Source organism: Microtus oregoni, unplaced genomic scaffold (genome assembly GCF_018167655.1).
Source record: "Microtus oregoni isolate MIOR12 unplaced genomic scaffold, Mior012 000015F_ref0000493, whole genome shotgun sequence".
Lineage (NCBI taxonomy): Eukaryota > Metazoa > Chordata > Mammalia > Rodentia > Cricetidae > Microtus > Microtus oregoni.
This window is the reverse complement of record NW_024543074.1, coordinates 15,757,017-15,828,334: the sequence shown is the minus strand read 5'-3', so window position 1 is coordinate 15,828,334 and position 71,318 is coordinate 15,757,017. Positions and strand designations below refer to the sequence as shown.

The 71,318-nt window shown below is 44.9% G+C and overlaps 3 protein-coding genes, 1 non-coding gene and 1 pseudogene across 4 annotated transcripts in view; 3 read left to right on the top strand and 2 right to left on the bottom strand.

Annotated features, from left to right (window-relative positions):
* The window catches only part of LOC121456089 (schlafen family member 13-like), a 13,152-nt gene extending 6,217 nt beyond the window's left edge, over positions 1 to 6,935 (top strand). The window contains exons 3-5 of the mRNA XM_041663907.1: positions 1,206 to 1,358; positions 2,372 to 3,095; positions 3,437 to 6,935. Coding sequence (XP_041519841.1) covers positions 1,206 to 1,358; positions 2,372 to 3,095; positions 3,437 to 4,229 — 1,670 coding nt within the window. The 3' untranslated portion in view covers positions 4,230 to 6,935. The remainder of the gene's footprint in view (positions 1 to 1,205; positions 1,359 to 2,371; positions 3,096 to 3,436) is intronic.
* Positions 6,936 to 12,147: 5,212 nt separating this feature from the next.
* LOC121456212 lies at positions 12,148 to 17,813 on the top strand (annotated as a pseudogene).
* Positions 17,814 to 37,586: 19,773 nt separating this feature from the next.
* On the top strand, positions 37,587 to 39,125 carry LOC121457085 (L-lactate dehydrogenase A chain). Its single transcript, XM_041665742.1, has one exon. The coding sequence runs from the start codon at positions 37,680 to 37,682 to the stop codon at positions 38,676 to 38,678; it is 999 nt and encodes a 332-aa protein (XP_041521676.1). The 5' UTR covers positions 37,587 to 37,679; the 3' UTR covers positions 38,679 to 39,125.
* A 717-nt stretch (positions 39,126 to 39,842) lies between these two features.
* On the bottom strand, positions 39,843 to 40,033 carry LOC121457226. Its single transcript, XR_005975718.1, has one exon. It is a non-coding gene; the product is annotated as a U2 spliceosomal RNA (small nuclear RNA).
* Positions 40,034 to 42,472: 2,439 nt separating this feature from the next.
* On the bottom strand, positions 42,473 to 52,178 carry LOC121457003 (schlafen family member 12-like). The gene is made up of 5 exons (XM_041665613.1): positions 52,137 to 52,178; positions 48,037 to 48,210; positions 45,905 to 46,941; positions 44,243 to 44,344; positions 42,473 to 43,094 (listed from the first exon to the last, which is right to left on the bottom strand). The coding sequence occupies exons 2-5, from the start codon at positions 48,165 to 48,167 to the stop codon at positions 42,574 to 42,576; spliced, it is 1,791 nt and encodes a 596-aa protein (XP_041521547.1). The 5' UTR covers positions 48,168 to 48,210; positions 52,137 to 52,178; the 3' UTR covers positions 42,473 to 42,573.
* Between the last annotated feature and the right edge of the window lie 19,140 nt (positions 52,179 to 71,318).

Sequence of the window (71,318 nt, the reverse complement as noted above, 5' to 3'; positions counted from 1 at the left end):
CTATTCCCCAAGTGGCTGCAGTGGGCCATGAGAGTCAGCAAGTCCCATGTGGAGATACAGATGGGTGGGCACACCATGAGACCATGCCACAGGTCTCAAAAGGCAGCTGGTCCCTGGCAGGGAGCCATATAGCAGCTGAAAGACAGAGACATGGATAGGCACGCAATGCAGGGTGAGATTGGATATTTGTTTAGTGAGTTATGGATGGGAAAAGGGAGAAGGGGAGAAGAGCAGAGAGAGCGAAAAACAGGAGGGGGAAAGGGGAGAAGTAGATAGAAGAGAGAGAGAGAGAGAGAGAGAGAGAGAGAGAGAGGAAATAACTCAGGCTGGAAGCTGAAGATCAGCTTGCATTGTCAGATGGGGGTGGGGGGGCGTGAGTGGGCATGGCTTGTCTCTTAAAGGGACAGAGCAGACCATTACACTGGTTTCATCAATGACATGCTGGTATTTATTGTTTAATCTCCGTGTGTTTATAAAGTTTTATAGATTTTCTCTGGTGGTTTATAGTTGGATTTAATTTGGGTAATGAGAAACAAAAGATTATTATTTCTTTTTTTCTCTTTTTCTTTTTCGAGACAGGGTTTCTCTGTGCAATAGCCCTGGCTGTCCTGGAACCTGCTCTGTAGACCAGGCTGACATCAAACTCACAAAGATCTGCCTGCCTCTGCCTCCCAGCTTGTGCTCTTGACCTCTGAGCCATCCCTCCAGTCCCAGGCTTCCTTTTCTGAGTCCAGCCTCCTACTACCTGAACTTTTTGTCATGTTGGTGCCCAGGCCTTCCTTGCCCCATGCTTACCTTCCACAGCTGTCTCCTACCCCTGAACTGAGGCAGGCCAACACCAGGATCCCTTATCTGATATTGTTTCTTGTTATCAGGACCCCAGGGTAGCTCAGTGCTAACCAGTGGGTTCTCACCCACTAGCACCCAGTGAAGTGACAAAGTCGACCTCCTCTCCACTGTTTATCCATGATGTCAGAGGAGTCACTGCCTCCTCAGAACCTTCAATTGGACTTGAAGCTTTCAAGGATTCTGATTTTGACATGTGGTTGGGACTAGCAGTCTCTTCACCAGGGTTGTTTATATTACCTTCTGGATCAAGCTTCAGCTTCCCTTCTCTGTGGTTCTATTCTTCTTCCAATTCTTCCCCTTTGGAATAGAGCCTGTGCTTTGTTATTCTGACGGGTTTCATTCACTGTGTCACACAGAGGCAGCTTCCAATCAGTCGTCTTCCCTCGGTACCCTGTGTGAAGATTTTGAGTGTCAGCTGAGTCTCTCCGACAGCCCTCCACGCTGCAGACCAGTGTATTCGAAGAAAGGACTGGAGCATAAAGTCGACCTCCAAAAGTGTTTATTTCCAGGTATGAACAGCTAGTTTTTCCATTAGGAGAAAGAGACAAATCATTTAACACCTTTGCTAAAAAAGAAATCAAAGAGAATGCCTTGTGCAGCACCAAGTTTATGATGTAAAAACACTACAAACCTCTTGGGAATGAGGGGCAGGTACTATGAAGTCATCGAGCATGGTACTAGCAAACTCTGATAGCTAAATATGCTAAGATCAAGGCCCCCACCAGGAATTTAAACAGCATTTCCAGGGCTTGAACATATGCATTTGATTCAACTTCTCAAGGGTTCAGAACTCACTGAACCAGTACAGCCATAGTAGAAGAATCTAATGTAACAATAACTGCACAGATTTCTTTTCTACACAACCTTGGGCTCAGTAACTTCCACTTTGGTTGGCACTGAATTTTCTGTAAGATAGTGGGAGAGCCACATCATTTCATCAGCTTGGTGGAATATGAGCTGCAGGGGATGTAGACAGACGGAATTTCCCTTAAGCTGTATTGCACATAGGAGCTTTGTTCTCTTTGGATTTGAAAATGTTTTATAACCTTAATTTTTGTTGAAACAATTTTTCATACAATATATTCTGATCACATTTTTCCTCCCCTTGCTCCTCCCAGCTCCTCAACTCCTCCCCCACCCTAAAATCCACATTCTTTCCCCTCTCTCTCCCATTGTAAACAAATAGGCAACTGAAACAAACAAAGCAGAATAGGAAAAAAAAAAACCCAGAAAATAAGAACCAAAGAAAAAGAACAAGAAACACACACACATATACACACACACAAACTATAAGAACACAAAATCAGAAAACATAAACAAAAGACCTGTAAGGTAAGAAATATACCCAGACAAAGTATATGAGGGGAAAAAAATTCAAGAAATACCATTGAGTTTATTTTGTGTTGGTCATCTACTTAATTCTCTGTTTTAAACATAATATATGGGAAAAAACATAATATATGAGTCATAGAAGAATATACAAACACTTATTTGAAATCTTGTTTATTCTTCCCATGTCCAGTGTCACCAGGATGTTTGAAATATACTCCGGAATCCCTCTGGAAGGAGCTGTGCTCACAGAATAAGGGACTGGAGGACTTATTAATCCAGCAAATGCACTCTGTCCCCTGTGGTCTACTGATCCTCTCTAGAAGCTGGGCTGTGGACCTGAACTTGGAGGAGAGGCAGGGAGTCATCTGTGATGCCCTGCTGATTGCAGAGAATAGCCCTCCCACCCTCTACACCATCCTTGGGCAGCAGGATGAGGGGGCACAGGACTACTGTACCCACACTGCCTTTACTCTCAAGCAGAAGCTAGTGAACACTGGTGGCTATACTGGGAGGGTGTGCGTCATGACCAAGGTTCTCTGCCTGGAATCCGAGAGCAATGAAGATACCAGTGAGAGGTCAGCCTCTCCTATAGATTACCCACGCTCCTATAACCTTGCAAACACCCAGGAAACGGAAGCCTTGCTGCAGGCGCTTGTGATTGTCTTGCTCAACTTCAGATCTTTCTTGAGTGACCAGCTTGGCTGTGAAATTTTGAATCTTCTCACAGCCCAACAGTATGAAATATTCTCAAAAAATCTCCGCAAAAACAAGGAACTGTTTGTGCATGGCTTACCAGGGTCAGGCAAGACAGTCATGGCCATCAAGATCATGGAAAAGATCAGAAACACATTTCACTGTGAAACAGATAGAATTCTCTACATCTGTGAAAATCAACGCTTGAGGGACTTTATCAGGTAAGTGTTGGATCTTACATCTGTGTGTTATCAGTCTGGTATTGAATATTTTTTTTCTTTTTCTTTTTTTCCCGAGACAGGGTTTCTCTGTAGTGTTTTGGTTCCTGTCCTGGAACTAGCTCTTCTTGACCAGGCTGGCCTCAAACTCACAGAGATCCGCCTGCCTCTGCCTCCCGTACTGGGATTAAAGGCGTGCGCCACCACCGCCTGGCCTTGAATGTTTCTCTTAAGTGACCCTGATTCTTGGGAATTAGACAGTACAAAGACCTATAACAGCAGTGCTGTGTCACAGGGCATTGATGCTGTTAGAGAAACACCTAATGTCCTTTTCACTGTTACAGGGCAAAAAATATTTGCCAGGCAGTGACCCGGAAAACTTTCATGGCGTTTGAGACAGACATGATCCAACACATCATTGTTGACGAAGCCCAGAATTTCCGCACTGAAGATGGGGACTGGTATAAGAAGGCAAAGCTCATCACTCAGAGAGAGAAAGATTGTCCCGGAATTCTCTGGATCTTTCTAGACTATTTTCAGACCAGCCACAGGCAAGAGAGTGGCCTCCCATGTTTCTCACGCCAATATCCAAAGGAAGAGCTCACAAGAGTGGTACGCAATGCAGATAAAATAGCTGAGTTCTTACAGAAGAAGTTACAGGAAATCAAAAATAACCCTCCATGCACGATCCCTCCTGAGTCCCTGGAGATGCTCAATGAATTTACCTGGACTCATGGTGTACCTGGCAGCTTTGATATCATACACTTGAACTTGAGAGAGATGGTGAACTATGTAGCAAATAAGTGCAATTCTTTCTTGAGGAATGGCTACTCTCCCCAAGATATCGCTGTGCTTTTCAGCACGGAAGAGGAAACAAATACGTATAAAGATCAGTTCCTGAGAGAAATGAGGAAGAGGAGAGTGTCTCAGATGGAGGATGCATTTGTCTATCCTCTTGACATGTTTGACAGCATCCGTCGATTCTCAGGCCTGGAAAGAAGCATTGTGTTTGGCATTAACCCCCGTTCAGTTGAACGGGGCATTTTCTGCAACCTATTGCTCTGCTTGGCATCCAGAGCAAGGAAACATCTGTATATTCTGTCGTGTCCTGATCGTTCTACCCCTATCAGGATGTAGCTCAATAGCTGAATGGGATGCATAAGGTCCTAGGTTCATTCACTGCTGATAGGAAAGCAAAACCTAGTCGAGGCTCTTCAGGAAAAGAAGAAAAATAAACATGCAACAAATCTCTTGTCCTATAGTTTCAGAAAATGCTGGCAAAAAGATTACCAGTGGGCACTGAAGCTCACTGTGACTCTGAGGCTGACAGAAAAGTTGAAGAAAAAACTGGGAAAATAATGTGCATTTGACAAATGCTGTGAAAATATTGAAAACACAAAGATTGAAACTAGATAAAAACAATGCAATATAGTAAGCCATATCTGATTTTTAAAACAGGCTTCGACTTTAAATTGGTAAATACATTTATAAAAATTTAATGTATTTTCAGCTTTAAAGTTAAAGACTAAAAACACCCCGGTGTCTAAAAAGAAAACATGGGCCACTCCCAGACCCATCCAGCAGCAGCCAGAAGGCCACTGTGAGAGTGAGCAGAGGTATCGTATGGTGTCTTGAGTGTGTGTATGTGTGTGTCTGTGACAGAGAGAGAGAGAGAGAGAGAGAGAGAGAGAGAGAGAGAGAGATATTCAGGTCCTGTGGACAGAAGACTATCTGAAGAGATGAGGAAGGAAGAGATCAGGCTGAGATGGTGGGGTAGCTGACCCCTTGACCAGCAGCAACACACTGGAAAGTGAGCCCTGCACTTTGTCTGGGCAGTGCAGCAGAGGTGACCCTGTTGGTGAGAGCACAGGTGAGCCCACCCTGAGGACCTGAGCATGGGACACCTAGCCCCACCCCTCATTTGCCACATAGCAGCATCAGCTGAGGAGAGAATCCCTCCTCTGCCCATCAATGCCTGGGGCAGGTGGGAGAGCTGACCCTGTGGTCACAAGAGCAGGAGACCTGTCCTGACCCCCACCAGCTGCAGCACTCCGGAGAGCAGGTCCTACACCTCGCCATGACAGCACAATTGAAACAACACTGTTAGCACAGGTTTAAGAGAGCCAACCCCGAAATTGTTACTATGGGAGAATGTCCCCATTTGCCATCTGTTGGGCCCATCCTGCAGGTGCCCAGGCCCCCACCCAGAGTTATGTCTGGCCTGTTCCAGCATCCATGATCTGCTGGAGCACAGTGCAGGGACCTGACCCATAGACCCAAAGCTGCCGGATCTCCACAGCACAGGGCAGCAGCGGGATGTCCAGGAGTGTCACTCAGACTCTGATATCATAAGGGCGTCTTCCTTACAGAGATGCTAATCGGGAGTGGTAGGGTCTTTAGGGAATGTCCCTGTGGAGACTCTCAGGAATATCCCCTAAGAGTGTAAACAGGGCACAATAGGAGCTGTGGGAGAGAAAAGGACTCATGGCTCACCCATCACAGAAACTTTGTCTTTTGATTAGAACGGACTTAAGAGAATCGTGATTTGACAAACTGTGTTTATGCTAGAGTTATGATATTGACCTGTTAATGTTTGTAGTTTATTATGAAGATGTTACTGATTAGAAAAAGATTAGAGCTTGTCTGAGAAAATTTTAATATAAGTCCTTAGATTTGACATGTTTAAAACAACAAATTTGGAATTTGATTGTAGCTACAAACTGTTAAAGATTTTGTGAGGGTCAAATTTGAACTAAACTAAGACCACTCCTCTTATGCCCTCTCCACGATCTCAAGTTCCCCAAGTTCCTGAAATGAGTCGAACACCCTGGGTATGACTGATGAGGGTACGATTGGTCACTGACTACATGGCTAATGACAGCTACTAACCACACCTGATGTATTCTTATCTATTTTACTCTTTAATTCTGTGCTTCTCCTTGCCATAATGAATCAGGTTAAATGTCAGCTACCCCAAGACCCTCTGACAAGGCTGTGACCCACTTGTGGTTTTTTCCTATATAAATGCTGACCTGTAAAAGCTCAGGACCGCTCTCCCCCATCCAAAGCACTGGAGTGTTGGACAGTGGACCAAGCTTGGGGTTGTAATAAACCTCTTTTTGTTTATTTCAAATTCCGGCTCTGTGGTGGTTTGTTTGGGGGTGTTGTGACACTGGCACAACAACATCCTAGACCAGTTTAAGAAGGTGATCCCCACCTTTGGTCATTCTACACTCCTTTATTAGGAGATGTTATTGTAGCCATAGGAGTATCACAAAGAATTATCTGCTTGCATATCATTATCTAATGGCTGGTGAACTCTCTTGACAGAAAACTGGCTCAAAGGTACACAGGGCCCAGAGATGCACTCTTCCTTAACCCTTTGTTTACAGAGGCTGGTAGTCAGTGATGGGTACGATTTTTCCCCCATGCAATCTAAGACAGACTGTACATGATAGAATGTATGTACCGGTGACAGGTAAGTCTGGAAAATGGGGAGAAGGCTCTGAAGCCAGGCACAGTCATCTGTCTTTTAGCAGAAGCACAGGCTTTATTAAAATAAATTGAAAGGGAGGAACTGTGAGTGTCCTTAGATGTGAGTCCACTCCAACTTGTCTAGAGGTCAGAGAATTTGAGCTTATTTTGTTCTTTCAAGTTGTTGACAAGTGGCTACAAAACAAGAGGTCCTGACATAGGGTGGTTAATTCGTATTTTGAGTACAGAGGTGTATCAGCTTCACCAGGACCAAAGGTCAGAGATGCTCTGTCTATTCCTTTTACCATGCTAATGAAGTCTGTTGCTTCCCCCTTCCCTTTTTGGAGTAGAGTTTTATAAATGTAGAAAATAAAGGCAGTGGTTCAATACTTCGTGTGGGAAGTCCTTCTGTATATGTGTTGCTATTATTGGTTAATGAATAAAGCTGCTTTGGCCTATGATGGGTAGAATACAGCATGGTGGGAATTCCAGGTACATTGAGGAGAAAAGAAGGCTGAGTCAGGTAGATGCCATGTAGCCCCCAAAGGAGAAAGACGCCTGCCTGCTGGAACCTTACCAGTTAATTATGAGCCTTGTGGTAAAATACAAAATAATAGGAATGGGTTAATTTAAGATGTAAGAGCTAGCTACTAATATGCTTATGGTATTGGCCAAACAGTGTTTTAATGAATATAGTTTCTGTGTGATTATTTCAGGTCCAGATGGTCAGGAATGAATGAGTAGTCTCTGCCAACAGAATGGCACCAATGTGGGCAACTACATTTACATAAAACCTAAGAAAGCCTTAAAAAAATTCTAGACACAAAAAAAAAAAAAACAGAGTTTAGTATAGTTTCTTGGCAGTCACATTTTTCTTTCAGAGGGCTATTTGCTCATGGCAAGTAGGGGCACTGCAGCTCCTTTAAGAGAGGTCTCCCTGCCCCAGCAATAGCAGCGAAGGTTGTATGTCTTCTGTATGGGAGGGCTTCCTGGTTTGCTAGTTCCATGAACAGCTCTGCCTCTTTCAGGAAGCTGAGCACTTAGATGGGTTCTGTGAGCAGTGTGTTACGAATTGCTTAATGGTGACATAGACCTGCTGTGACCCTGGAGCTGGTGTGGTCTGCATGGCTCTCAGAGGCAGTGAACATGCCTCAAACATATTGTACTGGAGGCAAGGCTGCAGAGTTGATCCAAGGCATGCCTGCATAACATTAAAAAAAAAGCACTTCTGGTCAAAAAATAATTACAGATACACATGCAATAAAGACAAATCCAGATGAAAAAGACCTCTAAATGAGTCACAGTGTTTAATAAAAAAATGTACGTAGGCTTGAGAGAGAGAAGAAAAAGAGTATAGACAGTTCTAATATAAAGAGTACAGTCATAGATACATAGTCATAGGAGTAAAGATAAATATTAAGCTTGTATAAAAAGTAATAAACTGGGGATGTTCTATTGGGATCTCACCAAGGCCAGCTGGCCTAGGTCTGAAAAAGCATGGGATAAATCCGGACTAGCTGAACATAGCGGACAATGAGGAATACTGAGAATTCAAGAACAATTGCAGTGGGTTTTTGATCCTACTGCACGTACTGGCTTTGTGGGAGCCTAGGCAGTTTGAAGGCTCACCTTAGGAGACCTGGATAGAGGTGGGCAGTCCTTGGGCTTCCCACAGGTCAGGGAACCCTGATTGCTCTTCGAGCAGATGAGGGGGGGGGGGACTTGATCGGGGGAGGGGGAGGGAAATGGGAAGCGGTTGTGGGGACGAGGCAGAAATCCTTAATAAATAAATAAATTTAAAAAATAAAAAAAAAGTAATAAACTAAGAAAAATAAGCCACATAAAGATGGAATACACACAGAGTCTGGATTATGTATATTGTGTTTTCTTTGAACTTTTTGACTGTGAATAAGTACAGAGAGATTTGATTCTTGGGGCTGCTAAGCTAAACCAACATATTTATTTTAAAAGTATATTGACTTTTGGGTCTAAGGATATGTTGCTTTGGAAAAGAAGTTCTGCTTTTATTTCCACAGAGGATGAAAACCTGTAGATTCTTTCCAGACTAATGTGATTTGATGAACCAAGATTTCCCTGAGAGGTCTCTGTGAAGCCCCCAAAATACTTTCCCCAACAAAAAGCAGGAAGCAGTTTGGAGAGAACTATGCCCAAATTCGCAAATACTGTTTATAAATGTTTGTTTTCATTTAAAGAGGAATATGCTAAAGAGATGAATACTTTACATTGGTATGAATCTTGGTCTATTGATACAAATTTAAGGCCAATTTTATTGTATACATATTTTTGCTTTTGAATAAGATATTGTGTTTGTACAGCTCATTTAAAATGTAATGTATAATTAATAAATACAGGTTAATAGATAGTCATCTATAATAGTCAAGCTTGTATTCATGTTAGGTTTTCTCCATATGCAGAGATTTATTTCAGGTGGATAGGTATTTTTCAAATCTTTCAAAAACATATAGATTATGACATTAAAAATGTTTTAAGAACTTAGATTTTTCCTCTACAGTCAGTCATGTCTGCTTCTGACAGCACCAATTACTTCAGAGAGGTTGTTGGGCATTGAAGAGGCTCCTTAAAGAGTTTGGTCACCATTTAGGCAAGAAACTGCTCTGGCCTGGTCTGCTTGATGGTATGTTGTATGAATTGGACATACAGGACCCACAAAAATATGACTGCTAATCTTGTCTAAATGTGAGACAATCCTTCAGGAATCTTACTTCATGAAAAACAGCCAGAAATTTTGCAGGATACAGAAAAAAGCATCTGATGAACTTTGCCATTACGAGGCAAAATCTATCTTCAAATTTTCTGTTTCAGGGAAATGTCTGTTGGGACTGTAGGCCGAAGATGGATACCCCAATGTTACAAAAGAACTTTGGGTGACAGTCCAAGCAGTGAGATGTCTCTGTCAATACTAGAGTTTTAGAAGTTGCTTGCAATGCACTTCCTGTTAACTTAGGTAATATCATGTCCTTCTGAGGACTTTGATGGAGTTGCTTGTATTGGTTAATGGGTAAAGCTGCTTTGACCCATGACAGGGGCAGAATAGAACAAGGTAGGAATTCCAAGTAGATTGAGGAGAAAAAAAGGCAGTGGGAGGGGGACACCATGTATCCGAAAGAAAAAAGACACCCGCCAACTGGAACCTTACCAGTAAACCACGAGCCTCATGGTAAAATAAAAATAATAGGAATGGGTTAATTAAGAATGTAAAATGCTTAAACTATAGGCCAAGGAGTGCTTTAATTAATATAATTTCTGTTATTATTTTGGGTTTGGACGGCCGACAATGAACAGGCAGCCTCTGCCTACAAGTGCTCATTGAATTTCCCTGCCCATGCTGTTCTGTTCTGTGTTTCATCTCTTATTTCTCTTTTTTCTCTTCCTTTTTTCTTTATAATTCTAACCCTCATGCTCCTACCCTGGAATGTGTGAATCTAGTTAAGGTTGCTCTTAGACACGTAGGCCTACTATTAACTGGTTTTATTAAGGTTTTTGGTGACATGGGATTCCCCTCTGTATGACCACTGGATAATAAAGAAGCTGCTTTGGGCTATGGCAAGGCAGAATAGAGCTAGGCAGAGAAAACCAAATTGAATGCAGGGAGAAAGAAGGCAGAGTTAGGAAGCACCATGTAGCCGCTGAAGGGGAAAGACACCAGAACCTTGTCTGGTAAGCTTCAGCCTAGTGGTAATACACAGATGAATAGAAATGGGTTAACTCAAGATATAAGAGCTAGATAGGAATACGCCTAAGCCCTTGGCATGCAGTGTTGTAATTTTTCTTCTTCCTCTTCTTCTTTTGGTATGGCTGCTTTCACTTATATTTTTTTCTTTTTTTTCTTACATTATAAATAATCCCAATCAAAATTCCCACTTCTTCCCTCCTCCTACTTTCCTCCTGCTCTCCCACACACCCTCTCCCCACCCCCTCCCCTCTACATTCAGGCTTAGGAAGGTATGCATTTAAGGAGAATAGGATCCCCAAAAAGCCAGTACATGTAGTAGGGACAAATCCCAGCGCCATTATCATTGGCCCCTCAGTCTGCCCCAATTGTCAACCACTTTCAGAAGGTCCAGTTTGATCTCATGCTCGTTCATTCCCAGTCCAGCTGGAGTTGGTGAATTCCCATTAGCTCAGGCACACTGTCTCAGTGAGTGGACCAACCCCTCATGGTCCTGACTTACTTGCTCATATTCTCCCTCCTTCTGCTCTTCAACTGGACCTTGGGAGCTCAGTCCAGTGCTCCAATGTGGGTCTCTGTCTCTGTCTCCATCTGTTGCCAGACAAAGGTTCTATGGTGATATTTAAGATAGTCATCTGTCTGATTATGTGGCAAAGCCAGTTCAGGCACCCTCTCCTCCATTGCCCAGGGTCCTAGCTGGGGTCATCCTTGTGGACTCCTGGGAACCTCTCTAGAGCCAAGTCTCTTGCCAGCTCCAAAATGGCTCCCTTAATTAAGATATCTCCTTCCCTGCTCCCATATTCATCCTTCCTCCATCTCAACCATCCCACTCCCCCAAGCTCTCTCCAACCCTCCCCTTCTTCCCTGTCTATCCCCTTCTCCCTTTCCCTCTACCTCCCCCACCCCCATACTCCCAACTTTTGCCTGGTGATCTTGTCTGTTTCCAATTTCCAAGAGGATCTATATATGTTTTTCTTTGGGTTCACCTTATCACTTAGCTTCTCTAGGATCATGAACTATAGGCTCAATCTCCTTTGTTTATGGCTAGAATCCACTAATGAGTGAGTACATACCATATTCATATTTTTGGGTCTGGGTTATTTCACTCAGGATAGTGTTTTCCACTTCCATCCATTTGCATGCAAAATTCAAGATGTCATTGTTTTTTACCGCTGAGTAGTACTCTAATGTGTAGATGGGCCACACAGTGTTGCAATTAATATAGTTTCTGTGTGATTATTGGGGTCTGTGATGGAGGAAGGTCATTGGCTAATAAAGAAACTGCCTTGGCCCATTTTATTGGTTAGAACATAGGTGGGTGGAGTAAACAGAACAGAATGTTGGGAGGAAGAGGAAGTGAGCAAAGACTTGACAGCTCTGCTCTGGAGCAGAGACGCCATGCTCCCCTCTCCCAGACAGACGTGATTCAGCTCCGACCCAGGATGGACGTGGGCTAGAATCTTCCTGGTAAGCGCACCTTGGGGTGCAACACAGATGATTAGAAATGGGCTAAATTAATATGTGAGAATTAGCCTAGAAGAGGCTAGATAGAAATGGGCCAAGCAGTGTTTAAAAGAATACAGTGTCCGTGTAATTATTTCGGGGCACAAGCCAAGCAGGCGGCCCGGGGTGCTGGGAATGCAGCCCCGCCGCTCCTATTACTACAGGTCTGGATGACTGGAACAAAAGAGTAGTCTCTGTGTACATCTTGGCAGCAGTGTGGCCAAGCTGTTCTGAACCCATGTGGCAGAGATGTGCTAGGCCCCATAGCAGACACACGTGATCCCAAGGGTGAAATTCCACAATTCAGATCCAGAGACTGAAGCCATTAAAGGCAAGAGTTCAGTTAATAAATGCAGAGAAATCAGAATGGTCCAGTATAGTGGGAAAAGAGTAAGACATCAGGATCTTCCCTTTTGGGAGTGTATTAGGAGAACTGGCCCATACAGTAAGACTAAGAAACTGTGTCTGCTCCCTAGAAGTTCTTTTCCCAAAATCAGGCATTTGGATCTGGGTCTCCATTCCTTGGGAGTTTGAGGAAAGTTCCTGCTTGATAAAGCTCTCATTCTTCTTATCCCTAGCAAGAGGAACTTGTGGCCCTTCCATTAACACATGACTGGTGCCAATTGGCAAGGTCAGTGCTAGATTCCTCAAACCCTGATCTCAAGACACACCCCAGTTCGCAGCCCCTGGTCTCTCCTTTAATCCTATATGCAACAATACCATAGAAAAGGAGCAATCTTTTCTCAATTAAACACTGCTGTCAGCCACACAGATTTAACCTCAGATCATACCCATCTCTTCCTCTCCCTGTCTTCTGTTGACTCCACACACCCTCTTTGGCACCTGAACACACCTGCTGCAGCAGAAGGGATCTTGGGGTTCAGGGTGTCTCGTCAGATTTCTTTGTCAGGAAAAAGGATAACATTTGGGTATCCTTATTCAGTCACAATTGCAGGTTGTTAAGAAATCACAGAAAGAGCAGGTAGGTATGACTGAGCTACCCAAATGTGAGCCCACTTTCCCTAACACCCTGCCAGAGATCTTCATCTCCACCGAAAGGCTTCAGGGAATCTAGCTTAGTCTTGGCCCTTGGATGCTGATGTAGGGATTGTGAGCTTGAGACATGCAGAAAAGGCACAGTGAATTGCAGGCCAGCCTGGATACACACCCAGACCCTGTCTGCCTCCCTCCTCTCTAAAATACTAAAACAGAACCTCAACCAAACTAAATAGTATCTAAAGTAGTCCTCAATTCTTCCCAGTCCCTCCTGTCCACCTCCCCCCATCATGCCTAAGCCAGCACCCGTGGTTCAGTCAACACATGCTACAGGGACAGAAGTCACATCTCACACTAAAGTGCCAAAGCACAGTACTCATGTCCCCAGGAAATTTGGGACTCAAGGGGGATACAAAGCAGTCATATTTAAAGGAGTTGTGGGCTAGCCTGAGACATTGCTCATCTCATTCCTAACCCTGAGATTATGTTAAATTTTCAATGGTTCAAAATTCACTTCTTTTAGGCATGTATCTGTGATTAAAAAAAATTCTTAATAAAAAGAGGACATGAAAACCACAAATCCAGGCATGTAAATTCCTTAACCTCCATACAGCTTTAGGTATGGTTTACAAGTCAGATTCCCCACTGGCCGGTGGTGGTCATGCCTTTAATCCCAGCACTCCTGAGGTAGAGGCAAGTGGATCTCTGTGAGTTCAAGGCCAGCCTGGTCCTTAGAACAAGTTTCAGGACAGGCAAGGCTACACAGAGAAACCCTGTCTAGACAAACAGAAGTTGTTCAAATTCTGTTATTTAGTCCTGGGCACTAAGTTCATTTCTATTATTTGATTCAGTGACTCCTATTCCCTGAAACCTATAGGGTTCTAGAACAAGGGTCAGGTAAACAGAGTTTCTTTGTGACGCTTTACATGAAGTGGAGCATCGGGTATGCCAAGGTCACGGGCAAATGTGGTTGCACTCGGATGAGAAGGGTAGGCTCAAGAGGAGATGAGCTGGAGTCTGTCCCATCTCATGGCTGTGATAGTGAACAGACTTGTGTATTGGGAGTGATTAGCTGAAGACTGTTCTTTCGGGGCAGTGTGCACTTTCCTACTGCAATCAAATGGAAGGCAATGGTGGAGCAATAAGGGGCAGAGGCAGGAGGATCTCTGTGAGTTTGAGGTCAGCCTGGCCTACAGAGCAAGTTCCAGGACAGTCTTCAAAGGTACACAGAGAAATCCTGTCTCAGATTAAAAAAAGAAGGAAGAAGAAGGAGGAGGAGGAGACGAAGAAGACAGAAGAAGACGAAGACGAAGAAGAAGAAGAAAGAGGAGGAGGAGCCCAGAAAAGGTTAACCCAATGCATAGTAATGATATGTGCAATTGTTACGGAGCTGTGTGATAATTTGGCTTTAAATATTAAGCAGCTTATACAAATGACTAATTGGGAATTTTTACACAGACAACACATATTTTCAGTGTGTCTCTGCTCATTGTATTAATTTTATAGAATCTAGAATCACAGCAAGAACATTTTTCTCTGCAACTCTACTATTTAATCAAGTCCTCACAAATGCACTCTTCAAAACGACAGAGCAAAGCACCAACATAGCTGTGTTTAAGGCTCTCTGTTTGTGCTTTTCATTTCAGTCCTAGGAAACCCCTTCTAGGAGGGGGTGTTACTCCCGTGTCAGTGATGTGGAGGCTGACCACCCATGGAGAACGTAGACCAGCAGCATAGGGAGAGGCAAGCTTCTTGGCAGTTGCTGACCATTGCTTTCTCAACAAGCAGAGGTGGTTAAAATTAGTTTAGGACATAGAATGACTCTGAGAAATCCAGTGTATATTGGACCTAACTGTTGAGCCAGAGTGTGGGAGTCAGTCACTGCTACCCAAGTACAGAGATGAAAAGCATGTGATGAGTCACCACCACTGTCCTAAGGCAGGCATATTCTATCCCTATTGTATCTGTGGGTCTTCTTAGTGAGAAACCTTATGGGCTTCCCTTCCTCCCACATTTAGACACTATCTTCATTCAACATAGAGTTCCATGATGTTGAGAAAATAATCACTATTTACAGTTCTGGGTCTGAAGTATTTTATTCACCATGATGATTTTTCCAGTTCTTTTTTCCCTTCCTGCAAATGACATTTCATTTTTCATTACACCAGAATGACATTCCATAATGTATGTACAAACATATGTATAATACAGATATATAACATACCAATACGTATTTGACAACATGTGAGATGCCAACTGACATTTCAGTGATTTAGGAAAAAGAAAATGTCAAGCGTTGAGAGCCTGTTCATCAGGTTCACATGGTCACCTGGACACAAATTTGCGTTGGTAGATCAAGCTTAGATTCAAGGCCTTGGGCAACATTTCCTTGAGCGCCCAGCATCTCAGGAACATCCCAGTGATGGAAAGCCCAGAAGACAACAGGATGCAGGCAGCATTGCTGCGGTCACTACAGGTGTGTATCAAGTGATCCAACCGCAGTCTATGAAATGAACAGTTTCTCTGCCTACAGGTGTCAAGGTGGGGGAGGAGCACAGGGCAGGATGCAGAAGCCTTAATTCTGCTCCCTTCACCTTCAACTGGGGTGTCCTAAGCAAGGGTGCTAGAGTCACCCACGGGCTCTTTTACCTGCCTGAGGTTCCTGGTGGAGAGGCACCCACAGCTGGGCTGTCTGAAGACCCGTTCTGCTGCCCCCTGGCCTCCCCTTCCCTCTCGCCTTTGCCTAAGCTCTTGCCTCCTCTTCACTCTCCCTCTATTTTCTTTCTCACCTCTCCTCTCAACTCTACAGCCTCTCCTTTCTCCTCATACCTGGTTGGTGGTTCTTAAATGTTGTGAGTTAGAGACTTTTTAACACCATAATTAAAGACAGGGCACAAAGAAAAAGTGGTGGATGATTCTTGTCTGCTTAGGGTAGTACATGGAGACTCCCACAGATCCCCCATCTTCCCAAAGACCTAGGAGATACAGCTTGCACCTTATGAGCCAGCATCCCACACTTCCTCCCCTGGCTCAGTCTCCCTCCTCATGCTCCTTCCCTGCAAGGCTCTGACAGGTGTTCCTGCCTGTCCCTAGTGTCACCTTCTCTGTCTGAGGGCAGAGACAGCACCTTTACTCTGAGGATTCTGGTGAAGTTGTGAAGGCTGAGTTACCAAGTTCTAGGAGCCCAGTTCTTCAATTTTGACAGGCTGAGTGACAATCACAGAAAGGGATCAAAGAGCTTAGAGTTCTCACACTTCCTGGTTTGATGCTGACCAATGAAACATGGGTTCTCCAAAACTGAAATCAGTACCAAGAGTGGAGGAAGCCCACACCACAAAGGTCCACAAAGAGGAAAGTTTAGAGCGACCACAAGCCCTGTAGCTTGGCATTCTAAAATCCAGTTGCTGAGTAAATCTGGTGATGGCCACCAAGCCCTTGCTATGGAATTCTCTCCCAACTTTGAATTTTCCTGTTCCATTCAGCAGGTGTCCACAGCACAACCAGCTCACAGTAGGCTTCACTGAAGCAGCTTCTAGGAAAGTGAGCCACACTCCACGGTAGGATCTGAAGTATAAGTGTAATCCTAATTAGTCTTAACAATGAAAACCTGGAGTCAGATACTGAGGGTGAAAGACGAGTAAAGCATACAGACTGAACCCACGCTTCTTCTGTCCTTCCAAGCTACGACGTGCAAACTAGCAGGGTTGTAGATTCTGAATGATGACCCCCTTGTGATGGTGGTCGAATCATTAATGTGTGTGTATCGCCGTGGAGATACTTGACACTAGGAGATATCCCCCTAGTGGTTCTGTATGACACCTCAGGGAGAAGATGATATTAATATCAATGCCACCTGCCCAAAGGTCATCTGTGATAAATCTCTAGAAGTTCTTCTCCAGGCGGATGCCATGTACACAAATGTCAAAGAACTAACATTTGTTCTGATGGAACACTCTACTGCCAGATGCCACGCTAGGGTCTGACCAAGTTCAATGACCTTCTGCATAAGACAGAATACTACTTCCATTGCAAGCACTTCACCTCTGAGTACTTCATCTTGCTAGCCTTCTCTGGGAAGATCTGCCTCTTTCATTGCAAAGGAAAATGGTTATGAGTGGAGATCATGAACGTTCCCAGCAGCCAGGCACTCGATGTTCAGTTTCTGGACACTGGCAATGTGACATCCGTGAAAGCATTGGAACTCAGAGAAATCCCCCCCGCCCCCAAGACCTGCAGGAAATGCTTGCCATACCTCCTCAGGCTATAGAGTGCTGCTTGGCTGATCTTCTGCAGTCCATTGGCATGTGGACTCTAGAGGCTGTTCTTTGGTTAAGAGATTCTGTTTTGAATTGTGTGGACTGTAGCATTAAGGTTACAAAGTGGATGGAACCAAAGGGTCGTATATGTGTACTTATTTACTCCTAAGAATTTCCCGGGCCCTCACCGCAGCATTAGCCGGCAGATCACAAATGCAGACCTGTGGAAGCATCAGAAAGATGTGTTTGAGCGCCATGTCTGGTGCAGTCAGCTCGCCTGGCGGTAGGAACGGCAGCACGCCTGCACGGGGCAACCCTGGAGAGGGTCTCAGAAAGAGCCACCCAGAGGTCATCAGGAAGTCTGTGCTGGACCACTCCAGCTCCTTCTCCTTGGAGGAACAGCCCGCTCCAGTCCATTTGTCAAAGTCAGGGGAACACGTGGATGTGTATGTGCCCGTGGCCTGTCACCCAGGCTATTGTGTCATCCAGCCTTGGCAGGAGATCCATAAGTTGGAAGTGTTGACGGAAGAGATGATCCTGTACTACAGCGTGTCTGAGGAGAGCCACATAGTGGTGGAGAGAGACCAAGTGTATGCTGCCAAAGTGGACAACACATGGTACAGGGTGCTATTAAAAGGAATCCTGACCAATGGGCTGGTGTCTGTGTATGAGTTAGACTATGGCAAGCATGAGCTAGTCAACATAAGGAAAGTGCAGCCCCTAGTGGATGTGTTCCGGATGCTGCCTCTAGCACCAAGCCAGAAACAACATCTCTTATAGGAATCGTGCCTCTGTCCACCAAAACCAGAGTGCACCAGAGAAAATACAGCTACCAAGAAGCCATGCTTGACTTTATTCTTGTGTTTAGAATCCTTTTAAAAAGCTTTTTCAGGCTTTATATGGCAATTTGGACCCACATCAGAACGCCATATGAGGTGCAGTCCAAATTAGTCTTAACAATGAAAACCTGGAGTCAGATATTGAGGGTGAAAGCTGAAAGAGCAGAGAGGCAGAGCAGCAACCACTAGAGAAACTTCTTACCTCTATGAATCCTCAGAACAAAAGGGCCAGGCTCCTGTCTCCTCCTGCCTTATAGTCTTCTCTCCACCCAGCCATATCACTTCCTGTGTCCACCTCCCTAGTGCTGGGATTAAAGGCATGTGCCTCCCACTTCCTGGCCATTTTGGTCAACTAGTGGCCAGCTCTGCCCTCTGATCTCCAGGCAAGACTTATTTGTATGAAACAACATATCGCACAACAAGCATCCTCCATCTCAACATCTTTAGCCCTCTCTCTCCCCATCTTTAGCCATTCTTTTACCTAGAATTTACTCTGCTGGCTCTGGAGTGAGGCGTGGGCTTCCAGCGCAACCCAGAGATCTAAAGAGCCAGGTTGCTTTGTCTTCCTTCCTGGAACCTGAGCTCCTTGGCACCTGCAAAGCATCCTTCACAGCTGCTGAGAGCTTGGAAGCTTTGGGATCATGGGATGAGAACAGAGTCCCTCGGCTGCTTGGATTGGGAACTTACAGATCCCTGATAGAGGTAGCCTGGATTCTGAGTAGGGGCCAGTGAGGCAGGGAGAAGAGGTTATGCACAGACCAGACTTGTACAGGACTCCAAGTCCCTCCAAGGATGCTCCATCTTCTCGGAGACCCTACTCTATGGGAAGTTAGGGGAAATTTGCCAATAGGCAGGGAGGAACTGCATCCCAGAACTAAAGAGATCGAAGAACCTGAGAGCTCTGGAGGGTTTTTTCTTTTTTTAATCTAGAATGAGAGCATGCTTTTCCAAGTGAGAGGCAAAGCATCATCCTGGCATAGAATGCTCCAGGATTATTCATTTCCCAGGAGGCAGCTCCTGCCACTCCTGTGCCCCCTGCCATTCTATGCCTTCCTACCAACCTGCACTGCCTGCAGAACTAGGGGCCTCTGTCTGAATGCCATCTATTTCCTGCTAAAAGATAAAGAAGAATACAAGAATCTGAAGACTTGTGTACGCTCTGCCGAATTCTAGAGAAAAAGCTCAGACTTTGAATATAATCTTAACAAACACGGAATAAGGGAAGATTTGGAGACCTCTGTCAAGGCTATTCTGCCACTTGTGCTCAACCACCTAGGCTCCAATCAGAAAGGACGCCACTTTTTCATCTCTGTGAAATCATGGAGTCTGAATTATCTCTGGTGTGCAGCCTGCCAAAATTAAACCAATTTCATACATAAGAAATGGGGACCCCTTCATTGAAATGGACTTGATTGCTGTTCTGCAATTTTTTGAAGACATAGACAACCCTGGAGTAAGATCTCAAAAAAAAAAAAAAAAGGATTGCTTGATAAAAGGCCTGGGGAAGATTTGCAAGAACTCCATGTACAAGAAGGTTTCCAAGCGGCCCCCACGGACAGGGCGGCCCCCACAGACAGGAGTTGGCTCCTGAGTTGAATGTAGGAGGGAAATGAAGGATTCTCATATGATACAACAGAATAAAAGCATTTTAAGAGCTGTGTGTGCTCTGAATTCTTGAGGGGGTGTAGTCAAGGTTCATAAGGAAAATCAAGAGTATAGTCTCCCCAAACACAAAATAGAAGACTTGGGGACCTCTTTCAAGGCCATTCTGCTGCTCGTTCAGAACCAACAGTATGACTAGCAGAAAGGACTTTTTTCATCTCGGTGAAATCATGAAGTCTAGGTAGCTCTGGTTTGCATCCTGCAACCATTAAACCAATTTGTACTTGAGAAAAGGGACCTCCGGTGTTCAAATTGTGCACTGTGCCGCAATTCTTCAAAGATATAAAGAACTGTTGTGCATGAAAGTCTCCTGAAGCATGAAATACAACTCCATGAGCAGGAAATACAACTCCACGAGCACGAAAAACTCCACGAACATGAGCTGGCTCCTAGGTAGGAAGCAGGGGAGGAAATGCAGGCTTCTCATATGATACAACAGATTTCAAGTATTTTATGAGTTGTGTGTGCTCTGCTTCATTCTCGATTGTGTATGGTCAGGCTCATATTGAAAATCAAGACTATAATTTCACAAACCATAGAATAGAAGATTTAGAGACCTCTCTTCATGGCATTTCTGCTGCTTGTTCAGAACCACCAGGATGTCAAGCAGAAAGGACTTTTTTTCATCTCTGTGAAATCATGCAGTCTGGATAGCTCTGGTTTGTAGCCTGCCACCATTAAACCAATCTGTACTTGAGAAAAGGGATCTCTTGTGTTCAAACGGACTTGTGGACTGCTCTGCAATTCTTCAAAGACATAGACAACCCTGGAGTAAAATCTCGAATAAAAACAAGGTAGCTTAACAAAAGGCCCAGTGAAGATGTGCAAGAAGAACTCCAGACTCCACGGGCAAGAAGAACAACTCCAGACTCCACGGGCAAGAAGAAGAACTCCAGACTCCACGGGCAAGAAGAACAACTCCAGACTCCACGGGCAAGAAGAAGAACTTGAGACTCCACAGGCAAGAGCTGGTTGATGATTTTTTTTTTTTAACCAAAGTAATGGCACATTCTCCTTTATGGAATCCAAAAATGTTGCATGTAAATTATTTGAAACAAGTTGTTGCAATGAGTTAAAGAAATTCTCCCTTGTACAGTTTCTACATTTGCCAACACTGATGGAGGATATCTGTTCACTGCTTTGGATGAAAATTAAAAGCAAAAAAAAAAATTGGTTTCAAAGAGAATTACAAATGTTTGTGTCTTAAGAGGGAAATCAAAAGGTGCATCTCTTTGGGATTTGGGGCAAGATCATTAGTCCTGACTTTACACAGTCAGTGATCAACAGTGGAGCCTTGAAGGCTCCTGCCACCTACCGGGGACACAGATCCCTCTCACCCTGGATATTACCACAACCACCTCTACTCCTGCGAAAGAAAGCTCCAGCATCTCCTACCTGAGCTCCATTTCAGGCAGTAGGCATTTCTTTCAGCAGTCTGTGCCTTGGTTGTTTGCTCTTTCTCTTCCCACCTTTTTCCCATTGACTCTTCTCCCTGAACCGTCCTCCCTTCCAGTCACATTATTAGATATCAAATAGTCCTAGAGTTTATGATGAGAAAAGTACCTTGCTGGTATGTCAGGTTTGCAAAAGAAAAACCTCTGAAGAGGCTAGGCCAGGGAAAAGTTATCTGACTGGCCAATTTGAAAAGAAATTGGGCATGCTTGCTCAGCCTCTTCCTCTGAAACCAGCTCACAGCACTGAACACAAGCTCTTTCTGAGTTCTCAGTCATATGGTAAGTTGAAGGATAAAAGCTGTCTATGGAGGGAAGTCTGGTTATTTAGCACTGCCAGTTAAGAGAGTGAGGGGGAGCCTAGCTAATTCCCCATAAATTTCACTGCTGTTATACACATAAGCCATGTTCACAAATACCTCTACAACAATAAAGCTGACATCTACATGCCTAGCCTCTCTGTCTTGATCCACAAGGGGAAAGGGATGGTGTTTCTGGCGTCCCTCACACACTAACAGCTGGCAGAGAGGAAGAATCAGTACCTCCTTAAAACACTGAATTAACACCCAAGAAATCCTCTGCGGGTGACCAGTCCCTTCAAGACTAAACTATTTAAGGTTAAAGTCACTTCCTCACTCCACACTTGAGGTATACTTGTCCTGGCCTTACAACCCTACACCTAGCAAGGGTGTATGTCATGAATCGGACCCCAAGTCCCCATATTTGTATCTAGAATTGACGACCCCTAGAGTCAATACTTACCCTCAGTCCATCATCCACATCCTTCACATAGCCTTTCTCATACAGATCCTGTGGAACATTTAAGATGCGCTTCGAAAAACCATTTTCTTGCCAATCCACACGAAGACCTACAATAGACAATAATGACCTGAGATCACCTATGAGAGCTCGTGTCAATTTTTTGCCCACTCTCAAAAAAGGATGTGTAGTCTACACTGGCCTGATACTTGACATACTGGTACAAGACCAGTAGTGGAGACTGGTCTTGAACTTGCAATCCTCCAGCCTTTGCATCCTCAGTGCAGGGATTACAGACATGTTCCACACACTTGGCTCTGTTATACCTTCTTTTAAAGCTATTGTATTTACCAAAGATTGAAGGCAGATTGGTGGGGGATAGAAGAATAATATAAAACCTTGATCAGTCCTTGGAGACAACAGTATTCAGCTATAGCACGGGCAAGCATTTTGGGTTCTTAAACTAGAAAAAAATCAATGGAGAGTGGGCAGAGATCTAGATACAAAGATACAAGGATTGGGGGTGGGGTGGGAGTAGAGGAAAAGGAAAAAGAGGAGACGGAGAAGCATAATAGATTTCTCACCACAACACACAGGCAAAAGACCTCCAATGTTTTCAGGCCTGCTTTGGGGCCAGAGGTCTAAAAAATAATTCAAACTTAAAAAAAAATTATTATTTATTTTGTATTTAGAGTTCTGTCTGCATGTATGCCTGAAGTCCAGAAGATGAGAGATCTCATTTTAGATGGTTGTGAGCCATTCTGTGTTGCTGGGAATTAAACTCCGGATGTCTGGAAGAGCAGCCAGTGCTCTTAACCACTGAGCTATCTCTCCAGTCCCCATAATTCAACCTGTATGAGCCTCTGAAAATGGAAGTGGAGGTTTTATTGGTCTCAACAGAGTCATGATTCCATGGTCCCTGAAAGTCTATTCAGCTCTAAGGGGAACACTACAGCCTCTCCATTCGAACAAGAACAAATTCAACCTTTTAAACTATTTGACCCAGCAGGTCTGGAGAGACTATGGCAATCCTCTGGAGAGTTGGAGGAAAAAGCGTTCAAATATGTTCAGTCTCAAGACAATAGTCATTCCTATTTTAAAAGGTTTTGTCGTTTTTGATCCCAGTGTGTGAGCTGAGCTCTCCCCTCCCCGTGTGTGAGCCCTCCCGTGTGTGGACCCTCCCCTCCCCGTGTGTGGACCCTCCCCTCCCCGTGTGTGGACCCTCCCCTCCCGTGTGTGAGCCCTCCCCGTGTGTGGACCCTTCCCTCCCCGTGTGTGAGTGCATAAAAGGGGAGGGGTAGTTCTTATAATTATTAGCTTAAAAAGTCACATGACAATCTAAAGAACTGGCAAGGCTAAATCATTTCTCGATTTTTCTTTTTATCTCTTAGCATGTTTGGGGTAAAGGTGCCTACTGATCGCATCTCTGCACCCATAGAAAACCATGGCAGGCAGACATCTGAGGAAGTGAGATCAAGGCTTTTCCTAGTGATCCAGGTCACTCCCTAGGCACTGCTGAAGTCTAATTTCATCTAACAAGCCTGCCTCTGAGGATGCTTCCAGCCTACCCTGAGATATGAAAACTACCCCTATCACTGCCAAAATGTATCTCCCAGAGTTTCTCCAAATCAAATCCCAGTATCATTCCAGAACTCAGTTTAGTATCTGTACATAGCATTTAAGTTATATTCCTAAAATATGGGAAAAAAATCAAGAAGTAAATAGAAAGTGGTGGAGAAGTCCTTTGACACTTGGGCCTCCACTCTGTCCTCATATACACCCATATAGATATGAACACACACACACACACATCACATACACAAATAAAAATTTAACAAGCAAAAAAAAAAAAAAAAAAAAAACCAAGAAATGATTCCTTACCACTGCCACTCCAGGAAAGAGTTGAGAAAGAAGCCTGAAGTTTGAACACAACAGAAGATCCAGTCTTATCCCAAGGCCCACATAACCTGGCTTGGACGGCCTGAAAAACAAGACAAGAGAAGAAAGGAACTTGAACAGCGCATCTCTGCCTCCTTTCTGGTACATAGTCTTGTCCCACTCACGACCTACAGTGACCACCACGCTTTGACTCATCTTTGCATTGTTTCTAGAATCCAGTGTAGTAAACTGGTTGCATACAAGGACATACAGAAATTCTATTATTAAATTTCTGAAAAAAAATCTAATTTTATGAATCAAAATCCACATTAAACAAGTAAGAAAATCATTTCTTTTAATCTATATCCTAAAGTAAAGTTTGTAAAATTTTAGAGTTTACATCTGAAATATATACTATCTGATCTTAGGAAATCCAACAAAGACATCCTCCCCCCAATTATACTTTGAAAGTGTCATAAGCATCGGAGGGTCCATGTAACCTCCATTTCTCCTTCAGCCATGATAAGAGTAGAAAAGCTGGAAGAAATAGCTCTCACTGGTAGAATAAAATTATTTACTTAAAATATAAAGGGGGCTAATTCATATTTAAGGACAATGCTAGGGTAGGGAGAGGGAGGAAGGAAAAGAAATTGCGATTGTCTTTACTCTCTGGGCCACCCAACTCTGCCTTTGTATCTAGTGCTGACAGGGTCACTTAAGTTTGGTAATCGTTCTCAACCTGTGGGTTGCAACCCCTTTTGGATCAAAAGACCTTTTCACAGGGGTCACCTAAGATCACCAGAAAGCACAGATATCTATATTACAATTCATAGTTGTAGTAATATTAGAGTTACGAGGTAGCAAAAAAATAATTTTATGGTCGGGGTCACCACAACGTGAGTGGCTGTGTTAAAGGATCACAGCATTAGGAAGGTTGAGAACCACTGGTCTAAGGGATAATTCCCTTCCCCCCGCCATTGGGTTTTAAGATATTTATAGTAAACTTCCAAATACAATATTAAAAAGAAACAATCTTCAAAAACAGTACCATACTGTAGTTAAGATATTCTTCAGGAAATAGTTAAATTCTTACTTGAGATGGCTTGGAGGGGAGATGCATAGAATGGGGGCGGGGGAATCAATGAAAGCTCTTTCCCAAACATTCTATGTCTACCATGTTTATTTTATAAAGTACGCCTTCCTTCTCGTGTCTTCTTTCCTTGTGTGCTTTAATTATTTCATATAAAGACATTTAAGAACTTTCCAGGGCTGGACAGAAGGCTCAGCAGTTAAAGAGCACTGGCTGCTCTTCCAGAGAACCTGGGTTCAATTCCCAGTACCCACATGGTGGCTCACAACTGCCTGTAACTTCAGTTCCAGAAGACACAGGCAGGCAAAACACCAATGAACATAAAATAAAAATACATCATTCAAAATTTTAAAAAGGACTTCACATTAATTCTCTGGACGTGAGGTCTTCATTCTAAGTGCAAAGGGAGGAACTGGCTCCTCAAAGGCTCTTACTTGTACAGGGATCCTTCTAGCAATGTCAAGAATTAATTCCACATTTGCATAATTATTGTTGTTTGGTCCTCCAGGCACGGGATCTACCATTTTAATGCATCCTGAAAACAAACAAATTTAAGGAAAAAATAATTTTTCTTCCAAATTATTAAGACATATCAAGACTATGGTAAAGATAGAGACTACCCTCAGTAACCACAGAACACATGGCATTGAGGTGATGATTTCCGTATCATTTCATTGGAAGTTCTGATTTTAAACCACACATTTAGGAATCACCGAATCAGCGGCTGTTAAACATTTCACTGTAAGGCTGGTTTTGCTCGTTTCCTCGAGGACGGAAGCAAGGTAATTACAAAAGAGTCAGACAACACGCTCAGGAAGTAATAACGCTATTTTTACAACGTCAAGTTCAGGGAATGGTGACACAGCTGCAACTCCCGCCTCCAGAAAGTGCCGGAAAGAAAATGCCAAGTTTGCCATCAGCCTGGGCCACAAATGTTTAAAACAGGTCGATATCACAGAGTCTGCCCATTTGTTTCCTTGGCACCCAGACCCGAATAATCACACAGAAACTTATTAATTACAATACTCTTTGACCAATAACTTAGTCACATTCCTTGCTAGCAGAGAGCAGAGTGGATGCAATGGTTCCGCTCCAACCTCCCTGCAAGGACCTGCGGCCAGTAGCGCGGGAAGGGAACCCAGAACCCAATGGGGCCAAGTGGCACGGGAGGCGACATAAGGGCCCTGCCTGGATGGATTGTAGCATTGTTAATCCTGATACTAATGAGGTCGGTCGGTCTGACCACATATGGAAGGTTGCTTTTGCTCTTTTGGGAGTCCCGCCACCCTGCTGATAAATAAATCACACACGGAGGCTTATTCTTAATGATAAATGTCCGGCCTTGGCTTGTTTCTTGCCAGCTTTTCTTAACTTTAAACTATCCCATCAAACTTTTGCCTCTGGGCTGTTTCACATGTCTTATTTCTGTATTTGTTACCTTCACTCTTACTCCGGGGGTGGCTGGGTGGTTGGGTGGCCGGGTGGCCGGGTGGCTGGCTCCACCTTGTTCTCTTGCTCTTTTTTTTCTCCCAGAATTCTCCTATTTATTCTTTCTGCCTGTCGGCCCCACCAATCATTGCTCCTGCCTTGCTATTGGCCGTTCAGCGCTAACTAGGCCATCAGGTGCTTTAGACAGGCACAGGAACACAGCTTCACAGAGTTAAAGAACTGCAGCATAAAAGAATGCAACACACCTTAGCGTTATTAAACAAATGTTCCACAGCACAAGCAAATGCAACACATCTTACAATAATATTCTACAACAATCAAGCCCATCCACTGCCTTCAGGTTAGTGCAGGCTAACCAAGGCAACTAATCCCTCCCCAGCCCTTTGGCTTAGCTCCCCAGCCTACCTGAAAGGAGCTGTGGATGATGGATCCTGGAGTACTGGAGAGAAATGTTAGTAAAGAAAGTTTGGTGGACAAGGCCGGGTACAAAGGACAGCAGTCTCATGCTGTCTTCAACAGTTAAGCACCAGTGAGTCCTGACTTCTGAGATTTCCTTCCAACCTTTCCTGGGGTTCATAATAGTTGGGTATTCAGAAAATGCATACAAAATCTGATAGGTCATAAACTCAAACACAGTAAGGGTGGAACTGGATTATTTAAAATATTTAAACCAGGTGTATGCCACACTCTGCATGGCTTCAAGAACTGGCCTAACTGGGTGATGAGGGAATGAGAGAAGGACAGACACAGGGACACATATACAGAAAGACGGGGATCAGCTGGGCTACGCTCATTCTGATGGCCAGCACCGACTGCTGCCCAGAACTTCAGCTCATTTATTTTATAGAGCTGAATGAAGGACGCAGGCTTATAGTACACAGCCAAGTAAAGAAGCGGGCTCATGGTCTACAGCTGAACAAGGAGGCAGGTCTAGCTCATCTCAGTAGGAGGTCTCGGGGGGAGCAGTCCCAGGCTGCAGTCATCCAGGAGGAGAAGCTGTGGTTTCTAGTTTTTGCACACACTGGACAATCATTTGTAAACACTGGTACGTGGACCAGAAGAAGGCTTTGTCGTTTCTCTGAACCTACCGGGGAAGGCTTCCCACTCCTATGGGTCTGAGGCATTGGGGTCGTTGGCATGGCTGTGCCCATGTTAGCAATACACATTCACTCAGGACTCATCCACTCCCCACAGGTGTGGTGCACACACCTATATTCCTTGCACTTGGGTGATGGAGGTAGGACGAGCAAGAGTTCAAGGTGTTCTCCACTACGTAGTGAGGCAGCTTGATATACAAGAGACCTTGTTTCAAAAATAAAATTCAGATCCTAAAATCTCTTTCCAAATCCTCTTTAAACATAATGAGATCCTTTGGGTTTGATTCAAGAAAGGAAGTAGAATTCCTGTGCTATGGGATCCAGTGTAGCTGCACACTCGGGGCTGTTTCCATTCCAGAAAACCTGGTCAAGACATGGGCGATGGGCCCTCTGCTAGTGGCTTATAGGTTCTTGACTCGTGAGCAAGTGGTCATGTTTTCTCAGAACAACCATCAGACAGGTAAAGAGGGAAACCCAGGTGTACTGGACTGAAATGGGTTTTCTCCTCAGCGATCCCTTGCTGATTCGGTTCATCTGCACACTTAGTTACCTTTCGTGTGTCCTTTCCATCCTAGGTTGGATGCCTCACTCTGAACGCCAGTGCTGTCTTCTGCACCAGCGTCTCCTTACTGCAAATCATTACAGGCTGAAGCCCTCACACTCGTATCTTCACGGGGACTTTATAATCAAATATATGCCAGGACAGTGAAGGAAGACCCTGGGTCGACAGAGCTACCCTCATGCCCTGCGCCTGACACAGACATAAGCCTCTGTGATTCACTTTGTACATCCATAAAATGGGTTATCTGTCCATCGCAGCAAATGAAGACAAAGTCCCTGCCTCCGAGTGTTGTGAATGACCTTGTCTTCAATGAAAGCCAAGACACAGTCTCCAAAGAGCCGGAGCCGACAGCATCCACGTTCCAGCTCCTCTGCTGCCCTCCCAGCTTTCTTCATGCTCACTGGCTGTCAGCGAGCTTACACGGGGCATCTGCTCTCCCAGGCTTATGATTAGATGACTTAGCCTGTTGCTACACATCATGATCAACAGCCTGGTAAAGGGAACCCAGCCTTAAACATCTCCAAAATCTTTATAATAAGCCATTCCTGAAGGGTTTCAGGACAGCAGAATATAGCATTGAAATGAATTTGAAACATTCAGGATTCCTAAAGGAGGTCTGATATTAAGCTTTTTCTTTTCTGATGCTGTGATTTGAACCAAGGTCCTCACATTGCAAGTGCTATGTCACTGGGATGTAACTAATCTGTTGTAAAGGTAACTTTTATTTTGAAAGGTAGGTTCTCACTAGTTACCCAGATCCTGGAACTCTCTGCATGGACCAAGAACTTTCATCTCTCTTACTTCAGCTGGCACTTGGCAATACAACTGTGAACCACCAGGCCTGGCTATGTCTTATTTAATTTTTAATTCTTTTGAGACTGGATTTTATGTGTGTAGCCCAGGCTGGCCTCCGACTTGCTGAGTAGCTGAGGATCACCTTGCACTCCCAACCTTCCTGCCTCTACTTCCTGGTTAGGCATTATTTTACCAATGAGCTGCATGTGGTTTTAATTAAAGACCTGAGAACAAAATGATCCCACTCACAGGGACACAGCTACCAGTAGAGTCTGACCTGCTTAGACAGGATTTCGGTGGGAAAGCAGAACCGGGGACTGGAGCAGCTGATGCAGTGAATGGTGTCCTGTGTTGTCCTGTGTTGTCCCGTGTTGTCCTGTGTTGTCCTGCTTCTTTGCCAAGAGCGTGAAACCTCTTCCCCTCCTCCATGTACACACTATTCCACATATACATATATGTTATATGTAGCCCACGCTAGTGTTGAACTACGTACATATCCCAGGATGACCTTCAGCATGTGTGTGCCTAGGTGTGCAGATGAGAGGGCAATCCTTAGAATCATCCTTAGCAATGCTGCTCCCCTCTGAGATATGAAATTCTCATCCACCTGAACCTTACAGTTGGACCAAGCTGTCTGGCTGGGGAGCCCCAGGGGTCTTTCTGTCTCTCCCTCCCCAGCACCGTGATTACAAGCTTACACTATCACGCCCAGTTTTACGTGAGCGCTGGTGCTCAAGTTCAGATTCTCAGGCTTGCAATGCACTTTATGGACTGAGTCATCCCTCTCCAGGATCTTATTTGTGGTTATGAGACACAGTCCCACGTAGCTGAGGCTGGCCTTGAACGTCCGATCTTCTTGCCTCTTCCTCCCGAGTGCTGAGATCACAGGTGTAACCCCAGTTTACACGGTGCTGAAGATGAAGCAGGGTTCTGCCATCACTCTGCCGAGTAAGCTTCAGTCCCAGCTCTGGTTGGTTTTGGTTTCTGTGGGTCTGCTTGTTTTTAGGACAGTTTCTCTAGCACAGATAAGACTGAATTCACATGTAGCTCAGCCTGGCCTAGAAGTCATGATTAGTACTCCTGCCTCAGCCTCCCAAGTGCTGGAATTATAGGCAAGAGTTACCACGCTTAGCTAATCTTACATCTTCCCCCTCAGATTTCTGTATCTCTTGTTACTTCTCTTCTCCTTCCTTCCATTATATATTTTACTTGTGTCCTTCAGAACGTGCATCTTGATCCCATTCATTTCCCTGTCCCTTTGTATCTGCCCTCTGCCCTTGCCATCTCCACCCCCAAATAGAATAAAATAAATTTTAAGAGAAAAAAAGAGGTTTTCTTATTATTCATGTTTGTTATTGCTGTTTTTCTGGGATAATTAGTGTATACAATATTTTTTTCTCTTTTGATATAGGGTTTCTCTGTGTATCCCTGGTTGTCCTGGAACCCACTTTGTAGACAAGGTTGGCCTCGACCTCACAGAAATTTGCCTGCTTCTGCCTCCCAAGTGCTAGGATTAAATGTGTGTGCCACCATGCTAGCTAATAATTGCTTCTTCCTTTGGTGGGGGTCAGTTTGAGACAGGATCTCTTATGTAGCCCTGAATGTCCTAGAACTCATTATATAGACCAGGTTAACCTCAACTTAAAGATGTGCCTACCTCTGCCTCCCATGTGCTGGGACAGTTGGAACTACACAGAGGAGCATCTCCCCCGCCCCAACCCCTGCCAAAAGTTTCTCTTTGGACATGATCTAAATATTCTTTGGGTTTCTCAGAGCCATTCTACATCCTAAACTAGTTTTTTTTTTTACCACCTTTGCTTGTTGAAAAAACCGTGGTCAGCACCTGGTCCAGAAGCTTGCCTCTCCACTATGCTGCTGGTTTAAACTCTCCATGGGTCAGGCCTTTACGAAGTGGAAGTCTGAGTGATGCTCAAGAGGCAAACTGTAGCCATCTACCTCAGGTCTAAAAGTTCGTGTGACCTCACAAAGAAAACACATTTAATACAGCACCAAGAGCCTTGACATCTCAACCGCGTTTGCCTTCTTCCTGGGGCACAAACCCCTCTCCCCCTGGCCAGTTCACCTTGAGCACCTCTACTTGTATTGCAGGTGAGGGGCCTTCTGGGATTCTGTTTCTCTGCCCGGTCAAATATTAAAGTCAGGAAAACTATGGAGCACAGCAGGGAGGGTGGTGAGGTGAGATCTCAGACACAGCAGACCTCAGCAACAGAGTCAGCCTGTCGAAGGCTTTTATTAGGGGAGAGGAATCACAATACAGAGCAAGACAGACACACAGAAAAGACCCCGAGCAGAGCAGAGGGGGCCTCAAGAAGCTGAGGTTCTGTCTCTCCTTGATGTCTGGGGGCTCTTAAGGTCTTCCACCCCCATTTTATGACTGTCCAGATTGAACGAAGACAGTGCAGCTGACAGATCCATAAGTCTGGGAAAAACACATTCTGGTCTGGCTTTGGTCTTGTTGGACTGGTCCATAGGTGGTGGTGGGGTCCTACTGGCAGGAGGAAAAGCCCATCAGGCCTTTTTTGAAGCTGCCAGGCTTTTGTCTCAGGTCAGGAGGATGAGGAAGAAGTCACCATCTTGTAATTTCACCGTCTTTATGATCTAGTCATGACCTTTCTACTTGTACCTTCTCCATGTGTAGGAAAAGCCCTCCATCCTCTCTTTCCTCTTGAGCTCCTTTTTGGTCTCTGACCACTTCTTCCAGGAATCCTTGCCTGTGCTGTTTGCTCTTTCATTTTTTTTCTCCCCATTTCCCATTTATCTCTTTCCCTTTAGCTGCTTTCCCTTTAGCCACACTGATTAGACAGTACACAGCCCTGTAGTCTGAGGGGAAAGAGAGGTGGGTGCTGGTGTGTCAGGTTTTGCAATAGGAAAGCCTTGGGTGAGGCCAGGGCAGCACCAGCCAACCAGAGACTGAAGACACCAGGGTCTGCTTCCATTGTCTCCCCAGCTCAGCTTGCTTCACCAGCCTCCTGTCTCCTGATTGGAAGTGCTCTTCCAACAAACGCACGATCAATACATGAATATTCTATCTGTGTGCTCACTTCGGTTTGAGTATCTTCATTGTTGCTTTTTATTGGAAGTAGATAGCATTGCAGGTGTTGTATGGAGAGTAAGAGTCCTTTCCACATTGCAGGTACCTCAGAAGTTTATTTTTCAATTTACATCAGACCTAGGAATCTAACCACAATAAATAACCCTTGGTTTCTTTTAAAAAAAAAAAAACACACACACAACAGTCAGATTTAAGTAGATTTAAAATGTTATGTACCCATCAGTTGAAGGTCTTTCTTATAGTCAACTTAAAATGGATTTTTTTTAAAGAAATAGAATATCAGGGCTTCAGATAAATTTGTGATCAAAATCAATTTAGACAAATACCTTAAAAAGACCAAAGACATTTACTTATCTTGATATTATGTGTATGAGTGTTTGCTGCATGTATGCAGATGACCACACCCAGGCCTCAGGATCTCTCAGACAGAGAGTGCAATGGATCTCCTGGAACTGGAGTTACAGATGGTTGTGAGCTACCACATGGGTGCTGGGACTAGAACTCAGTTTCTCTGAAAGAGAAGCCAGTGCTTTTCACTGCTGAGACATCACTCCAGACCCTACAATGGACCCTTTAAAAAAATCAGAAGCACATACATGTATCTATTTGTGTAGATGGGGGGTGGGTGACCATGCACCACAGCTCCATGTGGAGGTCAGAGGACAAGTTACAGGAGTCAGTCTTCTCTTTCCAGCACTGATCCCTGGGATCGGGGCTCAGGTCCTCAGGCGACATAGCAGAAACCTTCGCCCACTGGGCCACCTCACCGTCCCCCACACTTCATTCATTTGTTGATGGTTTTCTAATTTGCCTGACATCCTGACCCTTTAGTCAAGCATGTCAGCACTGCTACTCCACTGCCTTTTCCCAGTCCACCTCTCCTCCCCACACCATGACAGCCTCCTCTACGCGGTTTCCTGCTTCCTGGTTTCCTAGATTAACCAGCTCCCATCCTGTCTCTCAGAGGCTGCCATTAAATAGATAGCTGATTCTCCCGTAAGTTCCCACACCCTTGACAGTACACCAATTTCCAAGGTGAACCGTGTTGTCCTCTGACCTACTCTCATGAATTGACCTCGATCTTATCTATATCCCCTGTGTCTCTCATGCACCTCAGACCCAGGGCAGTTTGTGGGTGGTGGCCTGTTATTTGGACAGGCTGTCTCAAGGTCTGTGCTCAAATGACCATGCTAACATGTCAACTTACTTCCTTGGTCTTCAAAACTCTGAGCCACAATTCTGAAAACCACAGTCCCAAGTAATCAAAACATCTAAAAACATCAGGTTGGAAATATTATTCTGGAAAAATGTAAGAATTATTAAAAAGGCATTGGTGATATTTTCAAATGATCATTTATTTTAGAAACATAAAAATGGCAGAACACTTTCCAGGCATCCACATTTTGGTAAGTATAATTTCCCAGATATACCAATAAAGATTTATCAAATAAAGATGCACACAGAGTAATCATATTCAGAAAGACCCGGATCTAAGAAAAGATTTGATAACAAATAAAGTAGATTTTAAAAATAAATTGCATTGATTAAGAAACAGATGAAAACAGAACACATGGCTTAGGATGACTGGCATCTCTGAGCACCCAGGCCACAGCCCTGACATAGGAATTCTCATCATGGTCAACCAGCCTTTTCATGAGCTCCATCAAAAGTCACAACCATTGCATATATAATCGCCCTTAGGGGCCAATTGTCAAGAAATTGCATCCTTCACAAATGAAGATGTACAACGGGGACATCACTTCCTTTATGAAGGATACACCAACATTTCAAATGCACAGTACTCACATATAAACTCAATGCTGTTAGTGTACAGGTGTTAGTGTACAGCACAAACAATACAAGAACTCGAAGATAAAGCATACACACATCGGGCCATATAAGAACTCTATCGACTTATAAAACCATACTACCAAGACTTCAAAAGGGAACGACGTTACAAAGAGAAACTGAGGCACATGCTATAGCCCCATAAGGAGCACTTGCATGGCCTAATTCCTGGCGCTTGTTGACCTTTTGAAGTCTTATATCAACATCATTGATTTAAAGAAAAAGATTTACTATATACACACATACATACATACACACAATGTTCTGCCTACATGTATGGCAACAGAGCAGAAGAGGACACCAGATCTCATTACAGATGGTCGTGACCCGCCATGTGGTTGCTGGAAACTGAACTCAGGATTTCTGGAAAAGCAGCCAGTGCCCTTAACCTCTGAGCCATCTCTCCAGCCCCATCATTGATTTCTTAAGACACAAAATGAACAATTGTATTCCTTTCCTATGTGCCTTTGACCATTTTTGGAAACCTCCCGTAGTTACTATTTGCTGCTGTGAGCTGTGTCCATTGACTTTCTGCAAGCCCTGCGCCTTGCCTCTGTGATTTGGGACATGTGGAAAGTCCTTCCTGGGTTGTCACATACAAATCACAGATTTAACAACAATAGCACACACAGCTGAGCAGCACCACTGTGACCAAATGTCACCTTACACTGCCTTCTTCATCACTGCCCTCACTAACTTCTCTAGGGAGAGTGTCTTCCATGATTAAGAGTACCATGCATTTCTCAGCAAGAAGGATGGCTAAGCACATTGGGACACACTTTTGCCTTTAATTATTTTCTTATGTATTTATTTTGAGGCATGGTCTCTTTTCACACCCCTGGCTGTCCTGGAACTCTCTATGTAGACTAAGATGACCAACCTTCCTCCAAGGTCTGGAATTAAAGGCATGAGTAATATCCTTGGCTTAGGGAAAAAAATTTTTATTACTTTATATACATTTTTAAAATTGATTTTTATTGAGCTCTGCATATTTCTCTGCTCCCCTCCCTAACTCTTCCCTCCCCTTCAACCCTCTCCCAAGGTCCCCGTGCTCCCAATTTACTCAGGAGATCTTGTATTTTACTACTTCCCATATAGATTAGATCTATGTATGTCTCTTTTAGGATCCTCATTATTGTCTAGGTTCTCCGGAATTGTGATTGTGGCCTGGTTTTCTTTTTCTTTTGGTTTTTTTTTTTTTGAGACAGGGTTTCTCTGTGGTTTTGGAGCCTGTCCTGGAACTAGCTCTTGTAGACCAGGCTGGTCTCGAACTCACAGAGATCTGCCTGCCTCTGCCTCCCAAGTGCTGGGATTAAAGGCGTGCGCCACCACCGCCAGGCTGGTTTTCTTTGATTTATGTTTAAAAACCACTTATGAGTGAGTACATGTGATAATTGTCTTCCTGGGTCTGGGTTACCTCACTAGAAATGATGTTTCTAGCTTCATTCATTTGCCTGTAAAATTCAAGATGTCGTTATTTTTTTCTGCTGTGTAGTACTCCATTGTGTAAATGTACCACATTTTTTCTTATCCATTCTTCTGTTGAGGGGCATTTAGTTTGTTTCTAGGTTCTGGCTATGACAAACAAAGCTGCTATGAACATAGTTGAGCACATGTCCTCGTGGCACGATTGAGCATCCTTTGGATATATACCCAAAAGTGGTATTACTGGGTCTTGAGGAAGGGTGTTTCCTAATTTTCTGAGAAATCGCCACACTGATATCCAAAGGGATTGTACCAGCTTGCATGCCCACTAGCAATGCAGGAGTGGAACTTTACCCCACAACCTCTCCAGCATAAGTTGGAAGGACAAATTTTTAAAGTACTGTTTTATCATTGCCTTTTTAAATGGCCAATCCCTTTCCTAGAATTTCACTGCTATTCCTGTTAAGTTATTCAAAGACATATTTTCCATATTTTAATAGAATAAGAAAATATTATCACCTACAAAACATGAAATATCATTGCACCAAAGTCCATTTTTTATGACAGGCAGTCTCAAACATGAGTTAGGACAATCTAATTCTATGTTTAAAATTTCAGAGACAAACTGATCACTATAGTTTAACCTCGGTACACTGTCCCTAAGACTTCAGCAAGAGCCTTCTCTAAGTCCCTTACTGTCTTGGTTGTCAGATAATACTCTCTGGGGTATCTTGTTCTCGAGCTTGAATCATATAGAGACACTGCCCTATGACCCAAGTACGTTATCTTTATCGCAACACCTATTTTCCCAGTGAAACCGCCAAGATTTACCAGCTTCTGCTTTAAAGTCAGTGCAGTTTGTTTACAATCATTCTTTAACTTAGTGCCCAGGTCCCTCAGAACGGAGCTGTCGCCTTCCAGCTCCTCCTCTCCCTGGACAAATCCCCAGAGGTAGGGTTGCTGGACTAAAGGGGTGAGGTGCAGAAAAGAAACATCTTATTTCTATTGCTGTGAAGGGCACAGAACCCTCTGTCATCACGTTTGTTAACTTAGGGTGGTGGTGGTGGTGTTTGCTTTTGCTCCCAGTGCTGAGGGTCAAATCCAGAGCCTTGGATGTGCTAGGCAAGCCTGTAACACTGAGCTACATCCTTAGCATTCCTTTTTTAAAAGGTTCATTTTTTAAAAAATTATGTGTATGTGTGTATGTATGAATATAGGTGTAGGTGCCCATGGAGGCCCCTGGAGCTAGAGTTACAGTTGGTTGTGAGCCACCGAGCATGGGGACTGGGAATTAAACTCAGGGTCTCTGGAAGAGCAATGCTCTTCCTTACCCACTGAGCCATCTCTTCAACCCCCACCCCCAATATCTTATTATGTCCATGATTGCATACCTGTACCATTAACCTAGCAGACATATAGAATTTTTTTAACTTAAATAAGGGGGGGAGGGGAGACTGATATCAGCATATGATTACAAAAATGAGTACTCGAGTCTCAGAAATAGTTGACTCTGCAAAGGAGAATGCGCGGTAGAACCATGCCTAAACACTCGATTCCAGAACCTTAAAGAAATTACTTGGAGAATTGTAGTAGAAGCATGGATCACTTAACCTTGATGTTGCATAAGTACAGTTTCAGCGAAAAGAAAAGATGACCCCGTTCATAAATGGGAATTTTAAAGATAATTTTTAGCCAAGCATGGTGGCACACACCCTTAATACCAGCCTCTCAGATGTGCTATGGACTCTATCATGAAGCTAAACCCCAGACTGGGTTTTATTTTATATTTTGAGACTAGGTCTCACTAAGTTACCCAGGCTGATGTTCAACCCGTCATCCTCGTGCCTCAGCCCGGGGAGTGGCTAGGATAACAGGCCTACACCACCAAGCCTAGCTTATTCTAAATTTTGTTCAGATGATTTAGGAAATGTGTAGTAGTATATTTTCTATAAAGTGTACTATTATAGCAGAACACACACACACACACACACACATCAAAAAACAAATACAAAACCCTCATCCTCATTTTCACAACGCCCCCGATTGTTACTCAATTTTGCTCTTCCATTTCCAGTGCTAGCACACTGGCAGATATGCTTTTGCTGAGTTGTAATCACAGGCACACTCCTCTTGGTGCCTGCTGGGGCTGATGTTCCACAGCCCCTTCCCACTCTGCAGTCTCCCACGGCAGACAAAGCATCTTCCAGGTCACAGCCTAGGCACAGCAAGCAGGTCCTTGGTGCCTTTGAGCAGGGAGGGACTGGCAAGGCTGGTTTCCTGCAGCCTGAGCTCAGGCCTGTGGGTTAGCACTTCACTTCATGAAGGTCTTAAAACTAGGGCAAGGCAGGGGGTGGGGGCTCCAGCACTCCAGGGGACTTGGCCACAGAGCAACATAAGGTAGAAGCATTCTCCCTTCATCTCCTCACGGGTCACTGTGAGAAGATGGTACAGGTGACAATTGTGTCCCCCGTGAAGAGTGACATTTCTCAGAATCCAGGAGGTCTGTAAGCAAATCCCTGCTTTCCCAAAGGTTACTGGACAGTGGCTGCATATGCTACCCCAATTTATGCTGTTTGACATAATTATTTGAATTAAAAGCAACTGAAAAACTGCAGATGCGGTGCTGGAGCCTCTGTAGCCGAACCCCGACCACGCTGCTGTGCGCCCGAAGCTGCTCATCGTGCACTAGCGGTCCCAAAAGGTTCAAAGTCCGACAAGATGGCAACCCTCAAGGACCAGCTGATTGTGAATCTCCTTAAGGAAGAACAGGCCCCCCAGAACAAGATTACGGTTGTTGGGGTTGGTGCTGTTGGCATGGCTTGTGCCATCAGTATCTTAATGAAGGACTTGGCAGATGAGCTTGCCCTTGTTGATGTCATGGAAGACAAACTGAAGGGAGAGATGATGGATCTCCAGCACGGCAGCCTTTTCCTTAGAACACCGAAAATTGTCTCTGGCAAAGACTATAGCGTGACTGCAAACTCCAAGCTGGTTATCATCACAGCGGGGGCCCGTCAGCAAGAGGGAGAGAGTCGGCTCAATCTGGTCCAGCGCAACGTGAACATCTTCAAGTTCATCATTCCCAACGTGGTGAAATACAGTCCAAACTGCAAGCTGCTTATTGTCTCCAACCCAGTGGATATCTTGACCTACGTGGCCTGGAAGATAAGTGGCTTTCCCAAAAATCGAGTCATCGGGAGTGGTTGCAATCTGGACTCCGCTCGGTTCCGTTACCTGATGGGAGAAAGGCTGGGTGTTCACCCACTGAGCTGTCACGGATGGGTCCTGGGGGAGCACGGGGACTCCAGTGTGCCTGTGTGGAGTGGCGTGAATGTCGCTGGTGTCTCCCTGAAGAATCTGAACCCAGAACTGGGCTCCGATGCAGACAAGGAGCAGTGGAAGGAGGTTCACAAGCAGGTGGTTGACAGCGCCTATGAGGTGATCAAACTGAAAGGTTATACGTCCTGGGCCATTGGCCTCTCTGTGGCCGACTTGGCAGAGAGCATAATGAAGAATCTGAGGCGGGTGCATCCCATTTCCACCATGATTAAGGGTCTCTATGGAATCAAGGATGATGTCTTCCTCAGTGTCCCCTGTGTCCTGGGACAAAATGGAATCTCAGATGTTGTGAAGGTGACTCTGACTTCGGAAGAGGAGGCCCGCTTGAAGAAGAGTGCAGACACGCTCTGGGGGATCCAGAAAGAGCTGCAGTTCTAAAAGTCCCCAGATGTCCTAGCGCTTCACTGTCCAGGCTGCAGCACACTGTTTCCTCAGCTGAGCTGTGGTTAGGGTGGTTGTGTTCCCACAGCTCTACCCTGATGCTAAGTGGTACTTGTGTAGTGGTAACCTGGTTGGTGTGACACTGCCAACTGTGTGCAGGCTTCAGTTACCCTGTGAACCTGCTGTGTCTGTGCTGTGCACCCTCACCAGACATGCCTAGGCCAATGATTTCCCAGTTAGTCATAACCTGGCTCCAGTGTGTAAATCCATTATGCATATCTTGTGCATAACTGTTCCAAAGGATATTATTTTGTGTATTATGTATCTGTGGTGTACATTGAAATATTGTGTAAAGATCTTCATATGGATGATGCAACCGACTACCCAAGTGTCATGCCAACGAAAACACCAAATAAACCTTGAACAGTGAAAAAAAAAAAAAAACTGCAGATGCAAGAGACAATCCAATTCTTTCCCTGTGAATAGCGCCACGGTAAACACAGATAGATGAACAGGAGTCTGTCCTCTGACGACTTAACAGCTTTTCTTTCTCCCAGAAATGTTCTGAGAGTCTCTTACAAAAACACACAAACCCCAGCGTTTAATTATCCTAGAAATATAGGTGAAACTCGTGGAAAAATAGAGCAAAATAAGGCTTTGTATATGATCACTTTTTGTTTGTTTGTTTCTCTCCCATATACGGGAAATTAAATTATTTTAACACCTTTTAATTTTAGTTTTTTCAAGACAGGATGGAACTCACCTCTGCAGACCAGGTGGGCCCGCCTGCCTCTGGTGTGTGTCACGTGTGTGGTGACACGTCTTGCATGGTTTATTTTTAAATTGCTTACACTTATAGGTTTGTGAAAAGTGTCTTAAGTGCTGTCAAGTGGATAGCTCTAGTAAAGGTTGTCTTGGAAGAGGCGCAGTCGTGAAGGCCACCTAAATTGACACAACGTCTGTAGAAGCAAAACTACAGAGAGAACATGTACCGAAAAATAACAGTGGTAAAAAAGTAACCAAATAAAATAAACTGAGAAGAAATAGCTGGGTTTACGGTGGAAAATAAGACTTGCGCAAAGCACAGAAAAAACACTGACATACTCAAATCTGTAGGGAGAAAAAGACACAAGCTATTTTTAGACCGCAGACATTCCCCCGAGGGGGTGCACCGTTCCTGGAGGTACTGCAATACCAGGTCGATGCGTGGAGTGGACGGAGCAAGCTCCTATTCCAACTCCTACTTGCAAAAATCCATTTAATATATTGTCCTCGGATAGAGGACGTATCAGATATTAAACTGATAAGAACAGATACTACACTTGATCTTAGCCAAAAGGCCGAGAAGCGATAACGACACACAGCCAGACGCTTGCTCCACTAACAGGCACACCCACCTTTACCTTACGGGCACAAATAGGTCGCACCGACAAACACTCACCAGACACGAACTCTCTTGTTCTATCGTGAACACGACTTTTACTCTGTAAAATGCTTGTAAAAATCCAAGGAAGGGCGAGATTTTTTTCCTTGCACTTTTCGTTCCCAGAGTTCCCAGGAGACCGGGTCATGTCTTAATTTGCATGCCCCGCCCATCGCGCTTTCGGGCTCGGTGCTGCAGGAGTGGCTGATGGATCTACAGACTGATGCCAGCGGTTTTCCCAGGATTTTCACAATTTCCGGACACAGACTTGACAACAACTACCAAAAAGAGGTTCCCTCCCCCACCCACCCACTCCTCCTCTTATATCTAGTCCCTTCTGCATCGCGTCTCTCCCCGAGATGACTGACATTCCTGACTGAGCGGACTGGCTATCTCAAGGGCAGTGTTCATGCTGCCGGGCTAGCATGTCCTTATACTTTCTTGGTCTTCAAAGCTCTGAGCCACAATTCTGAAAACCACAATCCCAAGTAATCAAAACACCTAAAACCATTATTCTGGAAAAATAATAAGAATTGTTAAAAAGGTATTGATAATGTTTTGAAACCATCATTTATTTTAGCAACATAAAAAATGGCAGAACATTTTCCTGGCATTCATATTTTGGTAAGTATTACTTTCCAGATATACTAATGAAACTTTATCAAAGAAAGATGCCCACAGAGTAATTATATTCAGAAAGACCCAGATATAAGAAAATATAGGATAACAAATAAAAAATTACATTGATTAAGAAACAGATGAAAACAGAATACATGCATGTCTTAGAATGACTGACCTCTCTGAGCACCCAGCCCATAGCCCTGTCATACAAATTCTCATCGTGGTCAACCTGCTTTTTGATGAGCACCATCAAAAGTCACAACAGGTACCACTGCATATATAATCACCCCTAAGTTCCAAATGCTGAGAAATTTTATCCTTCACAAATGAAGATGTACAATGAGGACATCACTTCCTTTATGAAAGAAACACCAACATTTCAAATGCACAGTACTCGCATATAAACTCAATGCTGTAAACACCTTTGCAGGTGTTAATAATGTACAGCACAAAAATTATAAACTACTTATATTCTAATATAAACTTGAATATAAAATATACACACATCAAACCATAAAAGAACTATACCAACTTCTTAAAATCATACTTAAAACCATAAAGACTTCAAAAGGGAACAATGTTACAAAGAGAAACTGAGGCTCATGTTATAGTCCCATAGAGACCTTTTGAAGTCTTACATCAACAGAAACATTGTTTTTCTTAAGATACAATGAGCAATTCTACTCTTTTCCTATGTATCTTTGACCTTTTGGAAACCTCCCGTATTTTCTATTTGCTGCCTTGAGCTCTCCATTCACTTTCTGCAAACCCTGCGCCTTGCCTCTGTGATTTGGGACATGTGGAAAGTCCTTCCTGGGTTGTCACATACAATCACAGATTTAACAACAATAGCACACACAGCTGAGCAGAAGCACTGACCAAATGCTGCCTTACACGGCCTTCTTCATTGTTTTCTTCACTAACTTCTCTAGGGAGAGTGTCTTCCATGATTAGAGTCCCCATCCATTTCCTCAGCAAGAGGGATGGCTATGCAGATTGGGACATGGTTTTGCCTTTTAATTATTTCCATATGTATTTATTTTGAGGTATGGTCTCTCTTCACACCCCTGGCAGTCCTGGAACTCTCTATATAGACTAAGATGACCAGCCTTCCAAACTCTGAAATTAAAGTCATGGGCAACATCCCTGGCTTAGGGAAAAAAAATTTAAAGCCCTGTTTTACCATTGCCTTCTTTAATGGCCAATCCCTTTCCCAGAATTTTATTTCTATTCCTGTGAAGTTATTCAAACACATATTTTCCATATTTTAATAGAATGAGAGTGTAGAAGGAGCTGCAGGCAGGCCTGCTTTTCGTCCCACCCAGCTCCTGCACAGCTAGCTTATGCCACAAAATAATTACACGGAAATGGTATTCTTTTAAACACTGCTTGGCCCATTCATTCTAGCCTCTAAATGGCTAATTCTCACATCTTGCCTAACCCATATTTAGTAATCTGTGTAGCACCAGTCTTACCGGGAAAGATTCAGCATGTCTGACCTGGCGGATTGCTTCATCGCGTCTGCCCTGGAGAGGAGCGGCATGGCGTCAGACCTCACTTCCTCTTCCTCTCAGCATTCTGTTCTGTTTACTCCACTCACCTATGTTCTAACCTACCAGGCCAAGCAGTTTCTTTATTAATTAACCAATGAAACAACAGATTGATATGACACTCCCACATCATGAGAGAATATTATAGCCTACAAAATGTGAAATGTCATGGCACCAAAGCCCATTTCTATGACAGGCAGTCTCAAACATGAGTTAGGACAATCCTCGAAAAGTAAAGTATCTTATTCTATGTGTTTACAATTACAGAGGTAAACTGGTCACTCACTACAGTTTTACATCAGTCCACTATCCCTAAGACTTTAACAAGAGCTTTCTCTAAGTCCCTTACTGTCTTGGTTGTCAGATAATACTCTCTGGGGTAATTTATTATCGAGCTTGAATCATATAGAGACACTGCCCTATGACCCAAGTACGTTATCTTTATCGCAACACCTATTTTCCCAGTGTAACCGCCAAGATTTACCAGCTTCTGCTTTAAAGTCAGTGCAGTTTGTTTACAATCGTTCTTTAACTTAGTGCCCAGGTCCCTCAGAACGGAGCTGTCGCCTTCCAGCTCCTCCTCTCCCCGGACAAAGCTGTGCAGGGTCAGGAGACTGTCCTGGGAAATATGAAGCACATCCAAGATGACTTCCTGCTTCTTCTGTAAGCCCAGACTTAACGCCAAGCTCTCAGAGATGATCAGCGTTCCTTGACGAAGTGAGCCCAGCTCTGTCTGAAGGAACTGCTTATATCGTTCATGTTCTGAGCACAGCTCCATGCGGAGGTCTTCTGGAGAGCATGGCACCTTTCTAGCCAGCACTAGAAAAATAAATAAACATACCAAATTATAAAACAAAAATGTCATGAATGTCCTGTATGAGCTATCACCAAGCAGCTGGTAAGTCCCACACTTTGCATCACAACCCAGAAGGTGAACACACAAGACACCAAACGATTATTCAAGAACAGAAGGAAGGCAGTGCAAGGGGGACTTAGAAACTCAGACTCTGCAAAGAGAGAGATTTGGAAGCAACCGAACACTCACAATCCTGCCTTTTCCATAACATGGTGCATCAGGAGCCTGCTCTGGTACTCAATGAACGAGAAGAGTCAGGGGAGCAAAGGACAGACCTAGTGCTGAAGACAGAAAAGTCAGGCATCACCAAAGAGGTGATGAGACAGGAGGAAAGCAAGGAGACACAGGACGGCTCCACAGAGCAAAGGAGGGAGCAGAGCACATTCCCAGAGCTCCAGGGATGGGGAGAGGATGGATACCTCAGAAGACAACACGAGGTAGGCTAGACTTCCCTGTGAGCACAGACTGGCAATCACAGCCACAGGATAAACCCATAGTTCTTTTTTTTTTTTTTTAAAAGAACACACTTTATTTTTTTTCCTTTTCTTTTATTTATTTATTTATTTATTTATTATGTATACAATATTCTGTCTGTGTTTATGCCTTCAGGCCAGAAGAGGGCACCAGACCCCATTCCAGATGGTTGTGAGCTACCATGTGGCTGCTGGGAATTGAATTCAGGACCTTTGGAAGAGCAGGCAATGCTCTTAACCTCTGAGCCATCTCTCCAGCCCCAAACCCATAGTTCTTGAAAACCTTGTTTCCAGTATAGGAATTTGAAGGGACACTGTCACCTTCTACCTGTCAGGTTGACATTGGAGAGGAAGTCCTTTTTGTCTGTCCTCCTATGTCAGAATGTTACATGTAGCCAGATGCTATCTATAGTGTGTGTGTGTGTGTGTGTGTGTGTGTGTGTGTGTGTGTGTGTACTTGTGGGCTGACAGCGTGTATGGGGTGCTTACTGTTTGAGACAAAGTTACTCTTGGGACCTGAAAACAAGTGTCAATCCCAGTGCCGGAAGCCTGGAGACAGATTTCAACACAGAGCCCTGCTGAAGAAAAGAGGTAGAACATAGTACAGCCACCAACCTAGGAAGCCAGAGTGACTCTACCTGCAAGGCGGGCACTCTGTTGCTGGGCTTCTGGAATGTCAGTAGCAAACCAGCTACAGAGACGCGGTGGTGGGCTGCTTGATTGAAGGGTCTGTTCATCTTCTTGGTTGAAGAAACCCGAGAAGAGAAAAGGTAGTGTTATATTTCCCACAGTCCACTCTGTTCTCTAACCAGTGCAATGTGTATTAACAGTCTCAGTTGATCAGTGTTTTCCTAAGAGAAAGTGGGGTTAGATAGTGAGGTTAGATTTTGAGATCAAACACAATTTGCAAAATTGAGCTTTGGTGATAGTTAAGTTCTCCACACAACACTTACAGAAAACATAACAGGAAAAAGAACAGTAATAGTAATTGAAGGCATTAACAATTAAATGGGTCTCTTTTTACTCCGTGCTTTTTAAAATTTAGAGAGACATACCATAGACCGTGCTGGTGCCGCAAAGTACACTACCACCACCAATTTACACACCAGAGCAATTGAAGCCAGAACTTCTGGATGCTAGGCCAGCACTCTGTCACCTCAGAAATGTCTCCAGGTGGGCTGGAGAGATGGCTCAGTGGTTAAGAGCATTGCCTGCTCTTCCAAAGGTCCTGAGTTCAATTCCCGGCAACCACATGGTGGCTCACTACCATCTGTAATGAGGTCTGGTGCCCTCTTCTGGCCTGCAGACATACACACAGACAGAATATTGTATGCATAATAAATAAATAAATATAAAAAAAAGAAAAAAAAAAGAAATGTCTCCAGGTTTGGTTTCTTTTTAAAGCTGGAAAATCCAGGAGGAATAAAGGCTGGGGAAGGAGTGGGTTTGTGCAGAGATGGGGAAGCTCGCACTCTGAGACTGCAGAAGTTTCCGGCGCTCATGTCAACGGAGGCTTTCCTAGTCTAAGGCAGTTAAAAGGCCAGCACTTTTTCTTTTGAGAAAATTTAGGGTTCTATTTTGTATACAAATATGAGAAGGAGGAAGTTTTAAGACAAAGACACAAATGGCAACCAAGAGGCAAAGAAAAACAAAGGAACAGATTAAATGGTGGGATTTCTGAATTGAACACAGGTTACCATAGGACCTGGGGTAATGGAGACAATCTATGGTGGGCTCCAGAAGGCTTCACAGTAGGAGGGATTTGGACAGACAAGCTAGATATAGTATGAAAGAGGCAAGGAGAACTCGATAGGCCACTCTGGGTGGATGAGCAGAAATTCAGGAAGTAGACAGGACAGGGTTCATGAGAAGCTCTGCTGATCAGCTTTCTGATGGAAACCACTTTTAGGATTCTGTTGCAAAATGTTGGGCTGCATTTTGCTCATGGCCTGTTTCTTGGCAGGGATCTCAGCTTAACACACTATAAGAAGTGACAAAACCCTTATGAGAATTATGAGGCAGGCCCTTTTCTCTTTCTGCTTTAGTCCTGGCCACCGGAGAAGCAGGCTGTATCACACTTGGTCATTGTGAAAGAAATAGCTCATAGTATTACTGAAAACTGCTAACATACTTTCCATAGGGAATCTCCTAAGTGGGCAAAAGAAACAGGAGGTTGTGAGCTCTGCATAGTATCTAGTAGAGATCAGTAAATGAGGAGTTTGGTGTTGCCCAGGTCCAAGAGAGCAATCTTCCAACCCCCAAGCCAATTAGAAAGTGATTGTTAATTCCCCTTCTCCAACCTGGTTTGTCTTCCATCTGGAGCTTGACCCATTCCTCTGAGGTAAATCTCTTCACACAGCTGTCTTCCACGCGCCAGGATTCGGGCTCTTCAGCGAACACAGCACAGCAGAATCTCTCCACTCTGAGTGCACACACATATGAGCACACGGCTCCCTGTCTGAGAACTGGGATGAATTTGCATGTGTACTTTATCTTCTCCTGCTTCTCCTTACAGAAGTGACCAACAGGCAGCTGTCGGATGCACTTCTCTATTTCACTCTCTAGATTCTCAAGATTGCTCTTCTCTGTTTCAAAACCAATTATTTTCTGGTTTTCCCCATCTAAACCAATGAACAAATATCCCCCGTCAGTGTTTGCGAATGCAGACACAGTTTTAGGGAGAATCTCTAAAATCATTTTTTCAATCTTTTTTTTAGGGGACCTTTTAACTTCTGCATGATTGGATTCAGTGAAATGGAATGTCTCCTCCAGGGTCAACTTTTCTCTGTTAAAAAACGTGGCAAGGCATTCATCAGAGTCACATGATGCAGGCAAGCTCTCTCTTGAACGTGATCTCCCTTCAGAGTCCTTCTTGTCTTTGAGGAACTTCACTGCATCAGGACCTTTCAGTTCATATGAAGTTGACAAATTTCTCATATAGAAATTGGTTTTCAAGGTGAGGACACGTTGACCAGAGATATCCTGGATCCACTGTTTCACAAAAATTAAAAATTCCCCTTTGTTCTGCATGTAGTCTCGGTATTTAGGAGGAAATAGAACAATTTTAAGAAAAGAATTTTCCAAATCCAGTCCTATTCCATCTCTTTTGAAGCTGTAATCTGAATTCTTAATGTGAGCCTTGACCACGCCCCCTCCAGAATTCAGCAGAGTGCACACAGCCTGTGAGATGCTGTGGGCCTCTCTCCTTCTCAGCTGTGGATCTTTCATTGTCTTCCTAATCTCCTCTCCCAGTGTGATTTCTCCTACAGACAGAACCAGTTCGGCATAGTCCGTCTCCTGGTCAACGCTGATGCCCATTTTCCGAGCGCTTGCTCTCCTGTAAAACAGACGGAGCCATTAGAGCAGGAGCCAAGCAGTGAGAGCCGGCTCTGCTTTACAGAGCACAGCACAGCCGCCTGAGCTGCTCTGGATTGCTTAAGTGAGAAGGTCAGACCCGATGTTTATTTAGGGACCGTTTGAACAGTTTTGAACAGACTATTGTAACCTGTGAACTTGCTAAAATTTGAAATTGGTTGTCACGATTGTATATGATCCTCTTCTAATAGTTTTAAACTAATAACATTCTTTGTGGATTTTCTTCATTCATGGAACTGTGTTGTATAATGAACTTTTAAAAAATTTGTGGTTTATTCATTTGAATACTTTATGCATATATGTGTTGTGCCTGCACATATGTATGTGCTCCACAGGTGTGCCTGGTGCCCTTGGAGGTCAGAAAAGGGTGTTGGATGCATCAGACTAGACTTCTTGGTGGTTGTGAGCCCACATGAGTGCTGGACATCTATCCAGGGTCATCTGTAAGAGCAACAAGAGCTCTTATGCACTGAGCCAACTCTCCAGCCCCAAGAGAAGGACATGTAATGTAAATGAAGACTGCACACTGAGGATATTCTATCTGACTTTTTTTGACATTCCTATCCCATCTGTCCCCTATGTTCCCTTACACAATTTCACCTCCTCTTTCATGTCTCAAGATTTTACGGATGTGTAATCTATAAACTCTAGGAAGCACAACCGAGAGGAAATGTCTGAGATTTGTCTCTCTGGGACTGGCTTGATTCACTGAATGTGAGTATGTCCCATGGTCTCCACTCCCCAGAGTGGTTGGGATGATACTCAGGGCTTTGCATTTGTGAGGTGAGTGTTCTCCATGGGTCACACTATAGCTCCTTACTTCCTTTAATGCAGGGGTTCCCCACTCTCGATCTCCCTACAGGTGGTGCGTCTATGCTCTGGGGTCTTGATTTTCTCTTTTCATTTTCTCAGGACTTTTGTTTCTAATCCTGTGAAGTCTTCTTTGTGCCGTTGCTTAGGAGTGCTCTGCTCTGTCCTAGGACTCTGAGTTTCTGACTTTCCTTCTGGGCTGCTCCCTAGTTTCTTCCCATCATGACAAATCAGTTAGTTCACATACTTTGGGTCTTTCAAACGTCCTGATCTAGCAGGCAGTCTTCCCTGGGGAACATTTCTCGAGAGTTGACCAGAGGGCTCTGAGAATGTCTGTGGATTCCCATCTTTCACCAACATTGGGGTGTTTCCAGACATTATTTTCTTCAATAACTTCTCAACTGCTTTCTGATGTCAGGTCCTGGGGACAAATACGATTACCATGTTAGCCTTCATGATAGTGATCCATACAATGATGGACTTTGTGGGGTTTGTTTTGTTTTTCAGTTCCTTGTTGCAAGATATTTGATCACATTGTGAACCCCAAGATTGCATTACTTACTGGAAAAACCTGTTTCTAGTTGTGGTATTGCTCAGCCCTCAAGCAACCTTTAATCATAGGTCAAGAGACAGAGTAAGTAATCTCATAAAAGGAAAAAAAACTATAGAGAGTAAGAGGGAATACGGAGGATGGAGAAGCACAGGAAGTAGAAGTGAGGGACATTCATTTGAAGGAGTTTTCTTTGAGACAACATAAGAGAAAGCAGGCTTTCACCCCAAACTTCGGTCAACAAATGGTGCCCAGTGTCTAGACAGCTGCATCCACATAAAGTCTGAGAGAGCCTGTGAAGTTATTATACCCAAAAAAGAATAGAGTTGAGCATGGCTTATTGATAGCAGCATTTTCTCAGGTGGGCTCTGCTTGCTAGAGGCAAATATGTCTTATTTAAGAGAGCCTTCCTGACTCAGCTTTAGCTGCAAAACCTTTGCAGCCCTTTTAAGAGGCTCTACCACCAAACACTTAAATGCTGTTTATGAATAGCCAACAGAATGCTTCCTGGTGGCGGCACAGACCTTGAAATGCCATAGAGTTGTGGCAATAAGCACGGCTCTACCTGGCACCTCTGCCATGAGGCTGGAATCTCAGAAAGCTGAGATTGGGCAGGATCCAGCTGTCAAACCACAACTTGAATCCTAGCCATATTTCTTAGCAAATTAAAGACTCATGTGAAAAAGAGAAAAAGAGAGATATACAGTAAAGATAGATTCAAAGATGCAGAAAACCTCTCAAGGGTTTAGAGTGTGTTAAAAAAAATATGTGTAAGCTTGGGAAAGAAAAGAAAAAAATGATAAAATCCTTAAAATAAAAAAGAGAGTAGTTGGGTGTGGTGGCACACACCATTAATCCCAACACTTGGGAGTCAGAGGCAGGCAGACCTCTGTGAGTTCAAAGTGTGGTGGCACACACCTTAAACCTAACACTTGGGAGGCATATGCAGACAGAACTCTGTGAGCTCAAGGTGTGGTGGCATACATTTTTAATCCCAGCACTTGGGAGGCAGAGGCAGGCAGATCTCTATGAGATCAAGGATAACCTGGTCTACAGAGGGAGTTCCAGGACAGCCAAAGATACACAGAGAATCCCTGTCTCAAAAAAGCCAAAAATTAAATATAAAAATAAAAGAAATAGAGGTTAAAATAAAGCTACATAAAGATGAAAAGTACAGAGAGTCTGGATACTGTATGCTATTATGTTCTCTTTGAATTGTTTGAATGCTGAGGAAGGAACAACAGCAGCTAAAAGATATTTGTTTATATATGCTGCTAAATTGATCTAAGATAGGTATTTTGAAAATGTCAAGCTCGGGGACCAGTGCAGAAGACAGCACATGAAGAATGTTGGGGCTGAGAGCTGGAGGCTGCCGAAATGGGTCGTGTTGAAGAGAACTTGCTGTTCTTCTAGAGGACTCAGATTTGCTTCACTGCCCTGAGTGGCAGCGCACAACCATCTGCAGCCTCAGGACCAGGGATAAGGATCCTCTCCTGACTTCTGTGTACACACACAGACACATAACAATAAATAAATCCATTAAGATACTGTAAAAGCAAGAGGGTGAGGTGGAATATGAAGAAATGCTGTCTTCAGGACATGACGAGGACTCTGTACTCATGAACTCCCCATACTGTCAGTACAGGCACAGAAACAAGCCAACAACGTCACACCGTGTCCAACAGGCAGCACTCACTGTACTCAGGGGGTCACAGATGATTAATTAATTAATAAGAGAGAGAAGATAAGGCAGGAAAGTGTTAGGAATGGAGAAGGGGAGGAAGGGTGCATATGATCAGGATACATTGTTACACACATGAAATTATCCAAGAATAAAGAAAAGATGTTCTGTTCAAGATAATAAAATAAAAACACAGAAGTTACAGTTCTGGGTATATGACCTAAGAATTCATGTTATCATGCACTACACACACACACACACACACACACGCGCGCGCGCGCGCGTCACCTTCCTCTGCACAGCAGCCGAGCTGCTGAATCAAAGATTCTGTCAGCAGGTGCGTGCATGGGGAACACATGGCTGGCGATGCACAATCCAGACAACCACATCCTCACTCTGTACTGAGGGTTTATTCAGCCATAGCGATGAATACAATGCATCGTTGCAGGAAAATGGATGGAGCTGAGGAGTGTGATAAGTGAAGTGATACAGAAAGACAGACATCACGTGTTTACTCCCACATGCAGAATAAAGCCTCTAAAAGATATTAAAGTACTAGGGAGGAAAGAGGAGCAGGAGGGGAGGGGGAGAAGGGAGAGTAAAGAGGGGTTCCCATGACCAAAGGACATCTCATGGGTGACAGTGTCAGAGTGAAGCCCCCTTATTCAGTAAAACGAATACCAATCAATAAGAAAGAGGCTCCCGTGAAGGAAAAACATCACCACCAACAACAAATCAATTTTCTCAGCCTAACTTTCAGCCTGAGGTGTTTTGAACTGCAGCTGCTTTGCTGTACTGACGCTAGGGGGCACTCTCACACAAAATGACAGCGAAGACAGCCTTGGACAAGAGGAGCTGCAGAGCTGTGGGAGGATAAGGTGGGGCACTTCAGTGTCTTGGCCAATGGCCTGTCCCTGTTGTGAGCTAACCCCACTGAGCTCATCTGACTTCAGCGAACCGAGCTTGCAGGAGTCACTTGTGCTGTTCTTGCCAGCTCGGTGTGGATGCTCAGGATTCTTTTATGGGCTGTAGGTTTTTAGCTCTCTGAACATGTTTAAGTGGGGGCTGGAGAGATTGCTCAGTGGTTAAGAGTACTGACTGTTGCTCCTAAAGGACCTGGGTTCAATTCCCAGCACCCACATGGCAGCTCACTACTGTCTGTAATTCCAATTTTAGGGAATCTCACATACATACATGTAGGCAAAGCCCCAGTGTACATAATAATAAAATAAATCTTTAAAAAAAACATGTTTAAGAATGCTGCATATGTAATAAGTTTAAATTTTTTTAATAGTTTTTTTCCCGTTGGGTATGTCTGTGAATCACTAATGTCCCTGGTATCTTTGGCAGTCAGAAGATGACATAAGGACATCTGACTTGGAGTTACAAATGGTTGTGAGCTGCTCTGTGGGTGCTAGGAACAGGTCTTCTAGAAGAGCAGCCAGTGCTCTGGATTGCTGAGCCATCCATCCTTGTCAGTCTTTCTCCATCCTGCCTTCTTTCCATTGCTGTTAACAGAAATGAGGTGGATTCAGACTGTAAAATTCAGTTAGGAACTATGTACAGTAAAATTAAGTTCATTGAAATATGGATAACCTTATACAAATGATACAAGTTATCATTGATGCTTGATCTAAGTCTGACTGGTGAGGCTTGGAAAGAAGAGCCATGTGTAGATCTCCAGAGCCCCTTCAGGTTGCCCCATCCTCTTAGAGACATAATTTGGCAGTTTATGGAGCTACCAAGATTAAACTACATCTCTGTGGCACTAAGGGCTAAACATAGGTCCGAGGAACTCTGTTTTGACAAAGCATAATTTGGCATCGTTAACTTCTTCCCATCCTACAAACAGAGGAAAGCATTCACTCCACCAAACTCTGACAGCATCCAGGTCCCCAGAAGTCTGTGCTTTGGGAGAAGAGGCTGTGGAGATGCCAGGGAGCCAAAGACAATAAGAGGGACAGAAACTATCGAAAGTTTATATGAGACGGTGGGTTGTTGAACCATCAAGCCCTATTCATCCCAGAGCAATAGACAGGACCTGCTCTTGGGGTGAGGACAGAAAGAGAAATACAATGAGTCTGCAGGACGCTGCTGTGAACCTGGTTCACCCTACCTTGTGCTGGAATCTAGTTGCTTGAAGTTCTTTTTGTTCAAGAGAGGGAATTTCACGTTGTGCAGCCTCCTCCAGAGCAGAAGCCCTGCAAGGACGAGAGTTCCTTCAGCGCCGAATGTGGCTTCATCTGGATAAATACTTAACCTTCATGAGTTCTGGTTTTGTTTCCTTGTTGTTATTGTTTGTTTAATGCTTTCACAGAGGGAATAAAGCAGTTTTGTTCCTTTGTCTTCTTCCTCTCTCGTCCCAGAGTTACCCGAATTCTGACCTCCAACCTTGTTCCCACCTCAGGCTCCCAAGAACCCATGATCATGGGCACACCCATCACTGTTGTTATTTCTAGGGCAGAATTCAATCTGTTAGCGTTTGACTTAAGCTTCTGCATCTATGATGTTCTTCTTAGCATCACTGTTGAAAAATGCTGGTGTCAGTTTTCTGCAACTTCATGAAAGGAGGGGGAAGTGCTGGGTCGCAGCTCAATGGCAGAGATCTGCCCTGATGTGGGGACCATTCTGGACAGAACACCGTGAAGCTGTTCCATTAACCTACAGCTGAAGGAAGTACCATTTCACCGACATGATGAGCTTTCTTTCCCTCATGGGCGAGTTTATCATGGTTTGCCATCCTGGCAAAAATCAAAGTAGAAAGTTTAGAAATTTGTTTTGCTTTGCAGTCATGTTTCACTTACAATTAGTTTGTAAAGTAATGATTAGCAGCTTCCATCAAAACCCTGAAAACTGTAGCTTTTTCAAATGAATAATTTTAATACATGTGACTGGTGCTCATGGAGTTCGAAGAGGGATCCCCGGAACTGCAGTTAGGGATGTTGGTGAGCTACGATGCTGGGAACTAAACCCAGGTCCTCTGCAAGAGCAGAAAGTGCTCTGAACTTTTATACCACTCCCCCTTCCTAAGGCTGGAGAGATGGCTGAGTGGTTAAGAGCACTGGCTGCTATTCCAGAGGTCCTGAGTTCAATTCCCAGCAACCACATGGTGGCTCACTATTCCCAGTTCCTGTAATCTGCTCATTTTCATATGCATATTAATGTACCAGTGCTTCATAATATCATGACAGCTGAGACTGGAGATGGATTCCAGATGGTTAAAGTAGTATATGTGAAGATTGGCTGTAATCATAACTGAGGCAGGAGAATACTAATCATATCACTAATTTTTACTCATTTATATTTCATTTTTATTATTTTTTATTTATGCTTTTTGAGATAGGTCTATGTATACTTGGCTGGCCTCCACCCATTAGGTTGGCCACCTGCCTGTGCATCCTGAGTGCTAGAATTAAAGGCATGAGTCAACCCTCCTGGCCACAGCTGTTGAATTTCATTAGGTCCAAGGGTTCTCTCATAAGTATCCTCAAATCTACACATAGATGTGGTGCAGGAATATAAATATCTATTATGCTGGGTAGTGGGAATCCTGAGAAGATACACAAAATAATTAAATCACAGATAGCAAAAAATAAAATCCTGAAGTAATAAAACCTTTCAGGAAAGAAGTTTGACTCCAGGAATCCAGTTCAACTAAACCATGAGGATGCATCTGAATTCGTGACTCATTTTACAAGAAGGTAATATTATCTAGGACTGCAAAACCATAGAAACACTAGAGAAGTTTCTGGAAGCTGAATTACTAGGTCAAGTGATAAAACTGATTATAGTTTATATTCACCATTGGGTTTTCCCCAACAATTTTTTCTTGGGCAGGTGTGTGGGCGCACACTCAGCACCTGATAGGACACAGGCGTAGGGTTCCATATCTATTATAAACCAGCACATTCCTCTATGTTCCCCAAGTACCCCGAGCAAGGAGGAAAACACTGTCCCAAGATGAGTTCAGACTGGCCATGCATTCAGATAGGTCCCAGGTAAGGAAAGCATTGAACAAGCTGTTGAAAGTTTTCAGTCAGGCTAAAGAAAGAAGTGTGGTCTCCTAGGAGATGAACAGCAAGGAAGCCAGAGGTGTGTGATCACTCAAGTTTAAATTGAAAGCTTAACTGTGGCGTTAATGTGATATAACTGTGCAAAAACCACACAGGAAGATGTGTGTTCACATTCTGATGAGCATTCTGCTTTGTGCTACTTAGTGTGTGTTAGTGCCAGTCAGTGCCTATTTCTACACAGGAGGGCATCCCCAGATGTGAGTCACTTTCCCTAATGCCCTGACTGAGATCTTCATCTCCATCTGAAGAGCTGTCAGGAGCCAAGCATGGTGTAGGCCTTGGGAGCCTGCTGTGGGCATCCTGAGCTTGAGGCAGGCAGAACACACACTGTGAATCACAGGCCAGCCTGGGGTACACACCAAGACCCTGTCTGCCTCCCTCCCCTCTAAAATACAAAAACAGACCCACAACCAAACTAAACTGGAACTGAAGCGCCTGCACTACTAAGAAGGCTGCAGCCCTACCCTGTTTCCTGCACTGCTGAGCAGTCTCATTTCCTCATTCCATACCAGCACCCCCCCTGTCCAGCACCCTCTTTGTCAGGTACAGTCCTAAGTCAGCACCCCTAGATCACCAGCCACAATGAAGGGGCAGAAGTCATATTTCACACCGAGTACAAAATGACAATGCCCCTGAGATTATTAAAACCCGAGGGTGCTACCATGCCGTCACATTGAGAGGAGCTGTGGGCTAGCCTGGGACAATGACTATCTCAGTTCAAGGGCCCGTTTATGAAAACTGACTATGGTTCATATCCACTACCTTCAGGCACATGGCTGTGACACCGTCCTTAAAAACCAAGGCAGACACCAGAGCTCACCAATTTCCAAGACTGATGTAGACCTCACTCAAGTCCTGGAGCCCTGGGTCTAATTTAACAGGTTTCCTTCTTAAATTGTAGCATTGAGTTTCGGGACATTCTCTCAAAAGAAAACTGGGGTTCAGGGTGTCCAGTCAGCTATCTTTGGAAGTAAAGAGGATGACATTCAGATGTTCTTACTTTCCCCCAAATGCAGGTTGGTAGGAAAGCAGAGAAAGAGTGGCCAGGAGAGGAAGGACCTGCTTTCTGTGGAACAGAAGCAAACACCCAAGCCTAGACCACACTGTCTCTTTCTTTCCTGGGTTGGCACTGTGCATTTCCCTTCGAAAAGCAAAGTTCCCATCTTCTAAATTACAAAGTTCCATAGGGGCTGATTTCTTTCTGGCTCTAAAGTGCTCCTCCCCTTCCGGGAACCATGTTTTCTTACCTTGCAACAGGGTCAGGTCTCCAGGAGAATAGGGAACCCTCAAGAGACTCTAGAGAGTCACACAAGCCTGCCATACAAGCCCCTCATTACCTCCCTATTCCTGCCTCACTAGTCAGTCACAGAATGAGCATAGTAGCTTCTCTCCCTGCAACTTAAAGCCCCCCCCCCCCCAAGAGAGGAAGACATTTGCTCTCACCTCAGCTCCGGTGACTCCCAAGTCCTCAGCAGTCTGTGCTTTGACAGAAGAGTCTATGAAGATGCCAAGGAGTGGAGATTCCTACAAGGAAACCAGGTTGGGTTTACCTGAGAGGGATGGGTTGTGCTGGCAACTCCCCCACTCCACTTCCCCCAGGGGTCAGTCAGTTGACAGGCCCAGACATTGGGTGGGAAAAGGAAGAGAAAGACAGCGGGGGTCATGGATGCTGCAATGGACCTGGCTCATTTACTCAGTGTCCTGGGAGTTGAGTTCATTGAAGCCAGAGCACTGGTAGTCTTCCAGGTGTTTTTCTTATCCAGAGAGGCAGAAGGTGTGACCTTGGGTGACTAAAAACCTCCCCTGATAAACTCTTAGACAGCAACTGGCTAATATATAGCCAAGGTGTGGTTGCTTGATGCCCTGAAGTGGACGAGTTTTATGAATTAACCTGTGCTGTTCTCTGGGACTTTGAGCATTGCGTTACTCCAGGAAGTATGATGGGGAACTGTCACGCTCTGTGTAATTCTCACTCAAATGGACGAAGACAAGAACAAGAACAAACTAAATGCAAACAAACGTGAAAGTGTGCGGAGAACACAGGGACCATATGGAAGGAGAAGGGCAAAGGGAGGGTAGAGGTCCAGGGGAATTTGTTCCTATTATAGTAAATACTGACATGAAAAAAAGTTCTAATTTAATTTAGGAAAGAAATGAACTGTTTGTGGTCTCTTAGGAGGAGCGCCAGCCTTCCATCTTTAGCAGCCATCCTAGAGCAGCCTAAGCCCCAGAGCCCCAGGTGCACGAGGGCTGGGAGGAGGAGAGCAGTGAGTGTCCTGAGGAGAAAGAAGGGGCCTGCAGAGGGCTTCTTTTAGCCCTGGGTACCTGGCAGGAGCCTTCAGACAGAAACCTGGCCAGCCCAGGGTCCTATGACCACCATGTCACTACATAGTCTGTCTGCATGCCCTATGTGCCCTTCCCCATCTAAGAGAAAAACTCCAGCAATTCCCTCTCCCTCCTTCCTGTTGCTCCTCTAAAGAGGCAGCCAGGCCTTTGAGCCTGTTTCTATCTCTACTTCTCTCTCATCTGTCTCTCTGCCTCTCTCTCTCTGCCCCCCAACCCCAGTGCCTCTCTCTTTCCTTCCTTTGTACCTGTTCCTGGCCAGAGGTCGATCCCTCCCCTCTGCTCCTGCCTTCCCCCGTTGCCTTTCCCCCAATAAAAACTCCTCCAGGTAAGCTCTGTTACATGGTGTCTTTCTTTCTCATGCCACTTTTTAAATTATAACATTGGCATCGTGTGAAACTAGGCAGACTACCCTGGCATTTCCTCCTGTCTGCTGGCAATCTGAGTCATGGCCAGAACTTGCTTTAAAAGTGGCAACCCCAGTCACCGAGCAAAAGTTGCCATTCACCTCAACTACTGCCGAGACCCTCTTCAGACCGTGGACAACAGGACCCTGGGGAGTAGCTGTCTAGGTAGCCAGCAAGTAAGCGCCTCTCATTTTCAATCGCTCCACTCAGGTAAACATTACACTTCTCAGAACACTGATGCCCTTTGACGACTGGTAGCTGTGTCAGTTTAACAGCAGCAACCATGGCTTCAGCTGCTTCCTCGGGTCTCTGTGTGAAATTCAGGTCACAGGCCTCACTTTCCCAGAGTTAATACTAAATCCGGACACAGTTCCCCTAGCTCCGAGACTCAAGAAAAGAGAAATCTCAAAACATGTTTCAATGTAACCTTTACCATTCCTTTATTTAAAGGAGCTCACTTTGCACTGACTGCCCGCAGTGGTCAGCCCCGTGTCTCGTCGTGAATTAGATAGAAAGACAGTGTTTGAGGTGTGAAGTTTCTGTGAGGGTAAGACAGCATAAGATGTGAGGATCTCAGAGTGTTTTAAGGTCTAAGGAAGTGACTCAAGGTGTGTGAATGCGTGTTATGAAGGTCTGAGGATGAAAGGCTTAAGTGCCAGTGACGAGAAAGCGATTTGAGACGTTTGAAAGAATGAACACGTTTCTCTCTCTCCTTATGCTACTGTGATATTAAGACTGCAAAAGTTGACAGTCTTCACAGTAATGGATGGGATTCTGGTAAGCTAGTAACCTAGCGCTGGTGAAGAACTACACACCATACTACCACCATGTCACCATAGCCACAAGCTCAGGACTTTAAATTCCCTTAGTTGGTTTCTAGCTATAGACTTAAAAGGTCCTTTGCATTGTGCTACAGACATCTGTCGCAGTTTCCTGGACAGAAGAAAGGGCGTTAATGCTTTCAGTGAAAATCATCTCTGGTGTGAGTGTGCTGCCATTCCTAACGTGTGTAAAACTTATCTTTTCCCAAACTCACAGAATTCTAGTAGGTTCCAGGGAGTCAACTGGGATCCACCCAAACATGTCAGATTCACTCCAGATAAGTACGATCCCCCCCCTTCCATGGTCTTGTGATGTCCCCTCCCTCAATTACAAGGACCTAAGGAAGTTTTTTTTCTCTAAAGTTAACTTTTATCTTCTGTCCTGCCAACATCTTCCCCGGTCCAAGCACTGCCAGATGTTTCCACAGAGCGTGGACAGAAGTGAAACAGCCATATACACGAGGATGTCGTGGCCGGCACCCCAGCTTTCTTAGGTCCCCAAGATTTTGATACAAATCATCAGGATGCAGTCTTTTTTTTCATAGATGAATGCATGCTATTTCTAAATTTATTACTTTGTACTACAAACATACAATTTTGAGAAAACCAGCATTACACCTAGAACTAAAAATTTTCAACATATTTTTTTTGTTTTGTTTATTATTTTTTTAGTTGTTGAAAAAAATTTCTGCCTTCTCCCCTTTCCCATTTCTCTCCCCCTCCTCCCACACATGGCCCCCTGCCCCCACTCCCTTCCCCCTCTCCCCCTCTACCCCACTCCATTCCCCCTCCCTCTCAAGAATGAAGAGCAGTCCAGGTTCCCTGCCCTGCGGGAAGCCCAAGGTCCTCCCACTTCTATCCAGGTCCAGGAAGGTGAGCATCCAAAGAGGCTAGGCTCCCACAAAGCCAGTTCATGTATTAGGATCGAAACCTAGTGCCATCATTGTCCTTGGCTCCTCATCAGCCTTCATTGTCCGCCATGTTCAGAAAGTCCGGTTTCATCCCATGCTTATTCAGTCCCAGTCCTGCTGGCCTTGGTGAGCTCCCAATAGATCAGTTCCACCGTCACAGTGGGTGGGTGCACCCCTCGTGGTCCTGACTTCCTTACTCATGTTCTCCCTCCTTCTTCTCCTCATTTGGATCTTAAGAGCTCAGTCGGGTACTCCAATTTGGGTCTAGGAAGCAGTCTTGAGAACTTGGTGCCCTTACTTCCTGTCCCCACTTACCATCCCTAACTCACTTTTTATAATAAACACAGGTAGGAATGTTAGCATTCAGGCACCTGCACTGTCCTTCTGAGGACCTGGCAGGATGCACTCAGGCAGTACCCTGGCCAGCCGAGGGTCCTATGGTTGCTATGCCACTACATAGTCTGTGTGCGTGAGCTATGTGCACAAGCTATGTGCTCCCCTTTAAGAGACAAGCTCCACTCGTTCCCCCTCTCTCCCTTTCCTGCTGCTCCTCTGAAGGTGCAGGCAGACCTTTGCCCTTCTCTCTCACTCTCTCTCTAACTCTCCCTGCCTCTGTCTGTCTCTCCCTCTCCCTCTTTCTCTCTCTCTGCCTTTCTCCTCTCTTCCACCACTCCTGTCTCCAGAGTCCAGTCTCCCCTCTCCTCTTTTCCACTCTTTCGCCATACTTTGCCCCAGTTTTAAAAAAAAAAAAAAAAAAAAAAAAAAAAAAAACCCATGTGAGCTCTGTCACATGACGCCTTTCTCTCATGTTCCACTTTTTAAATGACAACAGCTGCTGCACCAGTGCAGGCAGAGGGCACCCTCCCCCCTTAGCCCTGCAAGAAAAGACTCCAGTGGCCCTAAGGAGTTTACAGCCTCCTACTGCTTTGCTTTCATTGGGGCTCTTTTAAAACACATCCATTCTTGTTTTTTTTCTAGCTCTTTCCCTTAGTGAGTAATCTCAGGAAAATACAAGCTTTTCGGTTTCTTTGATTTAAGTTTTTTTTTTTTTAAATTTAGGGTGGGGTATGTTTTAGTAAATATATAAATTAAACAAAGACTGGGCATACCCATCCCCTTTAAGCTCTGTCATTTCCAGTGCTCAGAGACCTCAGGTTTGAATACACAGGGGACAAAATGCCCTGACCACTAGGGACTCTGTGGGGTGCATTGTTTGGTCTCTGGAGCTCAACCCAAGCCCCAGTCCTGCCTCAACTCCCTGCTGGTTCAAGTGCAGCCTAGACTCTCACTGTCAGGACAGGTAGGGGGCTGCCTGTGTGAGAAACTGAGGGAGTGTGCTCCAGACCACTGCTATGGCAGAGCGGAAAGAGTCACCAACTCCTCACTTGCTGAATTCTTCGTAATTGTATTTTAATCTGTTTCCCATCTCCAAGGGAATTTGAGCAAGAAACTTGTCTGAGAATTAAAAAAAAATCCATGGTATTGGGCTGTTGAAAGAGAAGAAGATTCCAGAAGCCCTGATTAGTGCAAGCGTCAGATACTGGCGGATGCAGGCCTAAGGCTTGAGAAGGACACAGCTCTATTTTGCCTCTGTGAGATAGTGCAGTTCTAGGCAAAAGGCTGAGGTTGGCTTCCTTTCAATTGTTCCACTTTTCCAAAGTTCTGTTTCTTAGAAAACGAAAGCACAGTTCTCTGCCCCTCTCGGCCTCCACCCTTCTAATCTCAAGAAGCAAAGGCGTCTCTTCCTGTTGGGCAATATTCATCACATTTCAGTAAGTATGATATCATGAGTTCCGGCTTGAGACTGAAGAAACTGTATTAAAAAACACTAAATCCCTTGCAGAGCAAAGGGGCGAAAGCTTTAGATGAACTCTAAACTGAAGCATAAATCTAATCAATCTCATCAATAAAAACCAGGAGTCAGATATTGGGGTAAAAACATGAGAGATCAGAGAAGCAGGGGAACAGCCAGCAGTGACTTCCTACCTCTTCCGTTCCTCCAATGAAAAAGGCCTAGATCCCCTCTCCACCCTGCCTTATCACTTCCTGTATCAATTTCTGCAGACAGAAATTTCTGTCCTGCCCAGTCCCATAGCCATTCAGTCCCAATTAAACACATTAATTATAACTGGTTTGGCTTATTCAGGTTTATTAATAACTAGCTCTTACAACTTAAATTAACCCAAAATTCTTATCTATGTTTAGCCACTTGGCTTGGTACCTGTTCTCAATGAGGCATTCTCATCTTGCTTCATCTGCGTCTGGGTGGTGACTGTGTCTGGGTGGTGACTGCATCTCTGACTTTTCTCTTTTCAGAATTCTCCTAGTCTGGCTGCCCCGCCTATACTTCCTGCCTGGCTATTGGTCAATCATTGCTTCACTAAGCCAAAATGCTGCAGGAAGGTTTACCCGCCTACTGTGTAGTAATAAGAGCGGCAGGGCTGCTTCCCCGGCACCCGGCCGCCCGCATGGCTAGCTTATGCCCCGAAATAATTACACAGAAACTGTATTCTTTTAAACACTGCCTGGCCCATTAGTTCCAGCTTCTTATTGGCTAGCTCTTAGATTTTGATCTAACCCATTTCTAATAATCTGTGTAGCCCACGAGGTGGCTTACCAGGGAAGATCTTAACCTGTGTCTGTCTGGAGTGGGAGAATCATGGCGACTCACTGACTCGGCTTCTTTCTCCCAGCATTCTGTTCTGTTTACTCCACCCACCTAAGGGTTGGCCTATCAAATGGGCCAAGGCAGTTTCTTTATTAATTAACCAATGAAAGCAACAGATTAGAAAGAAATAACTCCCACATCAGGCATGGCCTCATAGACTATTTACCCCGATGCCCGAGTGCATCCAGCCTCCTCTTCTTCTCTCTGCCCCCCCTTTGTTCCTGATTGTTCCTTCAGCTTGTTTTGAATCCGATTTCCATCTACCCTTCAAGCAGATTATCCTGATTTGTAAGTTTTTCCCCTAAATCAATAGCTATCTATCTCTCAGTTCTGAGCCAGTGTGAGATTTCCTTTAAGCACCCAATATCTCTGCCCACACCAAAATGAATGACAAATCATTACAGCATACAGAAGCATTGTCCCACAGCATTTACCCCTTATTTTCTTTTCGAAACAAGACACTGAATCTACTCTCCTTTGTTTAGCTTTTTTTCTGACCATTATCTATAACAACTTGTCACCAACACACTACACAAAGACAAGGATCCATAATCCATTTTTTTGGGAATGTGGGCATAGTTGTCTTGGTTACTTCCTGATGATTAGAGGCACTGATAATCTTATGGGGACCCCCAAAAAATTTAGGGTTATAGTCAAATTCTGACTGGAGCATTTTCTGAGTCTGGATCATCTCAGCCAGCAGTCTTGAGGCTGTTCTGAATGTAGAACTCAGAGGAGACTGCAAAGAAGGTCCTCTGAAATGTTGGATCATCCATTCCCATTGGAGATTTTTAAGGGTGTCTTCCTTGATCAAACATTACTTTTCTTAACCAAGAATGAATCTACAGCTTCTCATTTCCTGTGGAAACAAAAACAAAACGTCTTCTCCATAGTAACATATCTTTGAGTTAAATTTCGAAGCCAAGGCATTTTCAAAATATATAGGTTGGATTAATCTAGCAGCATTTATAATCAAATGTCTTTTAGCAGCTGTTGCTCCTTCCTCAGCAAACAATTCAAATAACATACAATGTCCAGATTCTCTTTGTATTTTCGATCATTATGTGGCTTCTTTTTCAACTCTTTTTCTTTTATTTTTATTTTTTAATTTTTGATTTTTTTGAGACAGAGTTTCTCTTTGGTTATCCTGGAACTCACTCTACAGACCAGGCTGACTTCAAACTCATAGAGATCCTCCTGCCTCTGCCTCCCAAGTGCTGGGATTAAGGGCATTGGACTACTCTATTCCTTCTTAAGGACTTTATCCTTTTTCTTTTCTCTCCCAAGCCTACATATATTTTTACAAACACTGTAAACAATTTAGAAGTTTTTCCTTTTCATCTGAATCTGTCTTTATTGTATATCTCTATCTTTTTCTGATCACATGGGTCTTTAATCTGCTAAGTGATATGGCTAGGATTAAAGCTTCTGTTTTGGTGACTGGTTCTGGCCCATTCCTCAGCTTTTTGAGAGTCTAGCTTCATAGCAGAGGTACTGGCAGGAACCACCCTTATTGACACAATTCTGTGAAGTTCCTAGGTCCATGCTACCATCAAGATGCAAGCTACCAGCTGCTCATAAACACCATTTAAGTATTTGGTGGTAGAGACTCTTAACAAAACTGCCTTACAGTTTTTGCTGCTAACACTGAGTCAGGAAGCCTTTCTTCAAGGAGCCACCTCTGTTTGGTGCCAGCAAACTGAGTCTATTGAAAAAAAAGATGTCTACCAAGAAGCTGTGCTTGACTCTTTTCTAGCATCCTTTTTCTTTTTTTTTTCTTTTTCTTTCTTTTAAAAATTTTCTCAGGCTTTATGTGGAATTTCTTGCCAAATGTTGTGGCGCCTTTTGTAGATAGAAGTTTCTGTGCCGGAACTGCAGCATTCAGTCCCAATGAAACACACGGAGGCTTATATGAATTATAAACTGTTTGGCCTATTAGCTCAGACTTATTATTAACTAGTTCTTACAACTTAAATTAAACCATAATTCTTGTCTGTACTTAGCCACGTGGCTTGGAACCTTGTTGTGGGAGCTCCTTCCGCTCCTTCAGCCAAGCTCTGATTCTTGACCTCTTTGGGGGTGAGCAATCCTTTCAAAGACTTCACTTAAGACCATCGTAGAACACAGAAGTTTACATTATGATTCATAGCAGTAGAAAACTACACTTATGAAATAGCAAGGAATATAATTTTATGGTTGGGGGTCACCACAACGTGAGGAACTGTTTTAAAGGGTCATGATGTTAGGAAGGTTGAGAATCACTACATTAGACGATTTCTGTATACACACTATCCTGATAACTGATGATAATGGTCTTTATTCTCAGGGTCTGACTGTTTGTTTGTTAGACTTTCTGTCTTTCTGTGCCCCACTTCACCTCCTCTGTTTAAAAAATTCCTTATTATTCTTTGCACTAGCAGGCTTCCAGTTCACAGCAATTCTCCTGCCTCATGTTTCTGAGTGTTGGGATTCAAGCATGAAGCAGCTTGCAGTGCAGAGTCTCAGTTTTTGTTCACTAATTCTGGGAGAGAACTTCCCGAGTCTTGTCAGGACTGCATCTTCCGTACCTGTACAGCCTTGTGAATGCTCTTCACATCTGTGGTTAAACTTTAAAAACTGGTTTTGTGGGCTGGAGAGATGGCTCAGCAGTCAGAAGGATTGACTACTCTTCCAGAGGACCTGGGTTCAATTCCCAGCTTGCATAGCACTTAGCTGTCTATAACTCAATTTCCAGGGGACCTGACACCCTCAAGAGACATACATGCAAATCAAACACCAATGAGTGTAAAATAAAAATAAATAAAACATTGAAAATTTTATTTAAAAAGAACTAGTTTTATTGTGTGTTGGGTTTGTTGTCTTTCTTTCCTTGCCTCCCTCTCTTTCCCTTCTTCTGTCCCTTCCTCCTTCTTTTGTTCCTTCCTTCCTTTCTTCCATCCTATCTTTCCTTATTTTTTTCTTTTCTAAGATAAGTTTTTTCTTTCCTTTGTAGCCCTGACTGTCCTGGAACTCACCACTGTAGACCAGTGTAGTTGGAGGCTGCTTATTCTTTCCTGGCTGCCCAGACTCAAAATAACCACACAGAAACAATATTATTTAAATCACTGCTTGGCCTATCAGCTTATGCGTATTTATAGCTCACTTTTATCTCTTAAATTAATCCATTTCTATTATTTTATATTTTACCATTAGGTTTGTGGCCTATCAGCAAGGTTCCAGGTGACAGCTTGCATTTTTTTCTCCTCTGGTGGCTCCATGGCATCTCATTGACTCTGCATTCTTTCTCCCAGCATTCAATTTAGTTTTCCCCACCTAGCTTTGATCTGTGCTGCTATAGGCTCAAAGCAGTTTCGTTATTTATGCCTGAAGGCCAGAAGAGGGTGCCAGACCTCTTTACAGATGGTTGTGAGCCACCATGGGGTTGCTGGGAATTGAACTCAGGACCTTTGGAGGAGCAGGCAATGCTCTTAACCACTGAGCCATCTCTCCAGCCCCAGTTTCGTTATTTATTAACCAATAAAAGCAACACATATACATGTAGTAGTATAGGAGGCGGGGCTGCGTCCCCAGCACCCGGCTGCCCACAAGGCTAGCTTAAGCTGTTGTTCCCTTGCAACACTACAACTCCCAACATCCCTCTGGACGGCAAGCGCGGGACACATTTCCCAGAAGCCTTTGCATCCTCTGTTAAAAGCAAGGACAAGCCACAAGTTCGCCCCTTCTTAACCCTTCCCTTTGTCCCTTCCTTTCACTTTTCCTAGTGTGTTTTCCCCTCCCATTAAAAAGTGTACCACGTGGTACCGCCGCGTGTCTGTGTCTTTTCCCTGCATAATCGTCTTTACCCCCTTAGGACAAACAGAAATTAAGAACAACATTTTGGTGCCGCCGCATCGACTCGGAGACCTCTCTGTCTGGTGCCCAAGGCTTCTGCCTCTGGGTTTCGCCGACAAGGTCCAAAGAACCGACAGCCTTCGCTCACCACCACCTGTTTCCATGGCCATTTCAACAGCTTCATCCTGATCCGTGAGTTACCCTGAGTTGGCTTCCTTCCCCCTGGGGCGTTCAAAGACTGTCTGGCCGGCTTTCTTTGCACACCTCGGGCTAAGGCTAGGTTGCTAACCCACCTCCCCCGGGTTTTTTTTTTTTTTTTTTTGCCCTCAGCCGAAACGCTCAGTCCGCACACCCGGAGTTCGGTGCTCCGGGCTTTTTCTCTCTTTTTTCTTCCTTTTTTCTAACTTTTTCCTGTCCACTTTCGGGCCACTTCTTGTGGCACCTCCGGGCCCTGTGCCCTAAAGAGCTTAATCGCCTCCTCCCAGCCGGGACTTTCTCTCCCGTACGGTTGCTGGGCTCGGGGCAGTTAAGTGTTAACACGCCCCAAATTCGCACGGACGCCTGCGTTTTTGGCTTGCCGTGTTCGCGGTACTCTGTTGGTACCTTTTGCGGCTGGGCTGCACTTCGGCCATGGGCTCAAAAAATTCTAAACCGGTCCCCCCATCTTCCCCGCTCGGGCAGCTTCTGGAAGCTCTCCAACCCCACGCCCTCATTCCCTCCATAAAACTCTCCAAGTTAATACGGCTTTGTTCCAAGACTTGGCCTAAATACAATTTACAGGGCTCTATTCGCTGGCCTTCTCAGGGATCATTTGACCCTGACACTCTGCGGGAGCTGGCAAATTTTTGTCACCGGTCAGCTAAATGGAAGGAATTAATGTACGTGATGGCCTTCTTTTATATGGCTCTAAAAACTGACCCATCTACCTCGTCACACTGTTCACCGGCTCACATGTTTTTGGCTCTACCCTCCCTCCAGGAACCCTCCGCTCCGACCATGGACCCCGATGACGACCCCCCGCCTCCCCGTCCTCGTGACACCACTCCTTCCCGCCCTGCCCAATCGGGGGCCACCTCCTCTATCCCCCCTCCTTCAAAAGTTTCTTTTAGGTACAAAAAGGAGTCGCCTACACCTTCTCCCCACGCCTCTAAACGCTCCATTCCTAGGTCTCCAGGAGTTCCGCGTAAACATCCTTCTGGGTCGCCTTCCTGTTCCTCTGAATCCCCAAAAAATCTCATTCCCCCCGTCTCATATATCCCCAGCCTTTCCGATCCAGCTTCACCTAACTTCTCTCACAGCAGGACTCGACTGCGAAGACAATTAACAATTTCTTCCCAGCACAGGAGGCGCAGTAGGCGGGCCGAATCGACTTCGGATTCTTCCATCTCACCTCCCCGCCCCACCCCTCTGCCTCGGTCTTCCAAGACCCCCTCAGGCGCTAACCCCACCCGCCGCCTTGCGCCTAATTTCACCCCTCCCCTTATGCGCTCGCGAGCCGCTGCCGCAGCAGCAGACCCTGATCAACCCAAACCAGCTACCGTTCTGCCCTTACGAGAGGTAGCTGGGGTCGAGGGCCCACTTTGGGTGCACGTCCCCTTCGCCTTATCGGAACTTTCACATATTTCTAAGCTACTAGGGTCATATACGGCTAACCCCACTAATTTCACAAAAGAGTTTCAATATTTAACCCAATCTTACAGCCTAACTTATCATGATATTTATATGATTCTCTTTAACAACTTGCTTCCTGAGGAACGCCGACGGGTCTGGGAGCAGGCGAGACTGCATGCTGATGAAGTACACCAGACTCAGCCTTCTCACCCACCTGGTGCAGAGGCAGTGCCCGAACAGGAACCCCACTGGGATTACAACTCCCCCGGGGGCATTCTGTCCAGAGACCGATTCTTAACCTGCCTTCTGGTGGGATTAAGAAAGGCGGCTCTCAAACCAGTCAATTATTCTAAACTTGCAGAAATATTTCAGGATACAAACGAGAATCCTTCCGCATTTCTTGACCGTCTCACCAAAGCTATGCTACAGTTCACAAACATGGATCCAGAATCCAACGAGGGCAGACAGCTCCTGATGTCCCACTTTGTCAACCAGTCCTACTCAGACATCAAGGTGAAGCTCAGACGTTTGGAGAAGGGTCCCTTAACTCCACAGGCACAGATCCTGGAGATGGCCTTCAAGATCTACCACTCAAGAAATGACAAGGCCAGAAATCATTGCCACGTGATCACCGCACCCGCCAGGCCAGCCGAGGTGATGGACTCCACTGCCCGCCCTCCGCGCGCGGCTCCCCTGCCCCCCCCGGCCCATGCTTCAAGTGTGGTAAGACAGGTCAGGTCAAAGGCGTGCCCCAATCCCCATCGCAACCCGAGGGGCCCCTGCCCAAGGTGTCACAGGGAGGGTCATTGGTCCACAGACTGCCCTCGTGCGTTCGGTGACGCTGGGGCAGCCGCCCCAGAGGACCCCCAGGTTGACCTATTGGGTCTGGCTCTGGAAGACTGAAGGTTCCTGGGCTCCTCCACTGACAACCCGACTGCTATGCCCATCTGCAACCAGGAGCCGCGGGTACTTCTTACAGTGTCGGGACGCCTCATCTCCTTTCTCTTGGACACCGGAGCAACATATTCGGTTCTAAGGGAATTTTGGGGGCCAACCTCCCCCTCACGTTCCCCTATTGTCGGGGTAGGGGGACAGCCTTATCTACCTCTCCAAACTCCACCTCTCAATTGCATATTTAAAGGTATCTTTCTCACTCATTCATTTCTAGTTCTACCAACCTGTCCAGTCCCACTCTTGGGAAGGGATCTTCTGACCAAGCTGGGAGCTTCCATTTCTTTTGCGCCCCCCACCCGTTTCGTTTCAGATCCGTCGGTGACACAGCTGCTGCTTCTCCTGGCTCCGCGACCCTCTGATACTAACATGTCTTTTCCCCTCCCAGCTTCCCAGGTGGACCCTCTCGTGTGGGACATCCAAAACCCAGCTGTCGCTAAACACCACCCCCCCGTCGTTATTCAGTTAAAGAACCCTACTGGGTATATCACCCAAGCCCAGTACCCGCTTCCTTCCCAAAGCCTCAAAGGACTAAAACCTATAATCTCTGATCTCTTGAGGAAGGGGCTGCTCCGCCCCACCTCATCCCCCTTTAACACTCCTATACTGGCTGTGAAAAAATCTAACGGAACTTATCGTTTGGTTCAGGACCTCCGGCTCATTAATTCTGCTGTCGTTCCCTTACACCCAGTGGTACCCAATCCTCTCACACTTCTGTCTAACATTCCTTCAGGGACCTCCCACTTCTCAGTCTTAGACCTAAAGGATGCCTTTTTCTCTATTCCTCTCAGCCCTCAGTCTCAGAACATCTTTGCCTTCACCTGGACAGATCCTGATACTAATTTCTCCACACAACTAACCTGGACCGTCCTCCCTCAGGGATATCGGGACAGCCCACACCTCTTTGGCCAGGCTCTGGCCTCTGATCTGCTCTCACTGTCCCTCCTTAAATCAAAACTGGTACTCTATGTCGATGACATCCTACTATGTAGCCCCTCTTTGGAGACTAGCAGGACTGACACCGCCACCTTATTAAACTTTTTATCCAAAAAGGGCTACAGAGTCTCTCCTTCGAAGGCTCAATTGTCCACCACTCAGGTAACGTATTTGGGGTTAACTATAACCCCAACACAAAAGGCTATCACCTTAGACAGAAAGAGACTAATTCAATCTCTTGCAGTTCCCTCCACCAAAGAAGAGGTTCTGTCATTCCTGGGAGTGGCCGGTTTCCTGCGATCCTGGATTCCCTCATTCTCTCTCCTCGCCCGCCCCCTATACGAAGCAGCCCTCGGCTCTATGCATGAGCCCCTGCTTCACCCCATCACCAAACCTTTCCGGAGACTCCAACAGGCCCTTACCCAGGCCCCAGCTCTCCATCTTCCGGATTTAACCCGCCCTTTTTCTCTTTACGTAGCAGAAAAAGAGGGCTATGCCCTGGGAGTTCTAGGCCATCAACTGGGACCTTCCTTCGCACCTGTAGCTTACCTGTCAAAGAAGATGGACCTCACCACTCGGGGCTGGGCACCCTGCATACGGGCCTTGTCAGCTGCGGAACTTCTTATTCGTGAGTCAAAAAAGCTAACCTTCGGAGCACCTACTAGGGTTTTCTCCCATCATAACTTGTCTAACCTCTTAACTTACAAAGGCCTACAGACCCTACCTCCTTCTCGAGTCCTCTCGCTTCAGGTGGCGCTGGTGGAAGACACTAGTCTCACATTCCAGTGCTGCCCACCTCTCAATATTTCAAATCTTCTACCTCAACCTGGTGCTAATAATTCCCCATCCCATTCCTGCATTGAGGTCCTAGAGGACCTACTGCCCCACCCCTCACATATACAGGAGGGCAGTCTGTCCCAGGCCACTCACACCTGGTACACGGACGGCAGCTCCTTTCTATGTGACGGGACACGCAGAGCAGGTTATGCCATAGTGTCAGACACAGAGATAGTCGAGGCAAAGCCACTCCCTGCTCATACTACCAACCAGCAGGCTGAGCTGATAGCCCTCACCCGTGCCTTCCAGTTAGCCGCCGGCCAATCTTTAAATGTTTATACAGATTCTAAATATGCTTTTCATATCCTGTTGTCCCACGCGGCCATCTGGAAGGAACGCGGGCTTCTCACAGCGAAGGGAGGGTCTATTACCAACTCAGAGTATATTATGGACTTGCTGAGGGCCTCCTATCTACCTAAAGCTATAGGAATTATTCACTGTCGGTCTCATCAGTCTGACAGTTCTATTGTTTCCAAGGGAAATAATCGGGCTGACAGAGCAGCTAAGACAGCAGCTCTTAGCTCAGACCTGCCTCAGTTACCTCAGGGAGTCCTTACAGCACAGCCCACAACCTCGCAGACACCTCCTAACACTCAACAGATCCTGTCCTACCTACACCAGCTTTTTCATCCCAATGAGAAAGCTCTGCTTCATTTTGTAAAAACACATATCAAACCCACGCCTGAGGACATCAGGTTTCTAAAAGCCACCACTGCCTCCTGTCAGATCTGCCAAAAGTCAGATCCCAGGACTAAATATCGTAGCTTCCCTTTCCCTACCCACCAAGCAAGGGGCTCCCTTCCGGGAACTGATTGGCAGCTGGATTTTACTCATATGCCCACAGTCAGGAGGATTAAATATCTCCTGGTTCTGGTGGATACAATGTCTGGGTGGGTTGAAGCCTTCCCCACCTCTAACAAGAGGGCCCAGACAGTCTCTGATATTCTCCTCCAAGAGATTATTCCTCGGTTTGGACTCCCAACTTCTCTCCAGTCAGATAACGGTCCAGAGTTTACTTCTCAGATTTCTCAAAATTTGTCTAAAGCGCTCGGGATCCCCTGGAATTTTCATATACCGTACCATCCTCAGTCGTCAGGTAAGGTAGAATGAACTAACCGCTCTTTAAAGGAAGCCCTCATTAAGATGTCACAAGAACTCCACCTCGACTGGGTAAGGCTCCTGCCTTTAGCTCTTTTCCGACTCCGAGCCCTTCCAAGGGGCCCCCTCCTCATCTCACCCTTTGAACTCATGTATGGGCGGCCGGTCTTAACCCCCGGCTTCTCATCGGAGACTTCCCCCCTTCCTGACCACCTGCTCACTCCCCTCCTGTTCCACTTACGCTCACTACTATGGGACTTCACAGATCACTCACTACCTCGACCATGTGCTAATACATGTCCGCTGCCAGTTAAAATAGGGGATGAGGTATTACTCTCACCCCCAGGCCAGCGCCCTTCATCCCTTTCCCCTAAATGGCAGGGCCCTTTCAAAGTAATTCTTTTAACTCCCACAGCTGCCAAGCTTAAAGGAATTCCTCATTGGATTCACCTGTCACATCTTAAACCGTTTATCTCCACAGTTCAAGATAATCCTTCATACACGGTGACTCAAACCGGACCCTGTACTCTTAAGTTCCAAAGGACGCCGGATTCAGCCCCCCTACTACAGTCTAAGGACAACAATGGTCCCGATCCGTCGCTGTGTTAACACACCCTCCCTTCTTTAAATTCATAAATAACCGTCTAGCTGTCGTTACAGGTACCCCCAACAAATGCGAAGACAAGTGGTAAGCAGATTCTCCTCTTCAAAGCTCTTACATAACAGGTCAGCCGCTGACTGCAGCAGCGGCCCCCTAAAATGTTAAGAGATGTATGGTTAGAATCTATTTCTTTTAAGACAGTTTCCTTAA

Excerpts from the sequence above, each read along its gene's own strand:
- LOC121457003 (XM_041665613.1), bottom strand. The coding sequence starts at position 48,167 with ATGTCTGGAAACACCCCAATGTTGGTGAAAGATGGGAATCCACAGACA. Across the intron at positions 44,345-45,904 it reads CCAGATGGAAGACAAACCAG|AAGATGAACAGACCCTTCAA; the intron begins GTTGGAGAAGGG and ends TCTTCAACCAAG. Across the intron at positions 43,095-44,242 it reads ACAGAGTGCCCGCCTTGCAG|TGCTGGCTAGAAAGGTGCCA; the intron begins GTAGAGTCACTC and ends TTATTTTTCTAG.
- LOC121457085 (XM_041665742.1), top strand. The coding sequence starts at position 37,680 with ATGGCAACCCTCAAGGACCAGCTGATTGTGAATCTCCTTAAGGAAGAA.